General features: G+C 35.6%; 8 protein-coding genes, 1 long non-coding RNA gene and 1 other non-coding gene across 12 annotated transcripts; 9 read left to right on the plus strand and 1 right to left on the minus strand.

Moving 5' to 3' along the window:
• Window positions 1–2,966: 2,966 nt before the first annotated feature.
• On the plus strand, window positions 2,967–7,732 carry LOC125215609 (uncharacterized). The gene is made up of 14 exons (XM_048117071.2): window positions 2,967–3,064; window positions 3,197–3,318; window positions 3,499–3,562; window positions 3,647–3,768; window positions 3,855–3,902; window positions 3,983–4,102; window positions 4,183–4,302; window positions 4,380–4,686; window positions 4,763–4,912; window positions 4,981–5,181; window positions 6,617–6,915; window positions 6,990–7,106; window positions 7,176–7,299; window positions 7,373–7,732. Exons 1-14 carry the CDS (start codon window positions 3,053–3,055, stop codon window positions 7,610–7,612), a joined length of 2,046 nt encoding a protein of 681 aa, XP_047973028.1. The 5' UTR covers window positions 2,967–3,052; the 3' UTR covers window positions 7,613–7,732.
• On the plus strand, window positions 5,863–5,951 carry LOC125217252 (small nucleolar RNA U31b). Its single transcript, XR_007175669.1, has one exon. It is a non-coding gene; the product is annotated as a small nucleolar RNA U31b (small nucleolar RNA).
• Window positions 7,733–15,551: 7,819 nt separating the features above from the next.
• On the plus strand, window positions 15,552–17,636 carry LOC148930489 (uncharacterized). Its single transcript, XM_089069457.1, has 2 exons — window positions 15,552–16,859; window positions 17,411–17,636. Exons 1-2 carry the CDS (start codon window positions 15,707–15,709, stop codon window positions 17,446–17,448), a joined length of 1,191 nt encoding a protein of 396 aa, XP_088925583.1. The 5' UTR covers window positions 15,552–15,706; the 3' UTR covers window positions 17,449–17,636.
• A 4,490-nt stretch (window positions 17,637–22,126) lies between these two features.
• Window positions 22,127–23,858, plus strand: LOC125213257 (8-hydroxygeraniol dehydrogenase-like). Its single transcript, XM_048113701.2, has 5 exons — window positions 22,127–22,291; window positions 22,380–22,493; window positions 22,573–23,086; window positions 23,180–23,333; window positions 23,432–23,858. The coding sequence occupies exons 1-5, from the start codon at window positions 22,194–22,196 to the stop codon at window positions 23,632–23,634; spliced, it is 1,083 nt and encodes a 360-aa protein (XP_047969658.1). The 5' UTR covers window positions 22,127–22,193; the 3' UTR covers window positions 23,635–23,858.
• A 5,271-nt stretch (window positions 23,859–29,129) lies between these two features.
• LOC125213256 (8-hydroxygeraniol dehydrogenase-like) lies at window positions 29,130–30,733 on the plus strand. The gene is made up of 5 exons (XM_048113696.2): window positions 29,130–29,303; window positions 29,392–29,505; window positions 29,572–30,085; window positions 30,170–30,323; window positions 30,418–30,733. The coding sequence occupies exons 1-5, from the start codon at window positions 29,206–29,208 to the stop codon at window positions 30,618–30,620; spliced, it is 1,083 nt and encodes a 360-aa protein (XP_047969653.1). The 5' UTR covers window positions 29,130–29,205; the 3' UTR covers window positions 30,621–30,733.
• A 3,403-nt stretch (window positions 30,734–34,136) lies between these two features.
• LOC125213258 (8-hydroxygeraniol dehydrogenase-like) lies at window positions 34,137–35,853 on the plus strand. The gene is made up of 5 exons (XM_048113702.2): window positions 34,137–34,314; window positions 34,437–34,550; window positions 34,626–35,139; window positions 35,226–35,379; window positions 35,463–35,853. The coding sequence occupies exons 1-5, from the start codon at window positions 34,217–34,219 to the stop codon at window positions 35,663–35,665; spliced, it is 1,083 nt and encodes a 360-aa protein (XP_047969659.1). The 5' UTR covers window positions 34,137–34,216; the 3' UTR covers window positions 35,666–35,853.
• A 1,809-nt stretch (window positions 35,854–37,662) lies between these two features.
• LOC148930490 (8-hydroxygeraniol dehydrogenase-like) lies at window positions 37,663–39,361 on the plus strand. The gene is made up of 5 exons (XM_048113699.2): window positions 37,663–37,838; window positions 37,929–38,042; window positions 38,116–38,629; window positions 38,721–38,874; window positions 38,971–39,361. Exons 1-5 carry the CDS (start codon window positions 37,741–37,743, stop codon window positions 39,171–39,173), a joined length of 1,083 nt encoding a protein of 360 aa, XP_047969656.2. The 5' UTR covers window positions 37,663–37,740; the 3' UTR covers window positions 39,174–39,361.
• Window positions 39,362–40,707: 1,346 nt separating this feature from the next.
• LOC125213259 (8-hydroxygeraniol dehydrogenase-like) lies at window positions 40,708–44,428 on the plus strand. 2 transcript variants are annotated; one of them, XM_089067932.1, is made up of 7 exons: window positions 40,708–40,812; window positions 40,898–41,011; window positions 42,843–42,918; window positions 43,038–43,151; window positions 43,229–43,742; window positions 43,837–43,990; window positions 44,086–44,428. In XM_089067932.1, exons 2-7 carry the CDS (start codon window positions 40,909–40,911, stop codon window positions 44,286–44,288), a joined length of 1,164 nt encoding a protein of 387 aa, XP_088924058.1. In that variant the 5' UTR covers window positions 40,708–40,812; window positions 40,898–40,908; the 3' UTR covers window positions 44,289–44,428. The 2 variants fall into 2 exon arrangements, with proteins under 2 accessions (XP_088924058.1, XP_088924059.1); XM_089067933.1 differs by lacking the exons at window positions 40,708–40,812; window positions 40,898–41,011 and having other exon boundaries at window positions 42,202–42,918.
• LOC148930491 (uncharacterized) lies at window positions 41,018–41,810 on the plus strand. The gene is made up of 2 exons (XR_016136879.1): window positions 41,018–41,200; window positions 41,311–41,810. It is a non-coding gene; the product is annotated as an uncharacterized LOC148930491 (long non-coding RNA).
• Window positions 44,429–44,672: 244 nt separating the features above from the next.
• Window positions 44,673–47,832, minus strand: ELO1 (Paxneb protein-like protein). Of its 2 annotated transcripts, none has more exons than XM_048113694.2 (9): window positions 47,648–47,832; window positions 47,346–47,529; window positions 47,039–47,265; window positions 46,876–46,945; window positions 46,043–46,199; window positions 45,777–45,852; window positions 45,531–45,690; window positions 45,349–45,440; window positions 44,673–45,030 (listed from the first exon to the last, which is right to left on the minus strand). In XM_048113694.2, exons 2-9 carry the CDS (start codon window positions 47,488–47,490, stop codon window positions 44,863–44,865), a joined length of 1,095 nt encoding a protein of 364 aa, XP_047969651.1. In that variant the 5' UTR covers window positions 47,491–47,529; window positions 47,648–47,832; the 3' UTR covers window positions 44,673–44,862. The 2 variants fall into 2 exon arrangements, with proteins under 2 accessions (XP_047969651.1, XP_047969650.1); XM_048113693.2 differs by having other exon boundaries at window positions 47,346–47,513; window positions 47,648–47,829.
• Between the last annotated feature and the right edge of the window lie 23,123 nt (window positions 47,833–70,955).

The following is a 70,955-nucleotide window of genomic DNA, read 5'->3' on the forward strand; positions in this document are numbered from 1 at the left end:
ACCCTTACCTCCATTATACTAATCAGTAGAAGTGGGTTGAGGAAACTTGTTTGACGCCAGGTCCCGATTGTCGTACCAACGACTCAGCTGGGTCGGGAATCTCTTCCTGATCAGTTGGATACACTCCAAATTACATACGAAAACCCGAGGAATATACCTGAATAGAGACCCTTCAAATGTGTGTAGTGTGTGAAATGTGTGTGTGTATTGTGTGAAATGTGTGTAGTATGTGTAGTGTGTAAAGTGTCTGTAGTGTGTGTAGTGTATGAAATGTGTGAAATGTGTGCAGTGTGTGAAATGTGTGTCTTGTGTGAAATGTGTGTAGTGTGTGTAGTGTGTGAAGTGTGTAAAGTGTGTGAAGTGCGTGTAGTGTGTGTAGTGTGGGAAGTACGTGTAGTGTGTGAAGTGTGGTAGTGCTTTTTTTTGTATAATCAACATATTAATTATTCATATTTCATTCCATTCCATTTCAATATTAATTTGTAGATATCAAACATAGAAATGAAATCAATCAAGGAATAACAATTCCATTCTTTTTGCATTCCTTGTGCTTACCAAGCACAAGAATGGAATGGAATTGTCATTCCATTCCCACCTTCATTCTATTCTCATACCCATTTCATTCCCTCCTCATTCCATATTAATTTATAAAATTCTTTGAATCAAAATTACGAATTCAAATAAATTAAATTTTGTGTTGTGTCGAAGATTGGCAACCCTAAATGTAACATTCCAAAAATTTATGAATTTAAAGAAATTAAATTTTGGAAAGTCATTAATTAAATTTAAAATTATATAATTTTAAGTTTAGCTGTTTGATATCATATACTCCCTCCGTCCCCGATTAAGAGTCACACTTTGACTAGGCACGGGTTTTAAGAAATGTAAAGAAAAGTTGGTTGAAAAAGTTAGTGTAATGTGGGATCCATTTATTTATATTAGTTTTATAATAAAATGTGAGTTAATTGAGTTAGTGGAATGTGGGACCTATTTACTATTTATGGTAAAAATGAAGTGTGACTCTTAATTGGGGACGGACCGAAATGGAAAAGTGTGACTCTTAATTGGGGACGGAGGGAGTATTAAATTTTAATTTATTTTGTAATATGGAGTAGTGAATTGAGGTAAGAATTTAAATATATAATAAAGAAAAAATATTAAATTTATAACTTAAACTATTAAAAAGATGAGTTAAGAAGATGTGATTTTTTTCATTGGGGTTCGATAATGTTTCAAAAAATCAAGAATCATGTTGCAAGTTAAGAAAATAAAATATTTATTAAAAACTACTCTAGAAAAGAGTTTCGGATGAAATTTTCTCTCAACTTTTATATGCCATCCTCCGAGTCCATCTATGAATTAATCTTGCTCCCTGTGTCTCTGAAAAGTACTATTTCTTATTAGTCCGTCCCTGAAAAGTATGAAATTTCTAATTTTAAAATAGCTAAACAATACATTATTCCTTCACATGATTTTATTTACAGCTTATACCGTTACATTACACTACTAATAATAATGTGGAGCTCATTTTCCACTAATACTACTTACACTACCATTTATCTTTTTCTCTTACTTTACTAAATTACACTCCCTCTGTCCCATAATAGATGTCACATTTTTCTTTTTAGTTTGTCCCATAAAAGATGTCACATTTCCTTTTTTGGAAAAAACTCTTTTTCACATTAAGACAAATATACTATTTTCTCTCTCTCTTAACACACAAAATAATACTCCCTCTGTCACCATAATTTGTCACCATTTGACCCGGCACGAGTTTTAAGAAATGTAATAGAAAGTGGGTTGAAAAAGTTGGTGGGATGTGGGTCCTACTTTTAAAGTATTAGTTTTATAATAAAATGTGAGTGGAAATGAGTTAGTGGAATATGAGGTTCACTACCAAAAATGGTAAAAATGAAAGTTGACAAACTTTTTGGGACGGACGAAAAAGGAAATATAGGTGACAAATTTTCGGGGACGGAGGGAGTATCTCCTAAAATCTCGTGCCATTCACCAAGTATGTCATCTATTATGGGACGGAGGGAGTGCATTAAATACCATGCCGAGTTAAATGTTCATACTTTTCAGGGATGGAGGGATTATTATTTTTAGAATATTTTATAAAATGATACTCCCTCCATCCCAGATTTGGAGTGACATTTTGCCATAAAAGTCCGTCCCACATTTGAAGTAACATTTAGAATATACCATATTTGCACAAAACATTTTACCCCATTATTCACTCAAATTACACCCAAATACCATTATATACACAAAAATAAACCAAAACATAAATCAAAATCTAAAAGTCAAACTCATGTCACTTTCCACCAACTAACTTCATTTATTACACACTCCACCTCTCACTTCATTAATTACACACTCCACCAATTCCTTACAACCCGTGCCATAACTAATTGTCACTCCAAATGTGGGACGGAGGGAGTAGATTATTAGTATCTTATTATGAATACTAAATAATTTTCTTAAAAAATGAAAGTTTTAAAATTATACCCTAATTATTGGAATCATCAACCATACTTTTTTTCCGACGGAAACAATACTATTTGTATACAATAAATCACATTTTTCTTAAGATGAAATGACTTTTGTTTTATATTTCCACAGTGAACAATTAATCAGAATAGGTTTCTTCACTTAAATGATACTTTTCTTCAATTAAAGTGTTACTTGGATCTAAATGTTACGTTTCCTTAATTTAGTTTACTTCATGCATGTAAATGATCCTTTTGTACAGAGAACGTGTAATATGGCTAAAAAGAAAGAAACAAAACGTGGATGCATGTTAAAGCAAAGTGAATTGAAGGTCAACTGCATATTATACATATAGTATATATATGCCAGTTGGTTTTGCTATAAATAAAACAATTACTATATGACCAAGTTATACAAATATATTATAACCACGCGATTCGGACTTCATTATTAACAAGGATTGGATTTGTCATTTGAGGTAATAACTATTTTGCAGGATTGTTTCATCTCATTTGAGAATCATTTTTTCTGCAGAGGGTGGTATAGAACTCATCTAAACATGATCCTAGAAGTAAGTTGGAAATCATTTCTTCCATCATAATACAAAATTCTCTTGCGTTTTATCCCAAAGATTCATGAATTGCTTCATCATCAGTGCAAGGTTTAGTTTGGAGCTCGATTTTATTAATGTTTTGTTTCACAGGTTGTTACTTGTAATTGCACGGGACTGAATTATATGATGAAAAGTGGAGCGATAGGATGCCTTGTTATGATACTATGTTTCTCCGTCTTCCTCTTCTTCACTTCCGAGATCCATACGGACAGGTCTTGTATACTTTTCATATATATGTATACATAGTGGTTTCTGTCTATTGGCTAGAATGTTGATTATGAAAATATGATAGACAATAATTATTTACTACTATCATATTATCATATTTTGAAATGACAGGCTTTTGCTTAATTATCACACATGTAGTAGTATATATGAAAACATGTTTGCAGATTGAGTAGAGAGAGCAATCCATCATCATTTGCAGCATTGAAACTCCAAGTAACAGAAAAGCATGTAAGTCCATAAATCAAGTATCATCATATATGGAGCACAATATAGGATAAACATCATTAAATATGAATTTGATTGGAGTTGCAGGTGCATCTAGACAACGGTATTGTTAAACTTACACTGGTGAAACCAAGCGGCACCATTGCAAAGGTCGGATACCAAGAAGTCGAAAACATTCTAGACAATCGACATACGGAAACCCGTAGAGGGTGAGCCTCATTACTTCAAATTTTCCGTTGTTATATTAGATGATACAAAACATTTTATATGAGCCAATTTCCGCAATGCAATGCAGTTACTGGGACATGGTCTGGGTTAAATCAAATACAAGTCAGTACGAAGCGTATGATGAGATCTAAAACATTCTTCAATATTTCCTAGTTTTCAACAATAAGTTTTGATGTCATCCTATGCTATCTGTAGAATCCATTGTACAAGCTTTAACGTTATAGCTCAAACTGAGGATCGGATTGAAGTTTCTTTCACTAGCACATGGAATGTGTCCCGTGGTGAAAATGTCGCGCCACTCAATATCGACAAAAGGTACACATAAATGGATTATTAGTTTGTTTTTTGATAATGGTTGAACAACTTGTATCAAATTAATTTGGTATACACTTTAGGTATATTGTCTTACGTGGAGTTTCTGGTTTCTACTCATATGCAATATTCGAGCATTTGAAAGGGTGGCCCGCTGTGGACATAGGTGAAGCAAGAATTGTATTCAAGCTTGATGAGAACATGTGAGACTTGAATTCTAGGCCAAGTATTAGAACCAAAAAACCCACATTTACGCTATGTGATAAATTTGCATGCTTAGGTTTCGGCATATGATAATATCGGATGATATGCAACGGGAGATGCCTTCTGCCAATGACAGGAAAAGGGGCCGTACCCTTGATTTCAAGGAAGCTGTGGTATTGGAAAATCCTGGCAATCCAGCTCTCCAAGGAGAGGTGGATGACAAGTATCAATACTCGTGCAACACAAAGGATAACCGAGTACACGGATGGATTAGCTCGGAATCAAAGGTGGGATTTTGGGTGATAAGGCCTAGTGATGAATTCCAAGGCGGCGGCCCTCTCAAACGAGACCTCACGTCACACGCTAGCTCTACTTCATTAGCTGTACGTTCACTTCACTTGCACATACTGAGACCAAACAAATTAATCACTAATTAAATCAACTCGTCTTTGTTGGCAGATGTTCTTGAGCAGCCATTATGTGGGTGTCAATGTTAGAGTAAGGAATGGAGAGGCATGGAAGAAGGTGCTTGGACCTGTTTTCATCTACCTTAACTCAAGGATTAATAAAACTAAACCAAACACACTTTGGGAAGATGCTAAAACACAGGTCATCTTATTTTTCAGTACAACCATAGAATTAGATTTACTTGAATTGACACTAGTTGACTTGATCAGATGATGAAAGAAATCAAGAAATGGCCGTATGATTTCCCAGCTTCAACTGATTATGTTCATGCGGATCAGCGTGGTACTATCACAGGCCGGTTGCTTGTACGTGACAACTATCTCAATCGAGGCAAAACCGTCCCAGCTAAGTTTGCATATGTTGGACTAGCTGCACCTGGATATGCTGGATCATGGCAGCGTGAATCTAAGGTTATATACATATACATATATATATATATATGGGGTGTGTTAGGGTCCTTACAGCATCTTAGTATAAAACACAGCACTAATCACAGCCCTTGGATCATTAGAGTGGATGGTTGTGATTAGTTACATTATCATACTAAAAATCTACATTATTAGCCGAGGTACATTATTAGACTAGAAATGTACATTGTAAGACTAAAACTGTACATTATTAAACTAAAATGCTACATTATTATCCGAGCTACATTATTAGTCTAAAATTCTACATCATTAGATGACACGTGACATTAATCTAATCGTTAGATCTAAGATCCAATGGACTGCAAGTGTTTTGAGTTTTACTTATACTTAGCGTTCTAACCTGAATACATCCCTATATAGGGTATATATATATATATATATATATATACACACACAGAGAATTGATATGTTGAGGACAAATTGTGAGGACTTGATGAGCGACTTCGACACCTGGCAACATCACCATCAATTTTCTCTCTACCCTTTATAGTTACCTCTCTCCCTTTCTCCTGTGCAATTCCCTCTCTCCTTCTCTTTCATCTTGATCTCTGCGGCGGAGTAAATCACACAGCTCCGTTTTGCCTTTCACTTATCTGGTTGTTCTTTCTAATTTAACGATTTTGTTTCTCAATTTCTCAATTTTATTTTAATTGTTTGGCCTTTGAATATGATGAATCATAATTGTCGCCCCAGGCTTAATTTGCATCTAAAAATAGATGCAACATGGTGATTGACACTTCAAATTCTGATTCCACCCCCAATATTTCAAATATTTTTCAATCCGTAATTGATTCTGCAGATTTCGATCTATGGGATGATTTATTTCGATCTAATTCTCTTTCATTCTCTCTAATACTTTGACTCCCTTCCTCTCCATTGCACATTTAGTTTTTGATCTGCGTCAATTTTGTTATACAAATTTATCGGAAAATTCTTGCTTTCGACTGTAAAATTTTAGAAATGACTAACTGCCGAGGCAATGACAGATGCACACCTTTAGACGGCGGCGATGAACATGAGGCGACTAGAGAAAAAATCGGCTATGGCAGTCTGAATTTGGGGGTGGCAAATTGAGAACGAGAAGTGAGGTGATTTGGGAAAGAAAGAACTGAGACAGAAAAGAGAGAATGGTGTGAGAGAGGAGATAGGTGAAAGAGAGAGTTGATGCAAATAAGAAAATAGAGAGGATGAAAGAGAAGGAGAGAGGGAATTGCAGAGGATAGAGGGAAAGGCGATGATGAGAGATAGGAGTGAGGAGAGAGGTAATTAGAAAGGGTAGAGAGAAAATTGATGGTGATGTTACCAGGTGTCAGAGTCGCTCACCAAGTCCTCACAATTTATCCCTCAGCATATCAATTCTCTATACATACATTCATTTATCATATACATACTGATCATAGATGTTATCACATGTCAGGGCTACCAATTCTGGACACAAACTGATGAAACTGGTTCGTTCACCATAACAAGCGTTCGAGCAGGCAAGTACAACTTGTATGCTTGGGTACCAACCGTAGTCGGGGACTTCAAACATAAATTCAACATTCTAATCAAACAAGGCAGCATAGTTGAACTTGGCGACGTTGTGTACACTCCTCCTAGAAATGGGCCGACACTGTGGGAGATCGGAATTGCTGATCGTACCGCAGCTGAGTTCTACATTCCTGATCCAGACCCTACCCTAGTAAACAAACTATTCATCAACCACACTGACAAGTCAGCTCCTACTCACAAATATCTTAACTAAGGCGATCATTAATAATTAATTTATGATTAACATTTGTTTCCAGATATAGACAATATGGCTTGTGGGAGAGATACGCACACTTGTATCCTGATCAAGATCTCACTTACATTGTTGGAAAGAGCGACTATCGGAAACACTGGTTTTTCGCCCATGTAAACAGGTAGTTTACACTTTATTTATGTATAGTTTTTGGCAACTAAATAACCATTAGCATTGGTTGAATTTGTAGAAAGGTGAAGAGAGGCTATAAACCGGCCACATGGAAGATAATATTCGACGCAACGAATGTGACGAGGGGAGCAAATTACACACTGAGGCTGGCATTAGCTTCTGCTCAATGTGCTAACATACAAGTAATTTTTACAAGAAATAATTAATGTAAGTCGATTGTCATAGAAAAATTAATATTGATCTTTATATGTGTAGGTATGGATCAACGACGATCCAAATGGTAATCTCCCTCACTTTGAGACTGGAAGAATTGGGAAAGATAACGCGATAGCGAGACATGGGATTCATGGGCTATACTGGTTGTATAGTATAAAAGTAGATGGATTTAAGCTTGTGCATGGAACAAATACCATTTATCTCAAGCAGTCACTACAGTTTGGCGCTTTCAACAGTGTTTTATATGATTACATTCGCCTCGAAGCACCAACTACTTGAAATTGGAATATTCATTTAGTAGCTACTATCATAAAATAGAAAAAAGATTCAGATTTAGAGGGCAAGTTTGTTCCCTTTGTATTCTTCGTATTGTTCTTATATACACATGATCTTCCACCCTATTCACATTTTTTACACAAGTGACATATTTCTTAAAAAAAAAAAAAACGATTCACTCTGCTACTTTATTTTCTATCCACTTAGCACACTATTGCATAAAATCGTGTGGAACAATAAATGTGTCATTTGGAGTTAGAACGGGAGTATTATTAATATATTAATGAATCCACTACCAATTATAAAACTAGTCAAACTCTCGTTGTGGAATATGACACATATGGAAAACGAGATATGGTCCAGCCACGGGCAGATCTACATGGTGCTTTGTTGGGGCAAATGCCCCTCCTCGGAACAGTTGTGCAGGTCGAGATGCCCGACGCAGGGGGACCAAGGGGTCGAGATCCCCAACTCAGAGCCCACATGGAACTAACAACCCAAACGAAAGACGAAGAGGCCTGGTTCTCATTAGTTAAATATTGTATTTCCTTCTATGTTACTCCCTCCGTCCCCGAATACTTGACACGGTTTGACCGGGCACGGGTTTTAAGAAATGTAATGGAAAGTGTGTTGAAAAAGTTGGTGGGATGTGGGTCCTACTTTTAAAGTATTAGTTTTATAATAAATGTGAGTATGAATGAGTTAGTGGAATATGGGGTCCACTACCAAATATGAAAAAAGTGAACTGTGTCAAGTATTCGGGGACGGACCGAAATGGCAAACTGTGTCAAGTATTCGGGGACGGAGGGAGTATTTCTTTCTTTATTTTTAAAGTATTTGAATGATATTATGATGCAAATGAACGGTGAAACGTATGAGAATGATTAACTGATAGATAAAAAGAACTCAACTAATTGAGAACTTGAGAGTATAAACACTCGATGTAAAATTAAATAATCAAAGTCTGTCTTTTAAGATCAACAATGAGGCCTTTATATAGGCAAAGAGAAATCCTAAACTTACGGAAAGAAAATAACTAAAAAGATAATAAGCAAAAATAACTATAAGGAAAATAAGTAAAAAGGAAAACCTAATTAGTAGAAGGAAAAAACAATTAACATTTTTCCATCTACTAATTTTACTAACTAGAAAATAAATAAAATTCAAAATATATATTTCTTAGCCTCCAAGTCTTGTCTTCTACTATCAATTTTTCCATATATATTATTTAATCATTTTTTTTATCTTTTCATTTGCATAATTTGGTATCACGATTCAGGTTGATTATCAATGGCTGAACGTAGATATGACAACAGACGTGGCGATGCTCGTAGTGGCGGTCGTGGTGGGGGACGTGGAAATCTCCCAAATGAAGAGGCTGGACGACAGTGTGATCTGCGCGACATTGAGAACGACGATATGAGAAAACAGGTTCGAGACCTCCAGCACGACATCGAGAACGGTGATGTGCGACAACAGGTTCGAGACCTACAACGACGATTGGCGCGATTGGAGAAGCGTCGGGGGAAATCTAACCCGATGAGATCTAATGTGTTGGAGCGTCGTTCATTGGACGATTTGTTATTCAACGGCGTCTACAGTGGCAAGTCTAAGCCCGTATACGACAAGGATATATTGTCGATGCCTGTGTATGATGAGCCCGTATACGACGAAGATATATTTTCGATACCGGTGTATGATAAGCCCGTATATGACGATGATATATTATCGATGCCGGTGTATGATAAACCCGTATACGATGAGGTTGAAGGGGGAAACCGCCTCCTAGGATTCATGTTTGGGAATGTTGTTGACGATTTCGATTTGGATTTCTCCTTCGACGATCTCTGCATTCCATCCACCAGAGAGCTCGACGACCTCCTCCCTATCCAGTTTCAGGAGTTCGGATACAGAGCGAGTGTCCCGCAATTTCAATCGGATGCCAACCAATTGGACACTTTGCAAAACAAATTGTCCAGAAGTGCGTCACGGTTCTAGTGATCACAGCTCCGATGGCTCCGGAGTTCTCAATTCCAGGTCATCGCAATTGGAGTCTCATCAGATTTCCGGGTATTTTAATATTCCATCAGAATCGGACGGATCGAATAAAGGAACTTTTGCAAATTGCAGCAGTGGAGTGGACGTGTCAGATTGTCCTTCGCCGGAGACTAGAGCTTTTTAAGGAATTTCGTCTCTAATATCTCTAAGGACTCCAATGATCGTGGTGCAAATTCGGTGAGTTTTTCTCCACATATGAATAAGAGTTTGACTGGAATTGGTGTTGTGGATCCGAAAATAGAGCTGCCTAAAATCAACTTAGTAGCTCTTTATTGAAAAGGAAAAAGGGTTGTGAAGAGTTGCCTTTTAAGAATTTTTTCCTCCGCATGGTGAATTGCTCAAAGCCAAAAGATACAGGCACTAGTTGCTTGGGAGCTGAAATTAAAGATAAAGACGACTATATGGATTTTGATGGAGTTATGCCCACTTTTGAGGATGGAATAGATTTTGGGCTTAATGAAGTTAATAATGACGGCTTGTCCAAGAAGGATGGCATGATGACTATAGTTGGAGAAATTTTAATTGGGTTAAGATGCTATTGCAATAAAGTAGACTCGAGGATGAGTCTTTTTCAAGAAGAGGAGTATGATTTAGTATAAGACAAGACTTGGAGGCTAAGAAAAATATATTTTGAATTTTATTTTTTCCTAATTAGTAAAATTAGTAGATGGAAAAATTTTAATTATTTTTTCCTTCTACAAATTAGGTTTTCCTTATTGCTTATATTCCATATAGTTATTTTTGCTTATTATCTTTTTAGTTATTTCCTTTCCATAAGTTTAGGATTTTCATTTGCCTATATAAAGGTCTCATTGTTGATCTTAAAAGACAGACTTTGATTGTTTAAGTTTACATCGAGTGTTTATACTCTCAAGTTCTCAATTAGTTGAGTTCTTTTTATCTATCAGTTAATCATTCTTATTCGTTTCACCGTTCATTTGCATCATATTATATTAAGTATTTTAAGTCAATATTCTCATATTTTCTTCTTGATCCTTTCACGGGTCGTAAAGTTGAATTAAGCATGGTCCGGATCCTATAAATAACAGGATCCATAGAGGTCAAAATATTGACAAATAAAGAATGTCTTTCTTCTCACTCACATTGCTAATCCTAGCAATCCAACTAGGGGCAAACCTTTCATCTTTATTCTTAATTCTCTACAGTAATTTGTGCTCTCTTCCACGTTAGGGAGAACTAAAACCATAACATTCATCCCAACCATTTCCTTGCATTCCATTGCGCGTTAAGCCACAAAGATTGTGTTGCCAATGCCCAAAGTAGTAGAGTAAATATGTGACTTAAGATATATGTATGATATCATTCTTTTTATCATATCTTGGGCTTTTCGAGCACAAGATATCATTCCTGGCCATTTTCCTAATGTGACTTTCCGGACAGCAGTTGGACTTATTGAGAAGTCTCCACCGACTTATAGAACAATCGAGAAGTATGAAATGAGCTAGAATTATCTAGCTCCATGCCACCGACTTAATCCTAGGAATTATTAAATTATTAGGCTTAGGTTGAAGATGTGCCACTAGAATTATCTAGTTTTGTGAATGTCGGTTGTTTACCGACTTATAACTCCTATAAATAGGCACTAGGCCTTTATGTGTATTGTACACAATTAGAGAGCTAAGTGAGAGTGTACGAGTACGTGTGTGTTTGTGAGTGCGAGGTGTGTCCTCGTAGAGTTAGAGGTGTGTCCTCCAAGAGCCGTAGTGTTGTGTTGGTGTTGTGTACACCACTGTGTTGTGTATTGGTGTTTCGTACACTGTTGTTGAGAGTTTAATAAAATTCTGTTTGTGTATCGATCCTGGAGTACCGCTGATACCCAACAAGTGGTATTAGAGCCACGTCGAACCGTGGTGGTTGTTATTGTAGTTGTGGTCTTTTTCGTGGTGTTTATTCGTAGGTCGAGAGTATACTGTAACTCTGCCGGAATTAGCAGTTGAGGACTGTTGTTGGAGTCGCTACTCTGCCGGAGTTAATAGTCAGGGACTATTGTTGGAGTCATTACTCTGCCGGAGTTGACAGCTAGAGAATACCAGTACCAGATGACGGATTTTCTTGGAGTTGCCAATAACATCGAGAAGCTAAATAGTAACAATTACGAAAATTGTTGTATCCGTATACATTATTATCTCATAGGTCAGGACTTATGGGATATTGTTGGAGGAGAGAGCACGACACCACCGACTGGCGACGCGAAGGCGCGAATGGAGTGGGAGATGAAATGCGGAAGAACGATGTTCGTGCTGATGGTTGCAGTGGAAGACGAGCAGATGCAGCGTATCAGGTCAGCTAAGATACCGAAGGAGGCGTGGAGGAGGTGTGGGAAATTTCGAAGACCGCTTTCGCCAAGAAGAACGAAGCAAAGCTGCAGTGCCTGGAGAATGAGCTATTCTCCATCTCGCAACGGGAGCTTATTGTAAGTCAGTACTTTTCTAAAGTTAAATCATTATGTGAAGAGATTTCGAAATTAGATCCTGATAACGTGATTAACGAGACGAGGATGAGGAGGATCATCATCTATGGTCTAAGACCCGAGTTCACGGGTCTTGTGACTGCCACACGCGGTTGGGCTACGCAGCCAACTCTGGACGAGTTAGAGAATATCTTATCCAATGAAGAGACCCTGGATAATAAGATGTCTAAAGTAGCTGTGAAGGACTATGAGGAAGAAGCTCTGTTCAACGGCAACAGAGGTCGCTCTGCCAGAAATGATCACTGGCGTAGGAGAGTAGAAGGTGATCGAGAATATCGATCTACAAGAGACGAAGGTGATCGTGACTATCGGCGTAAAGGAGAAGATGGTGATGAAGAGGAGAGACGTTCTCAGCTAGGGGGAGCACAACGTAGAGATGGCCGGAGCAGCGAATCTCAGAGACGATTTGATGGAATGTGTTATAATTGTGGGAAGAAAGGCCACATAGCCAGGTACTGTCGGTCAGAGAATAAGCCTGTAGAAAGTCACGCAATGATAACTAGCGGGGCATCACCGGAAGAAGAAGAATGGGACATGGAAGCATTAGCTGTTCTGAGCGACGGAGAGTTGGAATCCCAGGGATCCGCTGTTATAGAAGAAAAAGATTGGAATTTTGACAATTCCATGCTGATTACTGAAGACGAAGAGGGTAATATTATTGAGGAGACTTGGGGAGAAGCAAATGGAGAAATAAAACTGGAGCTGCTAGAAGTTGAGGAAGAAATCGACGAGCAATGTGTGGAGCTTCCAGAAACTTAAGGAGATAATGATGAAGGTGAAGGAATAAAAATATCAGGGGTTGAAGATGTGCCACTAGAATTATCTAGCTCCATGTCACCGACTTAGTCCTAGGAATTATTAAATTATTAGGCTTAGGTTGAAGATGTGCCACTAGAATTATCTAGTTTTGTGAATGTCGGTTGTTCACCGACTTAGAACTCCTATAAATAGGCACTAGGCCTTTATGTGTATTGTACACAATTAGAGAGCTAAGTGAGAGTGTACGAGTACGTGTGTGTTTGTGAGTGCGAGGTGTGTCCTCGAGTTCTTGTGAGGTGTGTCCTCCAAGAGTCGTAGTGTTGTGTTGGTGTTGTGTACACCACTGTGTTGTGTATTGGTGTTTCGTACACTGTTGTTGAGAGTTTAATAAAATTCTATTTGTGTATCGATCCTGGAGTACCGCTGATACGCAACAGGACTATCATTCCATCATTGCTCTGTTTAGCATATCTCGTAATTAAGTACAAATAATGAGCTGATACTATTGTTGCTCCCCTCTTATATTCATTTCTTAGTGTAGTTACCAACAACTTTTTTTCCTTCCAATGAAATGTGCTAACCCACTGATTTCTTATTTAAAGAAACTCGGATCGTCGATTGTAGCTGAACCACTCATCGATTTTATTGAGGGTTTTGAATTTCGGTCGGATGTCGTACTCAAGATGATGCGTTTTTATATATACAACATCGTTATCATTTTACGTTTTGACAAATTAGCTTGATTGTTGTCAATTTAGATAAATGTTACCCTTCGGTATGCCCATGCATTGATCACTTACTTTACTCTCTCTTATCTCTCATATTTTATTCATCTCTTCTATTTTACTCCCTCCGTCCCACATTAGGAGTGTCATTTAGTTATGTCACATGTTTTAAGAAATTGGTGGAGTGTGTAATTAATGAAGTCAGATGATGAAGTGTGTAATAAATGAAGTGAGTTGGTTGAAGGTGGGTCACTTTTTGACTTTTTGGTTTTTTATTTTTGTTTTGGTTTATTTTAATGTAGATAAAGACATTTTGATATAATTTTAATGAACAATGGGGTAAAATTGTATGACCAAATATGGAAAATTCTAAATGTGACTCTTAAACTGAGACGGACTTTTATGGCAAAATATGACTCTTAAACTAAGACGGAGGGAGTATTTTATTATCATTCAACTCATTCAACACAATTTCTTAGTTTCTATGTCTAAAAAAGTGACCCAACTTAATTGAGACGGAGAGACTAATATAAAATTTCCAACAATTATTAATTTTCCGACTCTAAAATACAGAAGTCTAGAGATTCAATCAAAATAAGTTTTTATTATAGTAGTATTAACTAGGAATAATTTTATATTATGGTATTAATATAAAACTTTAACGACAACTTGCACCGAAATCCCATAATTTCAATCTTGATAGTGAGAGGCCAAAGGAACCCACCACCTAACCATTATGATTCTATCCTTTATCTTTGAATGGAATTTAAAAGGAAATAGCTAAGATAGTGCCATTATTTCTCACCAACAGTATTGCACTCGGACATCATAATCAATTATTTTTTCGAATCAAGAGAAGCAAAAGAGAACTTATAATTAATGAATATAGAAATGTAACTTTTGCGCTAATTAATTAATGCACTAAATAATTAATGTGGTTTGGTATTATTATTCCAATGTTTGCTATTAATCAATCGAGAAAATATAATGAAACGTATAGGAAGATTTGCACACAATCCGGCCAATCACATTTTCGTATTAATGAGTTAAGAGTCAATCATAGCGTTGAAAAATTTGTAAACATCTGCTGTGCAAAATATCCAGATTGATAGACGATTGAGAAATGTTATAATTTATGAATTCATTGGTAATGTGTTATGTAATCTTCATTGTGTACGAGGAAAAGTCAGTCCACTCTTGTGTGCAGAAAAATAAGATAGGATAGGTATGACTATGATTATTTTTAGCAAATGAGGTACTATAATACAGTTATTAGTAACTAATATCACAAACTATGCCCAAATTCTAGATTTTTATATGAATTTAAATCTTGATAGTAAGGACTTTGCTAATTCATATGCAACCTTCGCCAAATCGAATCTAATTAGGGTGCGTTTGGAACACGAAATTGGAATTGGAATTGAAATTGGAATTGGAATTGGAATTGAAATTGGAATTGAAATTCTATGGAAGGTTACCTATTAGTGAAGATGACTAATAAACTTGTTCATTGAACACTCAATCCTAAATTTCGTGTAAGAACAAGATAGCTTTCGTCTAACAATATGAAAAAATCTAGGCGTGAACATGAATTTTATATGTGCGGAGATTTTATTGCAATGTTTGTGTGAAACAATATATCGTTTCCAGCTATTTGAAACATCATTGTTGTTTCTCCCATTCTGCAAATCTTTATCGCATGTGTTGGAAAGAATCAAGTAAATGAGAAAAAGATTGATGGAGATTAAAGAAGATTGATTGAGATCACATAATTAAGGCAATTAGTATATTCTTCCTATTGTGTAATTAGGGTAAATCTTACCATATACAAATCCTTCTCTAGCCTATTTATAGGCGTGTACATTGTAGAAGCCATTGAACAAGTTGAATGAATAATACACATATATCTTTCAACATGGAATTAAAGCATGGTTTTCGATTTCAATTGGTGAACTCAGAATTTGATTCATCATTGTTCGATACCTTCCTCAAACCTTCGACCAGAAAAAAACAAGGCAGAAATCATCAAATCTCAAATAGGGCAGAGATCAAAATCTACACAACATGTCAGACGGTGAAGAGGAGAAACCGAATCTAGACGATTCAAGGTTGAGAATGAGCAAACATGTCACCTTGGCAGTCAAGCTGAATGGGAATAACTATCCCCTCTTGCACAAGTTGATGAGGATAGCCATTGGAGGAAGGCGAGCCAATCGACATATCACAGGCATACCAGCGCCACCGGAACCAGGAACGAAGGGCTATACCGAATGGGAAGAAACCGACATGATCGTGTTCTCATGGATAGTCGACAATATCGAGACTGATATCGTTGTGGACTTCGCGCACCACCAAACTACAAAGGCTCTATGGGAGAGTCTGTTCGTTACCTTCGCAAGCACTTCCGATCCATACCTGTTATACGATCTGGAGGAAAAAGCGAGTAAGATAGTGCAAGGAGATCAAGGGCTCGAAACTTACTGGAGACGCCTTCACGGAATCTGGATAGAAATAGATCGATGTGAAAATCGCCCGATCGACTGTTGCGACAAAGGAGTCGGACAATTCCGAACATACATGGGGACAAGGCGGCTGTTCAAATTTCTCACAGGATTGAGTGAGCGATATGACGGAATCCGGCGAGATATCTTGAAAGAACACCCACTGCCCTCAGCCGAAGTCGCGTATGGACGAGTGAAGCGAGAGGCTACTCGGCTCAAGATCATGCCGCCGGCAGCAAGCTCGGATTCCCCGACCAGCGTGACTACTGGTGACTCATCATCGGGCGGAATCGGGCTCGGCTTTGCAGCCAGGAACCAACCACAGCAACGCCCAAACCACCAACCGCCGCCACCAAGAACCGCCACCGCCACACAGCCACCCAACAACCGCCGCGGATTCAAACCCGACAAATCAAAAATGTGGTGCTCACACTGCGGAAAGAACAAGCATACAAGAGAAACCTGTTTCCTCCTCGTTGGATTTCCGGAGTGGTGGGACGAGAATCAGAAGGCCAAAGCCCGTCTTGCAATCGGACTGGAGGATGGAGGAGGGTTGTTCCAGCATGGGGCGGGCAACCGGGAGGTCGCCGTCGCCCGTGGGAGAATAGGGGACGGCGGTCAGCCGCAGGGCGGAGGCGGCAGAGTTGGTGAGGCGGCGAGCGGAATCGCGGAAGTCGCGTTTGCAGAACGAAAGGGAGGCGGCGCTTCAAGTGGAGGTAACGGATTGGGATTGAAAAATCCTAATGCCCCATTTAAGTTGCAATTTACTCCCTCAAGTATGTGTGATGCTAGAAATATACCCCACTTCATGAATAATATTCAGCCTAGTCCCTTGAGTTCCAATTGTGTGCAATTAGGTCCCCAGAATAAGGAAATTCGAAATAGGGTCCCTAAAATTGCTGAAAACTTCTTTTTGAGCCCGAATCGTTTTGCACGCCTTGATAGTATTCCAATTGCATGTGTTGCCCAAAGTACAACTGATTCTAAAGAGAAAGGGTGGATTATTGATTGTGGGGCGACAGATACTATGTCTTATGATAAAAATGATTTTTCTGAATTTAATGGAGTAACTAAAAGCCACGTACAAACGGCTGATGGGGAATTGACTGTTGTAAGTGGGAGTGGAACCATTGAGATTTCTCCAACCTTAAAGCTCACAAATTGCCTCTATGTCCCAAAACTGTCTCATAAGCTCATGTCAATTAGCCATGTGACGAAAGAATTAAACTGTACATTACTGATGCATCCAAACTTCTGTGTATTACAGGATATCAGGACGAGGAGGATAATTGGGCGTGGCACTGAGCGTTAAGGCCTCTATTACGTGGATGAGATTGCTCAACAAGGTGGCACCGCGATGCTTGCTCACAGATCTGCTAATCGGGAAGCTTGGTTGTGGCACCTCAGACTGGGGCATCCACCCTCGGGTTATTTAAAATTGCTTTTTCCAAATTTTTCCCATTTTAAAGATATTACATGTGAATCTTGTGTTTTGGCAAAAAGCCACAGACAATCCTTTAGATCAAGTGATACTCGTGTTAAAACTATTTTTTCTCTAGTGCATGCTGATGTTTGGGGTCCTGATCCTATTATTGGTGATCATGGTTTTAAGTATTTTCTTATCTTTGTGGATGATTGCACTAGATTGACTTGGGTATATTTTTAAAAAAATAAATTTGAAGTTTTTGAAAAATTTACTCACTTTATTACAATGGTTAAGACACAATTTCAAACCACTGTTCAAATCCTTAGGTCTGATAATGGCAAGGAATTTGTTAACAAAGAAATGACAGAGTTTTTCAAAGGTAGGGGGTTAGTTCATCAAACCACTTGTCCCTACACTCCTGAACAAAATGGGGTAGCTGAGCGAAAAAATAGGATAATACTAGAAGTCACGAGAGCTCTTTTCTTTGACTCCAATGTTCCTAAGTTTCTCTGGCCCGAAGCCGTCGCCACTGCTGTTTATCTGATTAATCGTTTGCCTACAAAAATCTTGGGTATGAAAACTCCTTTACAAACTCTTTCATCCTTAACTGATATCCCTACACCTCTCACCCTTCCGCTTAAAATCTTTGGTTGTTCTGTTTATGTGCATGTGCCAAAACATGAAAGGGGAAAATTTTCTGCATGTGCATTAAAATGTGTGTTCTTGGGGTATGGGATAAATCAGAAAGGCTATCGATGCTATCATCCGGGGTCTAGGAAAATTATAACAACGATGAACTGTAATTTCCTTGAAAGTGAATTTTTTTATTACACCCAACCTCGGGGTCAGGGGGAGAGTACTGTTCAGGGGGAGTGTGAAATAATTCGACCCCTCAGTGTGTCTGTACCATACCTAAGCCTACCGGTCGCGGAACTAACAGAGCAAGCTAGTGTCACCGCCGAGCCAATCACGTCTGCTGTAGAGCCTCCTCAAATGCCTACGCCTGAATGTTCTCCTCCAGTGATATCTGAGGTAATTCCTGAAACTAGCTCAGATAGTACAGTTTTTACCGCTGACGAGTCTGGTGTAGATGGAAATGAGAATGCAGCGATTGATGGTGATACGGGTCGTTATATACTTCCTTCAAGGATTACTCGGGGCATTCCGGCTAAGAGATACAGTCCTGAAAGGATTCGCAAGAGCATATATTCTATGGCAAATCTAGCCAAGGCCAATCTAACTGAAATGGCAAGGGCATTTGAAGCAGCTCTTTATGAAGAGGAAGAGATCCCATACACTGTCGAGGAGGCCATGAAAATTCCTCGCTGGAGGGAAGCAATACTGGTGGAGATGCGGCCCTACTGAAGAACAATACGTGGGAGGTTTGTCTAAAACCTGATGGAGTGCGGACTGTGGGGTGTAGATAGGTCTTCACCATCAAACGGAGAACAGATGGGTCGATTGAAAGATACAAGGCGAGACTGGTAGCCAAAGGATACACTCAGACCTATGGAGTGGACTATGCGGAGACATTCTCACCTGTAGCCAAGATGAGTATTATTCGAGTGTCGTTCTCGATAGCAGCAACCAGGGAGTGGCCACTCCATCAATTTGACGTGACTAATGCGTTCTTGAATGGGGAACTAAAGAAGCCCATCTACATGGAAGCGCCTCCTGGATTTGCCGGGGAATTCGAAGGAGGGAAGGTGTGCAAGCTTAAGCGAACACTGTATGGACTAAAACAGTCGCCTAGAGCTTGGTTTGGAAGGTTTACAGAAGTAATGAAGAAGTGTGGATACAAGCAGAGCAATTCTGACCATACACTGTTCCTAAAGAAGAGAGAAGAAAAAATCACATGCTTAATCATTTATGTAGATGATATGATCCTCACTGGTGATGACGAAGAGGAGATGGATCGATTGAAGAAGAGTTTATTTACAGAATTTGAAATGAAGGACTTGGGACTATTGAAGTACTTTCTGGGTATCGAAGTGCTGAGATCAAAAAAGGGATCTTTATCAGTCAGAAGAAGTATGTTCTTGATCTGTTAGCTGAAACAGGACTACTGGAATGCAAGCCAGCCGACACTCCTATGGTTCAGAATCACGGTCTGCAGATAGTAGGAGCTGAAGCTACTCACTGCACTCGATATCAACGTTTGGTTGGGAAACTGATATACCTTTCCCATACGAGACCCGACATAGCTTATGCAGTTGGAGTAGTCAGTCAGTTCATGTACGCACCTCAAGCAGCTCACTGGGAAGCAGCACTAAGGATCGTACGGTATCTAAAGGGGACAGCAGGCCATGGAATTCTGTTCGAAAATCATGGGCATTTGGAGATCCACGGGTTTACAGATGCTGACTGGGCAGAAAATCCAAATGACAGAAAATCAACTGCTGGTTATTTCACCTTTGTAGGGGGAAACTTGGTCACATGGCGGAGCAAAAAGCAAAAGGTGGTAGCACTATCAAGTGCTGAAGCAGAATTCCGAGGAATCAAGAGTGGCCTGACAGAAATTCTATGGTTGAAGAAGTTGATGACGGAGCTGGATTTGAACTCACAAAAATCGTGTAAGCTATTCTGTGATAATAAGGCGGCAATCAGTATATCTGAAAATCCAGTCCAGCATGACCGTACCAAACATGTCGAGGTGGATCGACATTTCATCAAAGACAACATAGAATCCAAGACTGTAGAGCTTCCCTTTGTGAGATCTGAAGACCAGTTGGCGGATATCCTTACAAAAGCCGTTAATGCTACGAGCTTCCATGATGTATTGGGCAAGTTAAGAATGGGTGATCCCGTTACTTAACTTGAAGGGGAGTATTGAAAAGAATCAAGTAAATGAGAAAAAGATTGATGAAGATTAAGGAAGATTGATTGAGATCACATAATTAAGGCAATTAGTATATTCTTCCTATTATGTAATTAGGGTAAATCTTACCATATACAAATCCTTCTCTAGCCTATTTATAGGCATGTACATTGTAGAAGCCCGTGAACAAGTTGAATGAATAATACATATATATCTTTCAACAGCACGTTTGGTAGAATAGAAAATTTATCCAGAAATGAAATCCAATGATGAAAAATCAGGAATTCACCTATTTGTGTGGATATATTAAATTATATCATGTCGTTGTTGAGTGCGATATTTGATTAAAGTAGTAGTTAAATGAATTGTATAAAGGGGGGCCGCCTTGCTAGACCTCACTACCCTTCACCCCACTGTTAATTAAATAATGTAGTCTTTATTCTTTCGCAGCCATTATATCTTAAATCAATAGACCTGGCTTTGCTGGGCTCTAGGGAGATTCATGTATATGATATCATTAATTTAAGATCTTTACAAGAGTCAACGAGCGATTGGCAAATGGATTCCGTTCGAGCGTAGAGATGCAAAAGATATTCAGCTATGGTTCGAAACCTTAGTTTTAGATCATCATCAACCCTGTCTTTAATCATCGTTTTTCTTCTATTATTCATGAATCTCACAAAATGACATTATTCAAATTAAATCTACGTAATGACAAAAGTATAACATTCTATTAGAAAAAGAAAAGTCAAAAAAGGAAAAAAGAATGAAATAAAATGAAAAAAACGAGTATACAAATCAAAAATAAAAAATATATGCAATTAGGTTTTAAATTTATAATTTTATTTGAAAAATAAGTTTTAATAAATACTCTATAAAACAATTTTTATACATAAAAACCAATTTTCAAAAATAAATATCTATTTATAAATATATATAATATTAAAATTGGATAAAACCAGCCATTCGCATGCCCGCTAGTAGGTTTCACATGAGTTGCTTCCTGTTGGCCGAAAGAGGAGGGCAAGTGGAGGGACATCATTGCCTCCATCACTTGGGCAATCGAGACACTGCATTCCTTCCCTATTTCGTCACTTCGGAACATGGCAAAATGCTTGCATTGTGGATACTCTTAGAAGCGGCACATGAAACACGTTGTGTACACGACTATTGGCCGAAGGCCGGAGCCAGTAGTGATATGATCCCTTTTAGAAGTTTATCTTGGATTGTTGAATGCCCAGGATGAGTTTTTAACAATTAATTATACTATAGTGCAAATAAATAGTGTATCACACATCAATAAACAAGAAGCAAATTTCACCCCGTCATGTGAAATTTTTGAAATTATCTAGTTATGAAATTTTCTTACTCCTAGATGATGTGAGTTGCATGCATTTATCTACAAAAGATGATGTGCAATCAGATGTACGTATATTCTGATCTCTATTAAAAATTTGATCTTTTAAGTTTTAATATTAACACCAATCATGCCATGTAAACAGTTTTTATTTTTGGTCCCCGTAATAGAAGTGATTTATTAGTAGGCACAAGGCGAAAAGTAATAATACTAGTATTTCTTTCATCAAAGAAAATTGTTTAGGAAAAGTAAAGTCGATCAAAGTAGACCAATAAAACAATGTCGAGAATTGAATGACTATTCCTCTACTCGCTTATGCGCTAAGCATATACATCACCTAACATCATAATCTCTATAAATACCACTATTCCACCTTCGCCAACAACATCAATTCGCACTCTCTCTCCATTTTCGAGCTTATTTTCTTACACACGAATTTTATTTTTAACATGGCAAAATCACACGAAACAGAGCACCCTGTCAAAGCCTTCGGATTGGCTGCCACCGACTCATCTGGCCATGTCTCCCCTTTTAAATTCTCTAGAAGGTTCTTTTCCTATTTCCCTCTATCTTTCTCTCTATTATGTACCTCTAGAATTACTAGTAATATTTAACAATTATGGTTGTATTTGCAGGGCAACTGGTGATGATGATGTGCAGTTTAAAGTGTTGTATTGTGGAATCTGCCACACCGATCTTCATTACCTCAAGAACGAGTGGGGCGTCACTCAATATCCCATTGTTCCTGGGTAACTTTCTGCAAATTCATATCATGTAATCATGGCATTGGATGCCAATTATATTGACATGGATATATATATAATGCAGGCATGAGATTGTTGGTGTGGTAACAGAGGTGGGAAAGAAGGTTGAGAAGGTCAAAGTTGGAGACAAAGTTGGTGTGGGATGCATGGTCGGATCCTGTCGATCGTGCGAGAGCTGCAAGGAAGATCTTGAGAATTACTGCCCCAAGATCATCCCCACTTACGCTGCTCCCTACCATGATGGCACCATCACCTACGGTGGTTACTCCGATATCATGGTTACTGACGAGCATTTCATTGTTCGTATCCCTGAAAACATGCCATTGGATGCTGCTGCTCCTCTTCTATGTGCCGGCATCACCACCTACAGCCCCATGAGATACTTTGGACTGGACAAGCCCGGGATGCACATTGGAGTTGTCGGTTTGGGTGGACTCGGGCATGTTGCTGTTAAATTTGCCAAGGCTTTCGGTTGCAAGGTCACAGTCATTAGCACTTCCCTCAGCAAAAAAGACGAAGCGCTTTCACATTTGGGTGCAGATTCGTTCTTGATCAGCAAAGATGCTGATGAAATGCAGGTACAAAAAGAAATATCCCTTGTTTTATCAACATTGTCATCACTATCATCGCTAAATTAATGTGAATATGGATTGTATTACTATTATATCTAGGGTGCCATTGGAACAATGGATGGTATTATTGATACAGTATCAGCACATCATGCTTTGATGCCACTCATTGGCCTCCTGAAGGCTCATGGAAAGCTCATCATGGTTGGTGCCCCAGATAAGCCTCTCGAGCTACCGGTTTTTCCTCTCCTTGCAGGTGCAAAACCCTTACATATAATATTGTTTCTCTCATGTATCCATTATTACAATGAATTAGTATTTGCTTAATGTGGAATTGGATGAATATTGTTGCAGGGAGAAAGATGATTTCTGGGAGTGGGATTGGAGGGATGAAAGAGACTCAAGAAATGATTGATTTCGCGGCCAAGCACAACATAAAGGCTGATATTGAACTAATTTCAGCTGACTATGTTAACACTGCGTTGGAGCGGTTGGCCAAAGCTGATGTGAAGTATCGGTTTGTGATAGATGTTGCCAACACTCTCCAACAATCTTGAACTTGGGTCTTTGATGGAAGCCATTGTTTTTCTCTTGTTTTGTTCGGTCTTTCATGAAAGCTATTGTTCTTCTCATGTTTTGTGTGCTATTTGATGGAAGAGATTGTTCTTCTCTTATTTTGTTTCATTTTAGATATATATTCACTGTTGGTTTGTCTTAAATTTTGTATTTATACAATCTATACATATAGTATAATAAAAATATACTTTTGTTTTGTATTGCATATCACATTATATATACTCACTAAATTCCATCCACTTTTTCAATTGTAGTTTATTTCAATCAAATATTTCATTCCATTTTTTCTTTCCTTTGAACTTTTTTAGAGCTAGAACTTCTCTCATGTACTTGATGTCCAACTCCTACCTACATAATCGAAGCATATCTCCCGGCCATATCTTATTATTAAGCCGATTATTAGTTTACCTTCTCTCTACATATATTTTTAGATATTTGTTTTCTTGTTCCAAAAGTGACGGTACTAGTACTATAGTAATATAAATAGGATAGATTGTTATCTAAGAATGATTCCATGAGTCAAGTATTTTCTCTACTATTCTATTGCGTTAATCAAACCGTAGCTATCCAAATCTGGCCGAAGGGAAAACCCCGCGCAGAACCCTACCCCTCCGTCCACCAAGCCGGAAATGCTGACAGACCCAATCCGTCCGACGGGGAAACAAAGGCCGCCAGATTTCCCCCTTCGCTGCTGAGCAAACTGCCGTCAGTGTTTGTTAAGGGATTTGCCCATCACATTATATAAAAACATTACTCACTCTATCCCTAAAAAAAAATAGACATTTGAAACGACATGTGTATCAATGCACAATTAGTAAAGTAAGAGAGATAAAAAGAAAAAAGTGATTGTAGTATTATTAGTGGAGAATGAGACACACTCGGGAGAGAAAAAATTCCTTAAATAGAATTAATTTTTAAGGGACATATCAAAATAACTAATGTAGTCTATTATTTATAAGGGACGGATGAAGTATAATTTTATATTTGAATGTATTGACATTTGAGCTCCATCTCTTAGGAAAGTGATCAATTGCTAAGCAATCCCAAACTAAGACTAAATCTTAGCCATTAGATTAGAAGATCTAGTGGTTGAAATAATGACACATAGATTATATTTTTAATTAAGAAAATTAATAAATAAAATTAGAGGGTATTAATGTCAATTTCTTCTCATTAAAATCATCTTAAAACTTTAAATTTACGTAACTCTCTCGATTTAAATTACTTTTTCGCAAAAAATATATCAAATTAAAGATAATTTTATAAGGATTCCAACGAGATCTCAATTGCATATGTTCCGACGACGTTCAAATGATGAAATTTGATATTTTTTTATTTTAGTTTTCGTAAATGTTGATAACCAGATTTTTATCAACAAATACATAAAAAAATCTCAATAAAACCATGTAAAAATCTCAATAAAACCATGTAAAAATCTTAATAAATATGTGTTGATATTTTCTTGTACTAGTGTTGATATTCTTATGTCATATTGTTGATATTTGTAATACACTATGTTGATATAAAAAAACATTCACGAAAATTATCATATGATACCATAATGACGATATTACTCTTTTGTTGATATTTTGTCTACTATTTATTGAGATAAGATTTAATCTCATCCACTCTTTTTAAAATCTAAGGGTGGAGATTTGGTATTAATTTTGGATTAGGGTGCTATAAGCATTAGAATATGCCCTCGTCTCGTAATCATAAATATAATCCTATATTTAGTAATAAATCCTTAAATTAAATTGATTTAAAAATAAAATGATGATCTAGAAATATTTCCTTAAGCAAAATATATTTGGAGCGCTACGTTACCTAGGTGAAATATAGTCCTCTATGCAATATTTATTCGTTACAGCAAAATTTTAAAAAATGATTTAAAAACTAGTGGCTGCCCTACTAATTGAGCTACATCTCCAGTTCAAACCTTACGCCAAATATTTTTAAAAATTGGTAGTATTAATTAAAGGCTTTAAATAAAAAGATTTGGGCGTGATGGGATTTGAATACTGAGAAAAATTTATCTTTTATGTCTTGATGTATCAAATTGCATAATGAGTTGATATCTATAACAAATACTACCTTCATCCCATCTCCGTCCCTGAAAGTTTGACACAGTTTATCATTTCAGTCCATTCCTGAAAATTTGACACACTTCACTTTTACCATTTTTAGTAGTGGATCTCATATTCCACTAACTCATTCCTACTCATATTTTATTATAAAACTAATACTTTAAAAGTAGGATCAACATCCCACCAACTTTTTCAACTCATTTTCCATTACATTTCTTAAAATCCGTGTCGAAAAAAAGTGTGTCAATATTTGAGGAACGGAGGTAGTAACTTTTTCACAAATGGAATTCTAAAAAAGTCACTTTAATTATAAATGAATACTTTAGCATTGAATATTAATGGCCAGGCTGAGAGAATATTACATATCAGGTATCTTACAACCTTCAGGTCAAGAGGATTCACTAGATTACAGGGTCTAGGAGATCGTAAACCGGGAAGATTCGGGTCGTTAGACTCACTCTCAGTCAACTGTCAAAAACCTCAACCCTCTACACTATTAATTAGTATAGGTAAGCAAATGATCGATCCCACAGAGAAGGATAGGACGCGGGTCAGAATCTAGAGGACTTGGGAAAAGGGGGTGTTGACTATTGCCATGCAATTTTGGGTTGAGAATTTTAACTACTAGACTTGGGAAGATGTAGAGTTACCTAATCTAACAGCTAGACCTAGGAAATGGAAAAGGCAACGTACGCATGCATCATAAAGTAGAGATCAAACATAATTTCAAAACTTAGCAACTAGAATTTACTAGACCTGGCAAACAGATTTCATAAAAACAACTAAGCAAACGAAAGCATGCAATGAGGACCATTTTCCTAAAACAGAAAAGTAAGGATGAAAAGCTGCAGCAACGGAATTCTGACTCTAACTAACGACGATCTTCATCTCCCTCAACGCAATAAGCATAAACATGTAGAAAACAAAGTAACGAAACAGATCGGAACCGAGCATACCAAATCGGACGTCGGAAATTACGATTAACCGGAAAAATAAACAGATCTATACTATTAGGTCAAGTAAACGAAAGAACAGAAACTAAATATCCATAATCATGCATAATTTCACCACCCTGTTTCAGATCCACACGTCGAACGCTTAATCCACTCCGGATCCAAGCAATCCGAACTCAACAACAACCAATTTCATCTCCTTCAACTCAGATTCAATAAATCCACTTCGATCAACAGCGATTAAACCACGATTCAACTCCGATCCAACAGTCAAATGTGAAAAGCATCCAAAACAAGTAAATAACATGAATCAACATCAATAGAAAACCAAAACGAAACGATAACTTCCATAACAAAAATATTCGGTGATTCTACAAAAATTCAACAGACACCGAGCTTCAAACGATGAAGTATCGGCACAAAAACCACAAAAACAAAAAGTACTCCCTCCGTCCCAGATAATTCGGGTCACTTTGACCGGGCACAGATTTTAGAATTGTAATGAAAAGTGGGTTTAAAAAGTTAGTGGAATGTGGGTCCTACCTTTATATATTAATGTTATAATAAAATGTGAGTAGGAATGAGTTAGTGGAATATGGGGTCCACTACAAAAAATGGTAAAAGTGAAATGGGACAAATTATGTGGGACGGAACGAAAAGAAAAACTTGGATGAATTATCTGGGACAGATGGAGTAAATAGCAATTGTATCTTCGCCTCCTTGAGGAAGGTGTTACACAACGATGAAACAGTAGAAACCCAATGAAATCCCCCTGAATTACCCCATTTTTGTGCAGTGTGTAGAGAATTGTGTGTGAAAAGAGTGAGCTAAGAGCTGGAAAGCGTGTGAATGATGAATAATCTATTTTGATGTGCTCTTCCACTATTTATAGACGGGGACTTGATCTTCTAAACTCTTCCTTGAATTCTCCATTTTGCCCATCTCCTAGAAATCTCCTCCGTCTGGTAAAATGCTGCTCTTTTGCTCTCCTTTCTGCTCGATTCCTCCGCCCGGCAGATGTCTTTCTTCATTTCCTAGCATTGGCGGATTATCTACACACCTGAACTTAAAACATGTGTTAGACCTTGGAAATCACTGAATTTACCCTCATAACCGATGCATAAAATTGACCTTATCAAATATTTGAATAGTTTGTCAATGGAGCTACATAACGAGAAATTTTAAATTTATTAATTTGACCTCTTATAAATAAAAATATTAGGAGACATGAATGTTAATATAAAATTGTTAATGTATAAGAAAAAAAGGATAATTATTAAAAAAATGTTAAGGGCATCCACAACGGCGTGGAATATACGACGCTCTAAGCCCCGCTCTATGCACCTCTATATCAGTATTTTATCTCCCGCCCCTTCCAAGTGCAATGGGGCAGACTATAGTCCGCCCTAAGCCTTGCTCTAAGCATTTTATTTATTTTTTTAATATTTAAACACTTCAAAAATTGGAGAAAACAACTTCATTCCATTGAAAATTCAAATTTTATATTACGAAATAAAAAAACTACAAATTCCCAATGGCCGTTACGCTTCCAACTTCTTCAATCATGCCGTTCATGAGCGTCGCATGGTCTTGTTGGCTGCGCATTGGGGTCTGTCTCTCTAGAACCTTATTGAAGCCCATCGGTAATCCTCGAGCAACAGGCGGGGTCGTCGTGCTGGAGCTAGATCCACCTTGATCATCGACCCAATCGGTGATATGTCCAGCTTCTTGTTCGACTATCATGTTATGCATGATGATGCACACATACATGGCATCGGTGATGACTTCCTTGAACCAGAAACGCGTCGGACCTTCCACTATTGCCCACCGCGATTCGAGCACACCAAAAGCCTGCTCCACATCCTTCCGCGATTCACCTTATTAGCAATTTAATATACTTCATTCGTCCAACTCTAAATAATACATTATTAATTTTCGGATGTTATACTTTAAATGACATACTATTTTTAAAAATAAAATATCGCTTTTTCTATTTTTTCTCTTTTTTTTATTCAACCTCCACACAACTTACAAAATAATATCGCGTAAAATAAAAAAAGACTAATTCTTTAAGAAGAATTAAAATAATAAAATAAGATCTTTTTTAAAAACAGATAAAGTAAAAACAATAAATATTAAATTAGTAGTCTCCGTTTGCATCAAAAAATGGCGCAATCAAACGGAAATGACTATAAGCAGTTGGCATTGAATAGTCCAAAGTGTGCGGTGGAATTGATAAAAAAAAACAAGAGAGAAGATTCTCGAAATAGTTTCGAAGAAGGTCAATATTTCTAGAAAAATGCAAAATTTGAATTGCCTATCTTGACAAACTCTCTTTAGTCTACGGTTATTATCGCTTTAGTATTCACACAATAGCAGCCGAATGGGAATGAGACGTCAAAACACTTATCTATAAATACCATTCTTACATCTTCCAAACAATCACAAACACATTTCCAATAATCTCTATAATTTCTCCTCTGTTTGCTTTGACATTTTACTAATTCGTGAAATGGCGAAATCACATGAAACAGAGCACCCTGTGAAGGCCTTTGGATTGGCTGCCACAGACTCATCTGGCCATCTCTCTCCTTTCAAATTCTCCAGAAGGTGCTTTTCCTTTATCTCTCTCTCTCATGATGGTGATGAATCAGCTAGGAAAGTAAGTAACCTATACTTATACATGATCAATTTGCAGGGCAACTGGTGATGATGATGTGCAGTTCAAAGTGTTGTATTGTGGGATCTGCCACACCGATCTTCATTACCTCAAGAACGAGTGGGGAGTCACTCCATATCCCATTGTTCCTGGGTAACTTTCTGCAAATTCATATCATGTAATCATGCCGATAATATTGACATGGATATATGATTGCAGGCATGAGATTGTTGGTGTGGTAACAGAGGTGGGAAAGAAGGTTGAGAAGGTCAAAGTTGGAGACAAAGTTGGTGTGGGATGCATGGTCGGATCTTGTCGATCGTGCGAGAGCTGCCAGGAAGATCTTGAGAATTACTGCCCCAAGATCATCCCCACTTACGCTGCTCCCTACCATGATGGCACCATCACCTATGGTGGTTACTCCGATATCATGGTTGCTGATGAGCATTTCATTGTTCGTATTCCCGAAAATATGCCATTGGATGCTGCTGCTCCTCTTCTATGTGCCGGCATCACCACCTACAGCCCCATGAGATACTTTGGACTAGACAAGCCCGGGATGCACATCGGAGTTGTTGGTTTGGGCGGACTAGGCCATGTTGCTGTCAAATTTGCCAAGGCTTTCGGCTGCAAGGTCACAGTCATTAGCACTTCCCTCAGCAAAAAGGACGAAGCGCTTTCGCATTTGGGCGCAGATTCGTTCTTGATCAGCAAAGATGCTGATGAAATGCAGGTACAAAAAGAAATATCCCTTGTTTTATTAGCATCACTATCATCCCTAAATTGTGAATGTGGATTGTAATACTATTATATATAGGGTGCTATGGGAACAATGGATGGTATTATTGATACAGTATCAGCACATCATGCTTTGATGCCACTCATTGGCCTCTTGAAGGCTCACGGAAAGCTCATAATGCTTGGCGCCCCAGATAAGCCTCTCGAGCTACCGGTTTTTCCTCTACTTGCAGGTACAATACCTATATAGTATCAATTCTATGACATAATAGTAAAATCAATCATTTTTATGACACTAATATGAGTTTGAAATGAATATTCTTTTAGGGAGAAAGATGATATCCGGGAGTGGGATCGGGGGAATGAAAGAGACCCAAGAGATGATTGATTTTGCAGCCAAGCACAATATAAAGGCGGATATTGAACTAATTTCAGCAGACTACGTTAACACTGCTTTAGAGAGGCTGACCAAGGCTGATGTGAAGTATCGGTTTGTGATAGATGTTGCCAACACTCTCCAACAATCTTGAACTCGACTCTTCAAAGGAAGCGATTGTTCTTCTCTTTGTTTTGTTTGTCCTTTGATGGAAGAGATTGTTCTTATCTTATTTTGTTCAATTTTACACATATATTCACTGTTGAATTGTCTTTGAGTTTTGTGCCTGTGTTTTATACACACATATTATACAGTAATAAAAATATGCTTTTGTTAGTGAATATAAAGAAAATAATTTCAACATAATCTCAAAGAGAAAAAGTTGGTTGGATAGGAACAATGAGATGCAACAGAATTTCGTTATTGAGTGTAGAATGAAACCGGAAGAAGATGTGAAGATTGATGCGGTAGTACATGAGCCAATAGTATTCCCACCGATCGAATTACTGCTGTCTGGCCTGACAATGATTCTACAGCAACATGACCCTGACTAACTTTTATTTTGTAATTAACTGAGTATTATAATTTACATATCTAATTATAATGTAATATGTGAGTATTAGTCTATTTATGGTAATTTTCTCTATAAAAAGTACTACCTCCGTCCCAGCCTAAGCGAGATGTTTCATTTTCGAACCTGTTTTGAAAAAATGATTATAAACGTCTCGCTTATGCTTGGATGGAGAGAGTATTGATTAGTTGTCTTAAATGGGTAAACAACTAAATACTCCCTCCGTTCCCTCATAGTTGAGACGAAATTTTTCGGCACGGAGTTTAAGAAAGATATATTGAGTGTGTTAAATAAACTGATAAAAAAGTAAGAGAGAGAGGAAAAATGTAGAGATGATAAAGTAAAAAGTGAATAAAGTAGAGAGAATAAAGTAAGAGGGGAAAAAAAAGTTACCATATATGGAATTACTCAACTATGAGGGAACTTCCCGAAATAGAAAAATGATTCAATTACGAGGGAACGAAGGGAGTAATCAATAGATTTCGAAAAGGAAAACTCATGAGCGGATTATATTTCGCCGCTACCTTGGAATCAAAAAAATATTTGAAAAAAGTAATATAACCCTTTTAGGGTACGGACTATTCGATTTAGGGTCATTCAGTTGTGACTTTTTTGGGCTATAAATATTCAACCCTAATCATGTCAAATTGTCTAACTATTCAGGCCAACTTGCGGATTTTGGGTTGTTATCATATCCTTATCTGCGATTGTTATCTCTCAATCCAAAGAAGATCCTTGTCTTGCAACGTACAACATTGTAATTAAATCTTCCTCCCTCACACCTCAACATGAGTGAGGAGTTCTTGGAGGCGGATTCCCTGTCGTGGTTAATAACACAACAGGGCATGCGGTGCTTAAAACGCACAAATTTATAAACTAAACGCAGCACTTCTGCCAACTTACTTTATGTTTTATTCACTTCATTTTAAACACTTTTTTATTCTATGAAACAGCAAAATACTAAAAAGGCGTTTGCATATAAAAATATTTTATTATACATTGTTGACTTTAATTACTAGTGAATTTAAATGCAAAAATTATAGTTAATTATTTTTTAATATTCACATCTTTTTAAATATTTGATTCGTCCAAGCTTAAGTGAGTGACTGCTATTCGACACGTGTTTGACGAAAATGATACTCCACTAAATAGTTAAAATAGAGAAACGGTAAAATAAAAGAGAATAATGTAGATGAGATTTATTATTCTTTACTCAAAACAAAGGCCAAGAAGAAATCAATCACATACTCCCTCCGTCCAACTAAGTAGAGTTAAAACTTTTGGAAACGAAAATTAAGAAATTATGTTGAGAAGTAGGAGACGATAAAGTAGGAAAGATAAAGAGAGAGTAAAATATAAGATAAAATAAAATAATGATTGGATGTTTTTTTTTTTTTAAAAAAGGAAATTACTCAATTTAATTGAGACATCCAAAAAAATATACGATTCAACTTGAGACCGAAATTCTATTTTTAATTCTAACATATTTTGCGCATGGAAATAGCTTTCTTTAATAAGTACTATGTTCTTTTGATTTTGTAAGATTAACAATTTCAGACGAGCTAGACTTGGTGTTAGTATAGTTTAGTTTAAATTATTTTATACCTAATCGCTTATTAAGCATTTAAAAGTTAACAATTAATTAAAGTCAACAATGTACGCAAATGCCTTTCCGAGTATTTTGCTGTTTCATAGAATAAAAAAAAGTGTTTAAAATGAAGTGAATAAAACATAAGTTGGCAGAAGTGTTGCGTTTAGTTTATAAATTTGTGCGTTTTAAGCACCTCACGCCCTGCTATATTATTAATCACAGTAGGGGATCCTCTCCCTTTCTTCAGACTCTGTTTGATAACTCATGACGGTGGTTTTTGTGTCAGTTTTGACTAGGGGTGGGTCGATACGATATATCGTATCGAAAACGTTGTATCGTGTTTTGTATCGAAAATATTGATATGAAATAATTTCATATCATTATCGTATCGAAAGTTTCATATGAAATATATGAAATAATTCGATATATCGAACTTTCGATATGGATAATATCAATATCGTCTATATATTGAACTTTCGATATGGATAATATCAATATCGTTATCGTATCGATATTTCGATATATCGTAAGATCGATACGATATATCGAAATATCATTATCGTATCGAATAACTGTATATCGAAAAATATAATTTCAAAAATGAAAAATAACACAAAAATTAATAAAACTTCAACACAATAAAATAAATAGTGTTCTTATTATGGTTTCATATATATACTCCCTCCGTCCCAAGGAAGATGACTCATTTCTTGGGCGGCACGAGATTTTATGCAATTTTATTTTGTGTGTTAAGTGGAGAGAGTAAAGTAAGAGAGAGGGATAAAGTAAAGATAAATGGGTTTTCATTTTTGGTAATGAGTCATCTTGGTTGGGACAAACTAAAAAGGAAAGTGAGTCATCTTCAATGGGACGAAGGGAGTACTTTCTAAATATATGAATGTTAAATGGATTATATATTTATAATTTTAAACTTTAATATGTATTGAATTTCAATATGTTTCGATATATACGATATATATCGTATATTCGATATAATATATCGCAATATAAGGAAATCCATATCGTTATCGTATCGAAAACTTACGACCGTATCGTATCGAAAATTACGCTATACCGAAAATTCAATAATTTTTTTATATTTTTCAATACGATACGAGCGATATATTATTTTTTCGGTATTTTCCCAGCCCTAGTTTTGAGAAGCTTTCTGGCGGAATATATTGAAACAATTCTTATTAATCAGTAGTAGCGTTAAATTATAAGCCACTTTCTTAATTTTCGAGTAATGTCATACAGGCAAATAGATAAGGTCAATATTTGAGGTTAAGATTCTAGAATGAGTTTCTAAGAAGGTTTGACACTAGAATTTAAAAAAATGCACGTTGGCTTTATTGACTAATCTTTAACAGTCAAAGCAAGGCTTACGCTTATTCCATTGGGTATTCACACATCAGCAGCCACGACTAAGGAGGGCATGCGCTCAGCATATACATCATCTTCTCTTCCATTCTTTCCTATAAATATGTCTCTAACAATCTCCCAAATAATCAATCACTCATTTGCCTTCTCTCAATTTTCTATATTACATACTTCTAATTACCAATACACATACATACATTTGTGTTAAATGGCGAAATCATATGAAACAGAGCACCCTGTGAAAGCCTTAGGATTGGCTGCTACAGACTCATCTGGCCATCTCTCTCCCTTCAAATTCTCCAGAAGGTGCTTTTCCTCTCCTCTCTCATGCTGCTCATTCTTGTACTATATCCTAAAATACAACTCATTTCTTTTATTCTGGCAATCGATTTTAACTAAAACATCGATATCCGTGGCGTATTTTTCAGGGCTACTGGCGACGAAGACGTACAGTTCAAAGTGTTGTATTGTGGGATCTGCCACTCCGATCTTCATTACCTCAAGAACGAATGGGGCATCTCTCAGTATCCTCTCGTCCCCGGGTGAGTTTCCCTTTCTTTCTTTATTTCTTATAAAACATTTTCTTGACTAATATATAATGCGAATTAAAATGACAGGCATGAGATTGTGGGAGTAGTGACAGAGGTAGGGAAGAAGGTGGAGAAGGTGAGAGTAGGAGACAAAGTTGGTGTGGGATGCATGGTCGGATCGTGTCGATCATGCGAGAGCTGCAAAGATGATCTTGAGAATTACTGCCCCAAGATCATCCCCACTTACAGTGCACCGTACTCTGATGGAACCATCACATACGGTGGTTACTCTGATATCATGGTTGCCGACGAGCATTTCATTGTTCGTATTCCCGACAACATGCCATTGGATGCAGCTGCCCCTCTTCTATGTGCCGGCATCACCACCTACAGCCCCATGAGATACTTTGGATTGGACAAACCCGGGATGCACATCGGAGTTGTGGGTTTGGGTGGACTCGGCCATGTTGCTGTTAAATTTGCCAAGGCCTTCGGTGCTAAGGTCACCGTCATTAGCACCTCTCCTAACAAGAAGGAGGAAGCACTCTCAAACTTGGGTGCCGATTCTTTCTTGATTAGTAAAAATGATGATGAAATGCAGGTACAATACAATCACTTTTATTTTTATTGAGCATCTTCACGAACTTATTCATCAAGACTAAATCAATTTTCGGGTACTAATAATAGGGTGCTATGGGAACAATGGACGGTATTGTGGATACTGTATCGGCTTATCATCCTTTGATGCCACTCATTGGCCTACTCAAGGCTCATGGAAAGCTCATCATGGTTGGTGCCCCAGATAAGCCTCTTGAGCTGCCGGTTTTTCCTCTTCTTGCAGGTGCAAAACCCTTACATAATATTTCTTCTCTCATATATCTATTACAATGAATTATTTGCTTAATTGGATGAATATTGTTGCAGGGAGAAAGATGATTTCTGGGAGTGGGATTGGAGGGATGAAAGAGACTCAAGAAATGATTGATTTCGCGGCCAAGCACAACATAAAGGCTGATATTGAACTAATTTCAGCTGACTATGTTAACACTGCGTTGGAGCGGTTGGCCAAAGCTGATGTGAAGTATCGCTTTGTGATAGATGTTGCCAACACTCTCCAACAATCTTGAACTCAACACTTTGATGGAAGCGATTGTTCTTCTCTTGTTTTGTTTGTCCTTTGATGGAAGAGATTGTTCTTCCCCTCTCCTATTACTTTCAATTTTACATATATGTTCACTGTTGAATTATCTGAGTTTGGTACCTGTGATGTATGCACACATTATAATAAAAATATACTTTTGTTAGTTGAATTGCACATCATATTGCCTATAAGTCTTATACATGTGTTCTTCTCTTGTTTTGTTCGGTCTTGACAATAGCCTAGCATTTCCCAAATAATGACTACAATGTGTGAAATAAAAACTATAGCTAACAACTTCTTTTCAAAAATTGAGAGTAGCTTCAATCTCGGAGGTAGAGATTTGCCAATAAAAGCAATAGAGTGCTTCTCCTGCTTCAACACAGCTCCAATTCTCCTACTGGAAGCATTAGTTTCAACAACAAATGTAGCTTGTTTGAGAGCTTGGGATGCCTCCACAGTGTTTTGATTCAAAGTGAAGCTTTTTTTACTTCAATAACTCTGCCAATGGTCGACGAATAATGCCTTATCCTTTTAAAAACATCCTTTTACAAACTTGTGTATAATCCAGATAAAATCCAAGAACCCTCTCAGTTGTGTTACATCTATGGTACCATGCCAATTTTGAATAGCTTGTAGTAACTTTTTAGGATCTATTTCCGCTCATTTTTCTTATATAATGTAGCCTAACTAACTACTCCACATTTGATTTTGCAATGTCACATTTAATTCTCTTGGCATACAAGCTATTCTCTTTTTTTTTCTAACTTGGTGATGTATTCTACTTTGATGATAGCCAATCCTCAAATCAATCTTCGAAAACAATGTTGCTCCATGGAGTTCTTCCACCAGTGCCTCTATCAGCTGTTGGATGGGGTATTTTTCTTTTATAGATGTCGTTATTAAATTTAAGTGTTATAAATTTAACAATTCCTATTAACTACTCAAAGAGATTAGACAAACAGATACGGTCATTTTTTTATGTTAGATTCTAGAATGAGTATCTCAGAAGGTAACGTAGTACTTCTACTATGTTTGTTTTATTGACTAATCTAAACTGAAAAAAGCTTACGCTTATTTAATGGGTATTCACACAACAGCAGCCATGAAATTGTATACTTTTATGAGATAAATTTTATAGAAAAAGTTGTGAAACGTGAATCTTATTTGAGTGAAATAAATTAGTGGGAATGTAGGATTCACTTAAAAAATAGTAAAAGTAAAATGAGATATTTATTTGTAGACGGATGAAAAAAAAAAGAAGAGATATTTAATGGTGAACAGAGAGAGTAATAAAATATTACAGAGACAGTGGATTGTAATTTGTGAGATTGAAAATCTGATTGCTAGAAACTTAGACGTTTAATGTTTCATTCATATAAAATATCTTTAGTTCGAAACAATTCCGCTGATGATGAAATTAGTACTACTGACTTTTCTTACTCCCTTCGTCCCCTCTGTAGAAGAGGCATTTCTTTTTCGGCACGAGATTTAAGAAAATTTATTTTAAATAAGTTAATTAAAAGGAGAATAAAATAGAAAAGAAAAATATAGAGAGATGGAGAGAGAGTAAAATAGTCTTTGCCAAACAAAAAAAGAAAATGACTCTACTAAAATAGGACAACCCAAAAGAAATACGACTCAGCTACGTAGGGATGGAGGAAGTACTATTTTTCAATCCAAATTCCAAATAAATCATTATTCAACTCAGTTACGCGCCACAAAGTCAGGTATAAATTTACAGAAAGTTCAACTTCAAAACGCCTAGAAGAAATAGAAATTCAAGTCTACGGAGAGAATGTGCATTTGTGGCTTTTATAATAACAATTGTGAATAGAATAAATTTGTACGGAGTAACAAAGAATAGCATGAAATTGAGTAGTGTTTATTGACCAATCTCATACATTCAAATGCCTCTGCGCTCAGCAGATACATCATCATCTCTTCAACTCTTTTCCCTATAAATAGTCTTTAAACATTATGCCAAAGCATCATTCACTCACTCATTTCATTCTCTCAATTTTCTACATTGTTCAATCACCAAAATCAATACACTTGTGTTAAATGGCGAAATCACACGACACAGAGCACCCTGTGAAGGCATTAGGATTGGCTGCTACAGACTCATCTGGCCATCTCTCTCCTTTCAAATTCTCCAGAAGGTGCTTTGATTTTTCAATATACTATATATTTATATCAGCTAGGAGCATATGATGTAAACTATTATACTTATACTTCCTTCCATTTTGCAGGGCAACTGGAGATGATGATGTGCAATTCAAGGTGTTGTATTGTGGGATCTGCCACACCGATCTTCATTACCTCAAGAACGAGTGGGGAGTCACTCCATATCCCATTGTTCCTGGGTAACCTTTCTGCTAATTCTGAGTCAAATTAGATGCAATCATGCCTATAAGTAACATTGATATGCAATTGCAGGCATGAGATTGTTGGTGTGGTAACAGAGGTGGGAAAGAAGGTTGAGAAGGTCAAAGTTGGAGACAAGGTTGGCGTGGGATGCATGGTCGGATCTTGTCGATCGTGCGAGAGCTGCCAAGAAGATCTTGAGAATTACTGCCCCAAGATCATCCCCACATACGCTGCTCCCTACCACGATGGCACCATCACCTATGGTGGTTACTCCGATATCATGGTTGCTGACGAGCATTTCATTGTTCGTATTCCTGACAACATGCCATTGGATGCTGCTGCTCCTCTTCTGTGTGCCGGTATCACCACCTACAGCCCCATGAGATACTTTGGACTAGACAAGCCCGGGATGCACATTGGAGTTGTCGGTTTGGGTGGACTCGGGCATGTGGCTGTTAAATTTGCCAAGGCTTTCGGTTGCAAGGTCACAGTCATTAGCACTTCCCTCAGCAAAAAGGATGAAGCGCTTTCACATCTGGGCGCAGATTCATTCTTGATCAGCAAAGATGCTGATGAAATGCAGGTACAAAAAGAAATATCCCTTGTTTTATCAACATTATCATCATATCTCTAAATTTATGTGAATGTGGATTGCGTTACTATTATCTATTTAGGGTGCTATGGGAACAATGGATGGTATTATTGACACAGTATCAGCACATCATGCTTTGATGCCACTCATTGGCCTACTCAAGGCTCATGGAAAGCTCATCATGCTTGGCGCCCCAGATAAGCCTCTCGACCTACCGGTGTTTCCCCTACTTGCAGGTACAATACCCATGTGGAGTATCAAATTATAAGATATATACTAAAATCAATCATTTTTATGATATTAATGTGCGGTTGTAATGAATATTCTTTCAGGGAGAAAGATGATATCCGGAAGTGGGATTGGAGGAATGAAAGAGACCCAAGAAATGATTGATTTTGCAGCAAAGCACAATATAAAGGCGGGTATTGAATTAATTTCAGCAGACTATGTGAACACTGCTTTAGAGAGGCTGACCAAGGCTGATGTGAAGTATCGGTTTGTGATAGATGTTGCCAACACTCTCACACAATCTTGAACTTGGATCTTTGATGGAAGAGATTGTTCTTCTTTTGTTTTGTTTGTCCTTTGATGGAAAAGATTGTTCTTCTCCTCTCCTATTACTTTTCAATTTTACGCATATATTCACTGTTGAATTATCTATGAGTTTAGTACATGTGATGTATGCACACATACTATAATAAAAATATACTTTTGTCAGTTGAATTGCATGTCATATTGTCTAAGTTCTGTACCTGTGTCCATCTCTTGTTTTGTTCGGTCTCCGAGGGGAGAGATTGGTCATCTCTTATTTTGTTGAATTTTGCACATATATATTTACAGGCTATTCAGGTTGTGGCTTTTTCGTGCGATAGATTTTCAATCCTAAACCCTATAAAATTGTTAGGCTATTCAGCCAACTTACGGATTTCAGGTTGAATTGACATCCTTATATGCAATTATACCTCTCCATCCAGATGGGATCTTAGTCCTGCAACGCACATTGCAATTAAACCTTCCTCTCTGATACCCGCAGCATGAGTGAAGAGTTGTTCAAACTCTGTTTGATAACTCATAACGGTGGCTTTCGTGTCAGTTTTGACAAGCTTCCAACAAAAAATTTATTATATTAAATTATAGTTGTCCACGCCATTTTTTTAAATTTTGGACTATACTCGAATAGGATGGTCATTTTTTTGTGTAAGATTCTAGATTGAGTATCTAAGAAGGTATGCGACTAAAATAAATAATGTAGTACTATGTTGGTTTTATTGACTAATCTAAACAGGAAAAGGCTTACGCGTATCAATTGGGCATTCACACAGCAGCAGCCACGACTCAGTAGGCCTATGCTCAGCCGATCCATCATCATCATCAGCAACAAACAAAATTATTAATATAAGATATTACGAGATTGATGATTTTAATTTGTGAGATTGAAAATCTGAATGGTAGAAACTTGCGCGTTTAATGTTTCATTACTATATTATATCTTTAGTTCAAAACATTTTCGTTGATAATGAAATTAGTACTGCTGACTTTTCTTATTTTTCAATCCAAACAAATCATCATTCAACTCGGTTATGCTCCACAAAGTCACGTCTTGACCCAATTATTACACATCAAGTTATTTATATCTTATATCACTGTCAAAACATTAATAATAATATGGATCATACTTTTACTATCCATTAACACTACTCTATCATTCTCCTCATCCCTCTTTTACTTTATCAATTTTGTCTTAATTTCCATGTCATATCATATACTCATATTTTTATTGGACGGGGGAATACTAATCTGTCAATACTAATTATACATTTGCAGATAGTTCAACTTCAAAACTCCTAGAAAAAATAGAAATTCAAGTCTATGGAGAGAATGTGCATTTGTGACTTTTATTAAGAACAATTGGTGAATAGAATAAGTTTGTAACAAAGAATATAGCATGACGTTGAGTTGTCTCTATTGACCATTCTCATACATTCAAATGCCTCCGCGCTCAGCAGATACATCACCATCTCTTAAACTCTTTTTCCTATAAATACTCTTTCAACAATATGCCAAACTATCATTCACTCACTCATTTTTCTCTCTAATGAGCACCCTGTGAAGGCCTTAGGATTGGCTGCTACAGACTCATCTGGCCATCTCTCTCCTTTCAAATTCTCCAGAAGGTGCTTTGCTTGATGATGATGTTGATGAATCGGCTACGAGCCTAGGAAGTAAACTATATTATACTTATAGTTGATCATTTTGCAGGGCAACTGGTGATGATGATGTGCAATTCAAAGTTTTGTATTGCGGGATCTGCCACACTGATCTTCATTACCTCAAAAACGAGTGGGGAGTCACTCAATATCCCATTGTACCGGGGTAACTTTCTGCAAATTCATATCATGTAATTATGCCATTAGATGCCGATAATTGATATGGATATATAATTGCAAGCATGAGATTGTTGGTGTGGTAACAGAGGTGGGAAAGAAGGTTGAGAAGGTCAAAGTTGGTGTGGGATGCATGGTCGGATCTTGTCGATCGTGCGAGAGCTGCAATGAAAAAAAAGTAATATAACCCTTTTAGGGTACCAACTATTCAATTTAGGTCATTCAGTTGTGACTTTTTTGGGTTATAAATATTCAACGCTAACCATGTCAAATTGTCTAACTATTCAGGCCAACCAACAGATTTTGGGTTGAATTCACATTCCTATCCGCAATTGTTACCTCTCAATCCAAAGGGGATCCTAGTCTTGCAACGTACTGCATTGTAATTAAATCTTCCTCCCTGGCACCCTCAACATGAGTGAGGAGTTCTTCTTGGGGAAGGATCCTGTGGTTTTCACCACAGCACCCAATGCTGTGTGCCAAAATGCAGATTTTTATTCACTAAACGGCAGCAAATTTAATATACTGTTCCTTTTAGCTATTAAACTAGTTCATTTAATTCCCCACCCGCCCACCCAAATTTATTCTTTAATTAGAATTTCTTTTGCTAATCCTTTTAGTTAGTTATTTTATTAATTACATATATAGATTTTATTATTGACAATATAATAGATGTTACAAGAAAAATATACTACTACAAGAGAAAAAGTGTGTTGTGGTTTAACAGAAATTTAGTACTATTTCTTTTCGTTAATATTTTTATCCTTTTTTATGGAATATTTTTGCTAGCCATTGTAGTTTTAACTCATTTTTAATAGTTGAATTTAAAGTATTATTTTACTGCATAAACAAATAAATATATTCTATTAAAAAGAATAAAAATATTAAAGAAAATATATTCAACTATTAAAATATATTCTATTAAAAAGAATAAAAATATTAAAGAAAATAAGTAAATTTTTGTGAAACTACAGTCACACTTTTTTCTTTTAATAATTTTTATAGAATATCTTTTATGTTTTTAATAATAAAATCAACATAAATTAATATTGTTAAAGTAACTTATAACTAATAGTATTATTCATTAATAAAACATTTAGAAATCATAATTATGAATAATACTAGTACGTATCTTTAAAGTTTAAAGTATATAAAAATAAGATGTAAATAGATGAATGAATAAAGTTGTTTGGGCGGTGAAGATTAAATGAATTGTACTCCACATCATAATGCTGCCGTTTAGTGAATAAAAATCTGCGTTTTGGCACACAGCATGGGGTGCAGAGGATCCTTCCCCTTCTTCGAACTCTGTTTGATAGAGTAACTCATAACGGTGGTTTTTTTGTCAGTTTTGACAAGCTTCCTGGCGGAATATATTGAAACAATTCTTATTAATCAGTAGCATTAAATAATAGTTGTCCACGTATGCATATAAGCCATTTTCTTAATTTTCGAGTAATGTCAAACAGGCAAATAGATAAGGCCAATATTTGAGGTTTAGATTCTAGAATGAGTTTCTAAGAAGGTTTGACACTAGTATTTAAAAAATGCATGTTGGCTTTATTAACTAATCTTTAACAGTCAAAGCAAGACTTTAGCTTATTCCATTGGGTATCCACACATCAGCAGCTTTGACTCAGGAGGGCATGCGCTCAGCATATGTATCATCTTCTCTTCCATTCTTTCCTATAAAAATGTCTCTACATTCGCCCAAATAATCAATCACTCATTTGCCTTCTCTCAATTTTCTATATTACATACTTCTAATTACCAATACACATACATACATTTGTGTTAAATGGCGAAATCATATGAAACAGAGCACCCAGTGAAAGCCTTAGGATTGGCTGCTACAGACTCATCTGGCCATCTCTCTCCTTTTAAATTCTCCAGAAGGTGCTTTTCCTCTCCTCTCTCATGCTGCTCATTCTTGTATATCCTAAAATACAACTCATTTCTTTTATTCTGGCAATCGATTTTAAACTAAACCTCAATATCCGTGGCGTATTTTGCAGGGCAACTGGTGATGATGATGTGCAATTCAAAGTGTTGTATTGTGGGATCTGCCACACCGATCTTCATTACCTCAAGAACGAGTGGGGCGTCACTCAATATCCGCTTGTAGCGGGGTAGCTTTCTGCAAATTCATACTGTGATGTAATCATGCCATTAGATGCCGATAATTGATATGGATATATAATTGCAGGCATGAGATTGTTGGTGTAGTAACAGAGGTGGGAAAGAAGGTTGAGAAGGTCAAAGTCGGAGACAAGGTTGGAGTGGGATGCATGGTCGGATCTTGTCGATCGTGCGAGAGCTGCCAGGAAGACCTTGAGAATTATTGCTCCAAGATCATCCCCACTTACGCTGCTCCGTACCACGATGGAACCATCACCTATGGTGGTTTCTCTGATATCATGGTTGCTGACGAGCATTTCATTGTTCGTATTCCCGACAACATGCCATTGGATGCTGCTGCTCCTCTTCTGTGTGCCGGTATCACCACCTACAGCCCCATGAGATACTTTGGACTGGACAAGCCCGGGATGCACATCGGAGTTGTCGGTTTGGGTGGACTAGGCCATGTTGCTGTCAAATTTGCCAAGGCTTTCGGCTGCAAAGTCACAGTCATTAGCACTTCCCTCAGCAAAAAGGACGAAGCGCTTTCAAATTTGGGTGCAGATTCATTCTTGATCAGTAAAGATGCTGATGAAATGCAGGTAAAAAAACATATATCCCTCTGAATTATTATCATCATCATCATCACCATCACTAAATTAATATGAATGTGGATTGTATTACTATTATATATAGGGTGCCATTGGAACAATGGATGGTATTATTGATACAGTATCAGCACATCATGCTTTGATGCCACTCATTGGCCTCTTGAAGGCTCATGGAAAGCTCATCATGGTTGGCGCCCCAGATAAGCCTCTTGAGCTGCTGGTTTTTCCTCTCCTTGCAGGTGCAAAACCCTTGCATATAATATTGTTTCTCTCATATATCCATTATTACAGTGAATTATTTGCTTAATGTGGAATTGGATAAATATTGTTGCAGGGAGAAAGATGATTTCTGGGAGTGCGACTGGAGGGATGAAAGAGACTCAAGAAATGATTGAATACGCGGCCAAGCATAATATAAAGGCAGATATTGAACTAATTTCAGCTGACTATGTTAACACTGCATTGGAGCGGTTGGCCAAAGCTGATGTGAAGTATCGGTTTGTGATAGATGTTGCCAACACTCTCCATCAAGCTTGAGCCACTATTGGTTTAGGATGGAAGTTCAATCAGTGTTGAATGTTATTTTCGTTCATATTATACTCATGTCGTTTGTCTTTACATTTTGTAGGTGTATTTTATACAATTATTTCAATAAAATATATACTCGTTTCTTGAAATTTATATCATTTTAATCCGCATTATTAATAAGCGAGACTCAGCTTGAAGCAAGGTAATCACATCCATCGTCAAAGATGAGACAATGGAGTATAGATTGGCAATCTGAAGACCAAACACATTTATGTTATGTTACTTTGTCTTCAGTACTTATTGCTTTCGTGTTTAGTATGTTAGGCTTTTTAACAAACCCATCATATAGAAGATCTTCTTGAATCAAGCCCATCATATAAATGAATAAGACTATTGCAAGAATAAGGCTTGTTTTCCTCTATTTGTTTCATTGTTTTCTTCATAACTCCAAACCAATCTTAGGATCACACATACAGTGACTCAAAGGAACCGAAAAAAAAAACGAATGCTAGAGCAAAACATTTCCAAGATATCAGCCGACACCAAAAATTCAACAATCTTAAATAGATACGCGCATCATCAATTAAAAGTCGAAGGAACCTGTTTTAGAAGACCCGGAACAACTACCAGAAGAACCATAAGAGCTTCCAGTTGCACCGTCTACTGGTGCTTGGTTTATACATTCCAAAACTAAGGATCTTCGCTTTTGCAGTTTCATCGAGAATGTGGTTGTCTCCAGAATTGCAGGGACCTATGTTATCCAGGGCACAAATCAGATGTTTCTAGCCATATCATATTATGATAATTTAGGAGAAAAATGTTGTAGATGAGTTCAGATGCTTCATTATGATAGATAACAGTGATTTTACAACACAAAAAGAGTATAAATCCCACTAATATAACTACAATAGTATAAGTATCACTTTCAGTTTGATGTAGGAATAGTAAATGATGTGCCTTTTTTCTTCTCGAAGAGTTTAAAGTTTCTAGCTTTTCACTGTAGTGTTCATACAAAACAAACATAACAAAAAGCATCAAGCTGTAGTAGCAAACTACACATATGACATACCTGTGTGTTGAAACGTGCAACTTTGTGCACACTAAGAAGTCCAACCATATCCTTGTATCCTGTAAGAAGCGTCGCCAGTTCCTTGTCTTCATCTAATTGAGGCATAACTTGTAAGTTACATTTCTTCTCATGTATTTAAATAGGTAGTATTATGCATGAAAACAGAAAAGAACAGTAAACACCTGGAATTGCTTTTACAGAAACTAATGTGTCAGCCAAATGTTGCAGCCTTATTGAGAAGGTTGTTGAAACGAGAGAAGGTGAAAATGTTATGACAGCTACTGCATTTGACAATCTCACCACACTTTTCAAGGATCTAACAAAAGAAAGCATTTCCCATTCCTACATAAGAGTAGGGAACTATCAGCAGGGCCAAACACCGCATAAAATTATAAAATACATGATAAAAAAATGAAATAGATACTTACTCTGTTGGAATATTCACACTGCGGCGAGCACAGTGACTGAATAGCAATACGTCCTCCTGTTATGTCCCCATTGTTCCTAAAAACAGATGAGACAAATTAGATTATACAATCTTCAGAAACCAAAGAATGATTGGGTCATTTGCATATATAGTTGATTGATCAACTTTGATTTGATCACTGTCATCCCAATTCGATCAGACATCATGTTGATCTATTTAGTAATATAAATAAGAACTTTTAGGGGCTTTAGTTGAAGAATGACTTACTGATTTGCTTGGGATAAGAAACTCGAACAACGTTCATGAAATGCGCCAAGATCAGCAGATTCCTTTAGGCTAACACAATCAATCTGCTTCCCATTAAAGAAATGCCTTTCCAGGGGCTTCCGCAGATCAAAGTCATTGCAGTACTCTGACTTTCCATCTGTTTATCAAGCACATGAAGTCATGAACCATTTTCTGACAGGAAATGTGAAGATTTAACTGCTACCAAGAAATAGGTGAAACAAGCCAGGCTCGGAAGAGAAAAATGTGATGGATAGGAAATATCTAGTGCGCAAATAAATCACATTCATAGGGTCCATTAGTATTCTATTGCATCGCGAAATATTGAGTGATAAGAATCTTCCACCTCATCTCACAAGCAATTACATCTATTTGCAACTCGACTTCATGCATATCCTTAGTGTCATCTTATGTTTTCTCATATTAGTCAATTATGCAAGTAAAACAATGATTGGATTTCACTTTCTTTATTAGGAAACACTTTCATAAGTTACTTCCAACAAGACTTTTTTTTTACCACATATCACAAAAAAAAGTAGTGCCACCAATCATTCTTCTTGCCTGAAGGAAATGTCTCTTCAGCCAGTTTATATAGATCCACAATATAATATCTATCTAATACTGATTCAAAGTGCTTCCCTAATGCAGATAGTGGACATCCATCTTCACCAACTCAATTCAAACACCAAATGGAGAAGGAAGAAAATGGCTAAAAGTCATATTATTGATAACAACTATCGTGATTACAGCAGTTGCAAACAAGAGAAGAAAGCAGTAACAAAGTCGTAAAACTGACACATATTGATAAACTTCACCTCTGTGCGACTCTGAACTCTGCTCCCCAAGATACTTCTTGTATTGCCATGCAATTCTCAACCCTTTCTCCTGTATTTACAGTACATTCATTCTTTCAAAGACAATAACTCTAAACAAAATAAACTATAGATGAACTCACGTTCATTAACTAGAAAAAGGTACCTGCTCGGTCTCATGGACATGTGATTTGTCATCCTTGGACACCATGGGACTAGGCAAGGTACCAAGAAAGCCTCTGGGCTCACTTGCAGGACTTGCATATACTAAAGGTTGATGATGAACCAACCCCTGAGACATGAAATTTCTCAACAATAACATATGATGTGGTGCCTCCGGATCTTCCATCACCACCATTAAACTTCCCAATGCAAGCCCACCACCCAGAATCTCTGTCAAGATAAAAAAATAATCTCAAATAGTGCACATCGAACTAAAACAAAAACCAACTCTGCTGAGTAAAAGGAATTACTATCCAGGTCAGGAATGCCAGACGAAAGTAACATGGTCCCGTTTGGACCATGCTTAAGCCCAGGAATGCTAGGAACAGAGCTTGACGCTCCACCGAAATTCCGTGAGAAACTGCCGCTCCGAGGTTTATTAGCAGCCATGACCATAACTGAAGCTACCACCACCACAACTACAAAAACATGAATCTAAAATCAAATTAACAGAACTGAACCAAGTCAATTAGCTTTGGGCATTCCATCGAACACATGGTGTGTAGACTCAATTTTGCTCAAAACAAAGTATCTATTGAGAATCGAAGAAAACCTGTGGATCCTCACTTCAGTCGGCGATTAAGAAACTTGGGAGAACTGAAGTTCGAGATTGGAATACAAAATCAGTTAAACTGGAAACAGTCGTTCTAACGTCAAAATGAGTTTGGAGAAGCAGCAGCCAACGCTTACGGTAGTGGGCCAAGTTATGAATTCAATATATGGGCAGCCCATTTTACATATGCCATTTAATTCTTATACTTTGAAACCCAGATCCACAAAATCACATATACTCCATCATTTTCATTTTTTAAGTAGGTTAGTATTGTTGATCACATCAGCCGCTGATGCCATTTAAACAAGGGTCTACTTGTAATCTAATCTTTCTGTCCGCTATTAAATTGGAGTATCTTATTTTTCCTATTTCATCAGTCCGCCAATAAATATCCCATTTCATTTTTACTATATTTGATAACTGGACCCTACATTCCACTTACATTTTATTATAAAACCGATATATAAAAGTAGGCCATACATTTCACTAACTTTTCTACCCCTAATAAAGCCAAACAATTTCTTAAAGCTTGTGTCAATTAAATATGGGACATTTAATCACGGATGGAGGGACTAAATTTTTATTTATTTAGTACTGTTATAATTTATTTACAATGTAGGTTATGTAACCATAATTAATATTTGTAAATAATTAGTCCACAATTAAATTAGATAGGGAAATAACAGAAATTAAACATAAAGCATGGTATGAGAAAGAATTAAAATAAAATAAATAACTCTATTCAATTATTGATTAAGCCATCATTCAGTTATGCATACATGTATATATTTTTTTAAAACATTCAAATTTTGGTAATAAAATTTGAGTATTATAGAGATTGTATATCAATAAATTTTAATCTTGTAATAAAAATTTATTAGGAGTATAAGATAGTGAAATTCATGGTGGGATGCATGCAATATGGAGTATGAAACACAATATATAAAAAAATTCGTCTAAATAGTGTGTTACTTTGGTCAACTCTCACGGGAAATCCCACCCCTTCACGAGATTTTTCACTCTCCCAACTATTCAACATTTCATCATATTATTAATTGCTAAGAAAAAACCGAATTTACGCCTTCCTTAACACTTTTATTCATCATATTTTTATTAATTGCTAAATTAAAACCGAAAAAAAAAAACAATTAACGCCTTCCTTAATTACACGTTTATTTTTCCCAACCTCCCTAAATACTGCTCTATTTGGGTTTGTAATTTTATATCTATCGATGCAAATGCAAATGCAAATCCATTTATAACTTGCTTGAATTGCGAAGTTCGTAACACCGACGCTAATGACTAAAGTATTATTATCGCATGCATGTTTCTTGTTTCCTTTTATATTCTGTCGTTTCCTTATATTTGTTGTTATGCATGACATAACAAAATATTTATGCCCGAGAGCTATGATGACAGCAAAGTAGTGATTTTAATTAGCTATGTGTAAATTGATAGCGTTGTATCAAAAAAAGTGTCTAATATTTTGAGTCAGGTGATCAGCTTCGTGTTTTTATTATGTTCAAGATTATCACAAAAATAAAATAAAAAATAATCATAATACGATTTACTGGGTATAACGGACAAATTAGATTTGTATTCTCTTTTTTCTGTAAATGGAATATGAAGCATAACATTACACGCATCAACTTCTATATATATGTGTGCGATGTCTCATCACATGGTGAACTTCGGTGATGGTTGGGCGAACAGAAAAATAGATAGTACTCACTTATTTTATTTATAACCCATAAAAATAAATATGGCAGCATAAAAGTGTGTATATGTGTATGTATTAATTAGTGAATGATTAAATATCATAAGAGATTATTTGGTGTATATATCTCAATTTTTCTAGAAGCCAATTGTATAAAACTCACACCATGTTGTACAATTTTAAAATAAAATTATTGTGCTTACCACTCCTCGTATGTTATCTATGTTTATAAAGGCTTTTAAAAGATCGGGCGTCGCAATACAATTCGTATGAAGCTATTAATTTTCAGCCTTCTCATAATTATAAAATAGCACGTGGATGCGGCAAGCGGCTTCTCTTTCGGCTATATATCAACGGTCTTCGTTGCTAACATTTCTGCATGAGTATCTCTATGCATCTAAAACAATTATATTTCCTTCGTCCCATATAAATTCGTCCCATATAAATAAGCTAGTTGAAAATGACACAAATTTTAATACATAATTGATAAATAAGAGAAAAAGAGAAAAAATAGTTGAAATAACGTAGTGCAGAGTGGGTTCCATATATAATAAAGTAAAAAATAAAGAAGACAATTTTTTTATAAATGGATATGGACCGTTTCTATACAAAACAGACGAATAAAACAAAAAACCTATTTCTATCAAATAGTCGTATATATTACTAAATCAGTGCAAATTCAAATAATCAATGTCCATGCTTCAATTCGTAATAAAATAAAATATATATATATATATATATATGGGTGCGCTATGGTCCATAAGTGGAATCCTGTCAAAAATCAAAGCGAATCTCAGCCCTTGGATCCTTAGATTGGATGATCGTGATCATAATATCCGAGCTACATTATTACAGTATAAGCGTTACATTATTAGCCGAGCTACATTATTAGACTATACAATCTACATTATTAGACTAAAGCGTGTTACATTATTCATCGAGCTACATTATTAGACTACACAATCTACATTATTAGATGACACGTGTTATTAATCTAACGGTTACATCACAAGATCCAATGACTGAGATTTGCTTTGATTTTTGACAGAATTTCAGTTATGGACCTGATCACGTCCCTATATATATATATATATATATATATATATATATATATATATAGGGATGTATTCAAATCCTTTTCATATCTTTTGTCCTTTTTCCTTCTTAATCCTAGCCCCACGATTTTGTCATCTGAAGGTTAGATTAATTCCACGTGTCATTTAATAATGCACATTTTCATTCTAATAATGCACAGCGGCTAATAATGCAACATTATAGACTAATAATGCACATTTTCATTCTAATAATGCACAACGACTAATAATGCAACATTATAGACTAATAATGCATTGATCACAACCATCCAATTCAAGGATCCAAGGGCTGAGATTAAGAAGGAAATAAGACACTTAGGGTGCAAAGGAGCCTAACGCACCCCTATATATATATATAGGGGTGTACTAGTATAACAACTAATTTTAAAGTTACAACATACATCCAACCACGTGCTGCCACATGGCACGAAAAATGCAATATTGTATACAGAAAAATGCAATACGCATTTGCAGAAGCTATAAATGAATTTCGGCAGATTGCATTTTTGTTATATGCAGATTGCATTTTTTATTGTTAAGTTTTGCATTTTAGATATTGACTGTTTAAATTGCATTTTATATATAGACGGATTGCATTTTTATATGTGAAAATGCAAAACTTAACAATAAAAAATGCAATTTATGTGAAAATGCAAAACTCAACACTATAAAATGCAATTTACATACAACAAAAATGCAATCTGCAAAAATGCATATACAACTAGATTGCATTTTTGTGTTTAAAATATTGCATGTTTTGTGCCACATGGCAGCACCAGATTGGATGTACGTTGTGACTCTAAATAAAGGGGCACCCTAGTGCACCCCTATATATATATATATATATAGGGGTGCACTATGGTGCCACCATAGATAGGATAACACCATACCTATATATATATATATATATATATATATATATATATATATATAAATATAGAGTCCCATTATCCACAAATCCACTCTTAAAGACCGAACCACCGAACCCTACCAAATTAGGGCTTTTAGATCTAGTTTTTTATGGATAAGATACAGAAATTTATAAATTATTTTCGCCTTCATCACGAGCCTATTTTAATTCATCCGAAGGTAAATAAGTCATACTAACATGTTACGAAGATTTAACTTCGTCCAGAATATATTACTTCATTCTAGTAGGTTTTTACTTCATTTTAGTAGGTTTTTACTTCATTCCAGTAGGTTTTTACTTCATTCCAGTACGTAAATGTGGTTTCGCCGTCGCGTGCCGTTCTTTCTCTCTACAATATCTATCACCACCGCCATGGAGCTAATATGGTTTAATAAATACATGTAATAATATAATAAATTATTGGAATGAAGTATGTGTAGAAGCATTTGAAATCCTACTGGAATGAAGTAAAAATCTTATCCAATGAAGTAATAACGTTTCTGAATGAAGTAATAAACTTACTTGAATAAATTGCATACTTAAATGTTAATCAAGCAAAAACCCACGTCTTGAGTTTGAATGAAGCATATGCTGAATCATTTCAAAACCTACTGGAAGCAAGTAAAAACATGTTGTAGTTTCAAGGTATTACGTACATAATGAAGTAATAAACCTATACAATGAAGTAAAATGGGCTAGTAATGAAGCAGAAAAAATTTTCACAGCAGCACATCTCATCAAAAAAACTAGATCTAATGGCCCAGATTTGGTCTCTAGTTCGGTCTTTAAAATTGGTTCGACATTGATCACAACTCTCTCTCTCTCTCTCTCTCTCTCTCTCTCTCTCTCTCTCTCTCTCTATATATATATATATATATATATATATATATATATATATATATATATATATATATATATATATACTGCAATATTGTTGTGGTAAGACTGCAATATTCAATGAACAACACTGCAATCTGGTAACGTAAAATTAGAAATTTCATATTTTACCCCTCCGTTTTTACACGTGGCAGCATGACAAGCACACGATTTTCAGATCCAATGGCCTAAAATGGTGGTATGGTGTTACAATAAAGAGTGTTGTCATCTTAATACATCCCTATATATATATATATATATATAGGATTGTGATCAATTGAGATTATTTAGGCTAATTGAGAAATGAGATGCAATATCAGCCACTCATTTTTATTAAATGAGTGGTCCAGATTTTGCCACACAATAAATATTTTTAGATTAATTTAATATGAAAGGGCAGAATAGTAATTTTAACAAAAACAACAAAAATTGAAGAAGAAGCGGCTCGTCAGTTCCTCTCCGCCAACGAAGAGAAAGAGGGGAAACCAATTGCAAAATCGTTCTGGCAATTCCGGCGCAGCAGAAAGCGTCAACTGCAGTTATTGTACAAATTTTGTGAGAGGTAACGAAAAACTAATCTTTTTGTTTTATAATCCGAGTATTAAACGCAATTTTTGGTGGCGATTTTGGTTGTTTTTTTAGGAATCATTGAATTACGCATTCGTATTTGATGAATTATGATAGTTTGCTCTTTTTCTAGATTGAGTTTTGCTACGCTGATTGATTTCCTAATTCGTTGAAAATTTATGCTGTGTAATGCAGTGTTGTTCAGAACTCAGTTGTTGTGATGATAGAATGCAATTTGTAATTTGTTGCTCATTACTTGTTTGATGAAAAGCCTGTTAGAATTCTGATATTATATTGTTTTGAGGTTGGTCATTGTTCTGAGCTCTGAAGCTGTCAAAGAAGTTTAGCGAGAGTTTTGTGAAGGAGGGGCAAGCATCGACGTCAATTGGATTAAACTCACGTAAGCAAGCTGTTCCGGAAGATATAAGGGAGAATTTTACAGGTGGTGTTTCTGATTCGATCGATTTGTTGACTTTTCATTGTGCTATGATTTTGTTGCATTAATCCAAATTGTGGGGAAATTTTAGTGTAATCATGTGTTAGAATTGAATTCAGATTTGTTTCTGTGAATCATTTGTTTTTATTTGAAGAAAAGTACATTATTTGAAAAAAAAATGTTGATTATTTTGTAATCTATTTGCAATCTCAAGAATGTTGATTATTAGGATGGAGTAAATGTAGATCTATTGACATTTTATATAGCTATTGACATGATGTTGACATTTTGCTATAATGTCAAGTGTGGATTGAATTGAAAATTTTAGTGTGATTGTGTGAGTGTGTGTGTTCAAGAACTGATGTTTTAGTATGGATTGAATTGAAATTGTTTTTCTTGGATAGGTTTAGGGGTAAAGGATCTGATGCTTTGTAGCTTCTTCTAGCAAATAGCTTTTCTGTCTGAATTTGTAGAACATTATTGTGACAGGTATTAATTTCAAATTTCCTCCATTAAATAAATGAAAAATGAAATTTTGCTTGATGTATTGATGTGTTGAAGGCGATGATTAAGCTGAGTATTCCAGCGGAAGCAGGGCATTACGGTGTTCTGATTGAAAATTGCTGCAAGGCTAGTCATCATGATAGAGGTGTGAAGATGCTTGACCAGCTCATTAAGAAGGATATCATATTATAAGGCCTCATATTACTTTGCATATGGAACCGAGTGCTTACATGATGAAAGGTCAAAAGTTTTCTTCACTTGAGGTGGAAGCTTGTGCACCGGAGTTCAGGAGCGCGTGAACATGTACGCGCCACTTAGAGTGACGAATTTGAGCGCCAAGATCAGTTGTTGCTTCATATGTCTCTGATTCAAGCTTCGTGGCTGTGAAATTGAACGATTTTGCTTTTGATTCGGAAATGTGAGATTGTTGGAAAGTTCTAGATTTATTGTTGATAAGCTGTTGAAATTTTGCTGTAAGTTGTTGACATTTAATATGCAGGCTATTGACATGTGTTGTATGATCATGATGCCGGAACTTGTGTTAAATAAAAAAATTAAGATAAAATAGTTGTTAGTTTTTAACTGCAAGAATTGTTTTTGAGTTGTTGACACTATATAGAAGTTGTTGACAAGCCATTAACATTTGATATATAAGTTGTTGACATTTTGCTATAAGTTGTTGACCGAGAAATCGTTGATTGCGTGAATGGAAGTCTTCGTCGGTGAAAGCTGTTGACATTTTGCTATAAGTTGTTGACATTTGATATTGTGGCTATTGATATGTGAATTATAAGTGTTATTTTTTAGTTGTTGACATTTTAATACGAGTTGTTGACATTTGATATTCTGGCCATTGATATGTGAATTATAAGTGTTATTTTTTAGTTGTTGACATTTTAATACGAATTGATGACATTTGATATTCTGCCATTTTAGAAATGAAATGACGATAATACCCCCTAGTTGACATAATGTCAACTATAAGTTGTTGACATTTGATGCAACCACTCATTCACAATTTTCGCGCGATGTCAACTATGGTGCACATCGTGTCAACGACACATAAAAGTCATGTCAACTACGGTACATATCGTGTCAACTACACATACAAGTCATGTCAACTATGTTACATACTATGTCAACTACACGTACAAGCCATGTCAACTACTCATAGAAAACATGTGAACAACAATTATAAGTTATGTCAACTACACGTACAAGCCATGTCAACAACAATCAGAGTTGTTTTTTAGTTGTTAACATATACTACAAGTTATTGACATTTTCTTGTTAGTTGGTGATATTTGATTTTGCTCTCTATTGACATCTATCGTATGATTTTCTTTTTAATTATAATATTTGTTTTCCGAGTTGTTGACATTTTATACAAGCTGTTGACATTTGGTTATAGGTTGTTGACATTTCAATATAATTTGTTGAACTGATTAACATTTGATATAACTAATAAGTTCAAAAGTCAGAATCCACAATAATAGTTTTAAAACCCATCCAAAAAATAAGTAAACATCAAACATTAAAATCACATTTTGTTCACTTCTTATTTCTACGACTAAACAACTCCTTGTACTTGTTGCTTAGCTCAAGCAATTTGTCCATGTTTGCTTCTATCAAATCATGAGCCAGTTGTAACATCGGCAACCTCTGGTTATTGTAAATTGATGCAATCATCGTGTAGCAATACATTTGTCACCATATCTGATGGGAGTAGGTTCTGAGAAGAAGACCCAACTCCACTGTCATCTACATCAAGACTTTGTTCTTCATTCCCTTGCTGCTGCTCCTCATTATGAATGTATCTCTTCTTTATACGTTCTTTCATTAATGAAAATGTCCGAGGAACAGAACGCTTGTCTTTTGTAACTCTGTCTAAGTAGCAGAGCTGCATATGTTAAAAAATGCATGTCAATTACTAGTGTGTAGCGTCAACTCAATACACAAGCCACTTAAATAACTAATACAACTTATGTCAGCTATAGTACAAGTTATATCAACTACACATACAACTCAATGTAATCATGTTAACGGTTAATAATCTGTAATGCAAAATGTAAAACATACCATAAGGAAGAGAAGTGGTCCTGCAAAGGTGTTCTTCTCTGTCTTCGACGAATTTCCCATTGCAAACTTGAGCACAGACATTGTATGTGATAAACAGTTGATATTTCTCACGTTATCCAGATCATCAATTATCTCTCCAATCTTAGATTTTATCATTCCACATGTTGATTGCTCAATCAATGCTGATTCTAATAGGACCAAGAACATTCTCTTGAACTGTGTTCCTCCTTGAAGATCTGCTAACATAAGTTGTTCAACAGCTTTATGGTTCACGTTTCCTGGTTTCGTATTACATTGTTCTGCTATCTCCCTCATGAAAGGTGCATTTCTTTTCCACTTATCTCTGGAGTAAGTAATGTCACCTCTTGGAAATCTGTATACAAGCTCCACATCCTCTTCAGTGATATGAATTTTTTTTCCCATTATAAAGCTTTATCTTGCACTTTTTTTCATCAAAACTTTTTAATAATGAGAATGCTAATCTACTAGGAATGTAATCAATGTTGAAATGTAGGACACTCTCAAAACCCAACTCCTTCACAACATTAATTTGTTCCTAATTCAGTTTGCTTATTGTATCAACAAAAAACAAAGGCTTCCTTTTCACTAGAAGCATTTGAGATAAATTTTGGCAATCTCAATCCGTTTTTCATCCTTTACTAAGATACTGAAGTACTCCTTTTTCGCTTTGATATTTTTCTGTTATTGGTTTAAAATCAAACATAATAAATCTATATCAATTATACACAATATCATGACAATAACAAGTATACTTTGTTGACAGCAAGTGCATGTATATTACTAAAATTACGTCAATAGATATACCAAGCACAATTAACAGAAGTTCAAACATTAAGTATACTCTGTCATTAACAGGTATATCCCATATATAGCAAGAACAATTATCTTATTACTATTATGTCAATAGTTAAAGTTTATAATGTTGACATACCTTGTTGATTATCTTATAAAGTTTATGGCAAGCATACCCTGTTCACATAAATATGACTATGTAAACAACTATTCAAACAAACACACAATATGTCAATAGCTATTGATATACTACTACAACCATACATATGTTTTCTACAGCCATCCTAACAGTCATTCAAATAAGCATACACTATGTCAAACAAGCATACACTATGTCAATATAATTATGTCAACACCTATTCAAACAAGCATACACTATGTCAATAGCTATTGACATACTACTACAGCCATACATATGTTTTCTACAACCATCCTAACAGTCATTCAAACAAGCATACACTTGGTCAAACAAGCATACACTATGTCAATATAATTATGTCAACAATCATTCAAACAATCGCACACTATGTCAACAGTATATTATTATAGCTATGTCAATAGCGATAAATTTAAAATGTCAATAATCTTAAAAAATTAAACAAATCCTTAACTGGAAGGTGATGCTTGTCCTCTTCCGTTTTTTCCAAAAGCATTGTTCCTTTCCATCTCTTCCGATTCTACCATCGCTAATCAACAAAAAAATCAGCAGAAATTGATTTCATAAGAAAACGAATCCAGATGTGTGGTAATACACTAAAATCGAAGCAATATACTTAAAATTTGAATCAATTTCTTAACCTGAAGAAGTCGTTTCAACGACCGCCGATTTGGAATGCCTTTTTATGGATGCAATCGCCGCTTCAGCTTCAACTATTTCATCGATCCTCATTTTTCGAAATTAATTGATGTAGAAAACTGACTGAAATCTAAGGTTAGGAGATGAATCGCAATGAATAGGAGAGAAGATGCAAAATTGTATTTAGAATCGCGATGAATCGCGACAGAAACTTGGGAGAGAACTTTGAGAAACCGTTCGAGAGTGTTACGAGTATTTAGAATATATTTTAAACATTTTAGAACTGAAATGACAAAAATACCCCCTGTTGACATAAACTACAGGTTGTTGACATCGCGCGAATGAGTGGTTGTGGTTGCATCTCAATTCTCAATTAGGCCAAAAAATCTCAACCTAACAAGACGATATATATATATATATAGGGGAGCACTAGGGTGCCCCCTTATTTAGAGTCACAACGTACATCCAATCTGGTTCTGCCATGTGGCACAAAACATGCAATATTTTAAACACAAAAATGCAATCTAGTTGTATATGCATTTTCGCAGATTGCATTTTAGTTGTATGTAAATTGCATTTTATAGTGTTGAGTTTTGCATTTTCACATAAATTGCATTTTTTATTGTTAAGTTTTGCATTTTCACATATAAAAATGCAATTCGTCTATATATAAAATGCAAATTAAACAGTCAATATCAAAAATGCAAAACTCAATGATAAAAAATGCAATCTGCATATAACAAAAATGCAATCCGCCGAAATTCATTTATAGCTTCTACAAACGTGTATTTTGCATTTTTCTGTATACAATATTGCATTTTTCGTGCCACATGGCAGCACATGGTTGGATGTACGTTGTAACTTTAAAATTAGTTGTTATACTAGTACATCCCTATATATATATATATATATAGGGGTGTGTTAGGGTCCTTACAGCATCTTAGCGTAAAGCACAGCACAAATCACAGCCCTTGGATCATTAGATTGGATGGCTGTGATTTGTTACATTATGATACTAAAAATCTACATTATTAGGCGAGGTACATTATTAGACTAGAAATGTACATTGTAAGACTAAAACTGTACATTTCTAAACTAAAATGCTACATTATTAAACTAAAATGCTACATTATTATCCGAGCTACATTATTAGTCTAAAATTCTACATTATTAGATGACACGTGGCATTAATCTAACCATTAGATCATATGATCCAATGGACTGCAAGTGTTTTGAGTTTTACTTATACTTAGCGTTCTGACCTGAATACATCCCTATATATATATATATGGGAGTGTTATATTGCTAACTCAATGCTTAATTGCTAACTACAACTCAATAATAGCCATTAGATATTCAAATTAAAGGCCTAGATCATTAACCATAAAATATCAATACGATCAACAAAAAACGTCAATAAGGCTATAGGATTAATTCCAATAAAAATCAATAGGGGTATTAATGTCAAGTTAGTTATAACTAACTTTTAAAAGAAATCCCAAAACTTTAAATTCATATAACATATATCAAATTAAAGATACTTTTATAAGGATTCCAACGATATACTACATGCATATGTTCCGACGTCAAAATTTGAAAAAAAAAATCTAGAATTTTCGTATTTTTCGTACACAGGCTAATGTCAATACAGCTAAGATAATATGTCAATATAAAGCATATATAATGTCAATCCTAAATTTGTGTTGACATTCTCAAAGCATTGTGTTGATATTTTCGAAACACTATATTGACATTTTCATCCAAAACCCTAATTTAGCGTTTTTTTTTTAATTTTTTTCGATTTAATTAATAAAAGCGAAAATTACACGTGGCAAATTGTAGACCACACGTTTTTTAAAATCATGTGGCCTTAAATTAGTTGTAGTTAGCAATTAAATGATGAGTTAGCAATTGATCACTCCCATATATATATATATATATATATATATATATATATATATATAGGGTTGTGATCAATTGAGATTATTTAGGCTAATTGAGAAATGAGATGCAATATCAGCCACTCATTTTTATTAAATGAGTGGTCCAGATTTTGCCACACAATGAATATTTTTAGATTAATTTAATATGAAAGGGCAGAATAGTAATTTTATGTTTTAATTAGGGATGAAGAAGATGGCCACCCAGAGAGTCGATGCGGTGATCCAATCATCATTCTTCTCTCTCAACCAGATCAATCCTTCGAAATTCTTTGTCATTTCGCTGATTTCTCATCGGAAGCTTTGTTTCTTAGATATTCCGGATAGGTGGAGAGAGCTTTCACGAGCGCGCTTCGATCATTCACCGTTGAAGCTGAAGGAATCGGCGTTTTCGACGCCGTCGAGGAAATGGCGGTATTCGAGAAGCTGAATCAGCAACTGAATTGAATCAATTGATAATCTGAATGTTCAATTCGCGTTAATTGAAAACCTAATTCGGTGAAATTTAGGGAAAACACAGGGAATGGGGGTTCGAGAAGCTGGAATTCAGAGATTCGTGAACGAGGATAAGGCAAGATCGGAAATACGCGATTCAGGCGAGAAACGCCTATGCGACCGGCGTCCACATGTCGGAGAATGTCGCCGGCGGGAGCTCTGCCGCAATCTCCTCTCGGCGAAGGCGGCGCTTTCTGAAATTCGCAGATCGTATTTGGACACACATGTAATTTAATTTCTAATCTCATTTCATTTTTCTCGTTTAGATTTTGATAGCAGCAACCTTGATCCGATTGATTTTGTATTGATTTTTATTCATATTCTTCCCCTTTCCCCTCGGATTTTGTTGCTTTTTTTGTTTTTGTTGTTTTTTCTTGCTTGAATGATTGATGTATGGATGATGATGGGGATGGAGATTCACCTAAATAATGATATTCCTGTTAACTGTGATATCTCAACTTTGTTTTAATTGTTGACATTTGATATTTTGGCTATTGATATGTGAATTATAAGTGTTATTTTTTAGTTGTTGACATTTTAATACGAGTTGTTGACATTCGATATTCTGGCTATTGATATGTGAATTATAAGTCTTATTTTTTAGCTGATGACATTTTAATACGAGTTGTTGACATTCGATATTCTTGGTATTGATATGTGAATTATAAGTGTTATTTGTTGGTTGTTGACATTTTAATACGAGTTGTTGACATTCGATATTCTCGGTATTGATATGTGAATTATAAGTGTTATTTGATAGTTGTTGACATTCAATATTCTCGCTATTGATATGTGAATTATAAGTGTTATTTTTTTGGTGGCAGGAGGAATTGCTGCATTGTTACGATGTGATGGTGGCGGCGTCGGGGCTGTTGACGCCGGCAAATGTGCTGGATTTCAGCTGCTCATTTTCTAGCAGTCAAATTGAGAATTCCGCCATTAATGAATCGCCTCAGCTTTCTCAGAACAAGAAGAGGTTGATTTCTGCTCAGTGATTTAAGCTCGTGTATGAATCTGGCATTAGATGTCGAATTAGTGTTGATTACTTGATGATTTTTCACAAATTTACAGTAGCTTGAATCTAGCTTAAAAAAATACTACTGATGTTGTGCAGAGCCGCAAAAAATACTACTGATGATGGTCTTCTCGTTTTGGATTGAAGTGGCATGTTCAACTCATGAATTATATTCACTGATTTTGTCGTTTCCGAAAAGTTTGTTTGCGGGTGTAAGATTCTTTTGGTGATAATGATACTCTGGATATGAATTGGAAATATGCCTGTTTAAATTTTACTTCAATATTTTATTTTTTTTCATTGCTCTGTTTGGATCACTGTACATGAGTTGCATGATGGTTGCTCACTGGATTTAGAATTCCAGTTGAGAGTCTCTAAACGACAAAAGCTTAAATCCTCATCTCTCAAATTTGTATATCGCAATAAGGTCAATTCTTATAATTTCTGAGTTTTCAAAAGTGATATATATGTATATCTGCATCTTATATTTTGTATATTAGTTCTGGTGTATACTAATATGAAAATAATCAGCACTTTGAGAAATTTTTTGGAAGTCAAGTGATACCACTCTAATTTTATGATAAACTTGCTAGGAGACTATTGACAGCATGGATTAGTTACTTTATCCGTGGAGTAACTTATCTTAACTCTATTTTCTAGACCAGAAACTGAGAAATAGGAGTCTGCTGCTGATGCTGTTCTTGTAGGGCCATTAGTTAATTTATGAACTGGTTCTTCTCTTCATAAGACTCAGCTTAAAATCTAAGAGGCCACAGTTTCAAGAATTGTTTTTGAGTTGTTGACACTATATACAAGTTGTTGACAAATTGTTAACATTTGATATACAAGCTATTGTTAAATACTACGAGGAATACAGGAGGAATCTGTACGGTGGATTGACGCATAATGCTCTACTCGTTGATGCAGTTGGCACACTCGTCGTTCCGGCTCAACCTATGGCTCAGGTTTGCTGTTCCTCATGCTTTCGATTTTGAGTAGCTGTTTCATTATGCTAAACAAGTAATTGTTAATTGTGTTAGTTTGAAGGTGCGAGTTGATGTTTTTGGAATATGTTTTGGAGTTTTCTCATGAATAATCCATCGAGTAGCTGTTTCATTTGAATTGAGTTGGAAACGGATTGGTTTCTTCGCAGTTGCACTTCAATTCTCGTTTGATTAACTTTTTCACTCTGTTATTAATGTTTCATTGAGGGTTATAATGCAGTTGCTATGTCTGTTGCAACAAAACAAATGCATTTCTTTCTTTCTTACTTTCTTTTTTCTTTTCTTTTTTGTGTTTTTTCAAGTTTTAAATGTTTGATTTCGTGTCATTTTTTTTTGGCATGTACATGGTTTAGAAGTTTATCAGTATGAATTTTATAAGTAGTTGATATTTTAATACGAGTTGTTGATATTTGATATTCTCGGTATTGAGATATAAATAATAAGTTTTACTTTTTAGTTGTTAACATTTGATATTCTCAGTATTAAAATGTGAATTATAAGTGTTATTTTAATACAAGTCATGTCCACTACACTTTCAAACCATGTCAACTACACGTACAAGCCATGTCAACAACAATTATAAGTCATGTCAACTACACTTGCAAACCATGTCAACTACACGTACAACCCATATCGTGTCAACTGCACGTATAAGTCATGTCAACTATAGTACATATCGTCTCAACTCCACATACAAGTCATGTCAACTACGGTATATAATATGTCAGCTACACGTACAAGCCATGTCAAGTACATGTACAAGTCATGTCAACAACAATTATAAGTCATGTCAACTACACTTTCAAACCATGTCAACAACAATTCCCTTAGTTGTGAATTATAAGTGTTATTTGTTAGTTGTTGACATTTTAATACGAGTTGTTGACATTCGATATTCTCACTATTGATATGTGAATTATAAGTGTTATTTGTTAGTTGTTGACATTTTAATACGGGTTGTTGACATTCGATATTCTCGATATTGATATGTGAATTATAATTATTATTTGTTAGTTGTTGACATTTTAATATGAGTTGTTGACATTCGATATTCTCGATATTGATATGTGAATTATAAGTATTATTTGTTATATGTTGACATTTTAATACTAGTAGTTGACATTCGATATTCTCAGTATTGATATATGAATTGTAAGTATTATTTGTTAGTTGTTGACATTTTAATACGAGTTGTTGACATTCGATATTCTCGGTATTGATATGTGAATAGTAAGTGTTATTTGTTAGTTGTTGACATTTTAATACGAGTTGTTGACATTCGATATTCTCGGTATTGATATGTGAATAATAAGTGTTATTTTTTAGTTGTTGACATTTTAATACGAGTTGTTGACATTTGATATTCTCGGTATTGATATGTGAATAGTAAGTGTTATTTGTTAGTTGTTGACATTTTCATACGAGTTGTTGACATTCGATATTCTCGGTATTGATATGTGAATAATAAGTGTTATTTGTTAGTTGTTGACATTTTAATACGAGTTGTTGACATTCGATATTCTCGGTATTGATATGTGAATTATAAGTGCGATTTGTTAGTTGTTGACATTTTAATACGAGTTGTTGACATTCGATATTCTCGGTATTGATATGTGAATTATAAGTGCGATTTGTTAGTTGTTGACATTCGATATTCTCGGTATTGATATGTGAATTATAAGTGTTAATTTTTAGTTGTTGACATTTTAATAAGTGTTATTTTATTGAATGTTGAAGATTTGAAGATTTGAAGAATGTCGAAGATTTGAAGATTTGAATGTTGAAGATTTGAATGTTGAAGATTTGAATGTTGAAGACTTGAAGATTTGAAGTTTTGAAGATTTGAATGTTGAAGATTTGAAGATTTGAAGATTTGAATATTGAAGATTTGAAGATTTGAATAATGTTGAAGATTTGAAGATTTGAATGTTGAAGATTTGAAGATTTGAATATTTGAATGTTGAAGATTTGAAGATTTGAAGATTTGAATGTTGAATATTTGAAGGTTTGAATGTTGAAGAGATTTGAAGATTTGAAGATTTGAATGTTGAAGATTTGAAGATATGAAGATTTGAAGATTTGAAGATTTGAATGTTGAAGATTTGAAGATTTCAAGATTTGAATGTTGAAGATTTGAAGACTTTGCAGCTAGAGTTTTAGAGAGGATTTTAGAAAATGAATTCAAACACAATTTAATGAAAAGACAATTATACCCCCGTATTGACATAATGTGATAGTTGTTGACATTAAGTTAATCTTGTGAATTAGTGGCTGAGATTGCATCTCATTTCTCAAATATACCCAAAAAATCTCATCCTAACAAGACCCTATATATATATATATATATATATATATATAGGGATGTATTCATATCCTTTTCTAATATTATGTTCTATTGTCCTTTTTAATCTTGGCCTTCCATTTTAGAGATCTAATGGCCCAAAATAGAGGCTGATTTATTTATTTTTAATCATTGAATTTGACGAAAAGGACTGATTAGGAATACACAATATAATTAGTTATGGTAAGTCCTTGATTTTCTCTTCTCATGATTGTATCGGTTTTTTCTACAGAAATAAACGATTCTACCCAAATTTTATGTGCAATCTTTTCTCCCTTCTTCTCCGTTGAAGATATTTCATCGTCCAGAAAAAACGCTGTTGAAACATTAGTACGTAAACTATTAATTTTTGTTGCTCGTTGAAAAACGTTTTTGGCAGCAATTGTTGATTGATTTCGATTTCTACAAAATGGAATAAGGTAATCATATTTCTCCAATCAGCGATGATTGACTAGGGTTTAGTTATTGAGTCGACGCGCTTCATTGTTTTGACTAGGGTTTAGTTATTATCTCGGCTATAATGTGGTATTAATCGTCGTATGTAATGTTCAAATATTCTATTCTAATGCACTATTTTTTAGTTGTAATGTACGATTTGTATCATGTAATGATAATAAATTCTGATATGTTTTTTCTTTCGTTTTATGTATAGTGTTCGTTATACCTGAATGATCTCCACAATTGAAGCCTGTGGTTGGGCAGAAGTTCCAATCCATAGCTTTTGCTTTTGCGTTTTATGATGTGTATGCCCGCGCTGTTGGGTTTCATACGCGCAAACAAGGAATGAGGAAGGCGTCGGACGATGTTACTACTTGGTATCATGTGGTATGCAATAGGGAGGGCTACAAGAGGTCAAACGAGGAAGACGAACTAAATCCTTGCATTAATAATGATATTCTATGCATCATTCCCTTTATTTATTAGATTACTGGAGTACTTTGTTAGTGCGAATTATTGCGCTTGTAGCCTTTTATTAAAAATGATATTCTACGCAGCATTTCCTTTATTTTTCCCATTACTTGAGAACTTTGTTATTGTGCATTTGCGCGTTTACGTCATTGCATTAAATATTAAATTCTATGCATCATTCGCTTTATTTATTCCATTACTGGAGTCATTTGTTAATGTGCATTACCATGTTTATATTATTGCATCAAATATTATATTCTATGCATCATTCCCTTTGTTTATTCCATTACTGGAGTCATTTGTTAATGTGCATTACCGCGTTTATATCATTGCATTAAATATTATATTATATGCATCAATCCCTTTATTCATTCCATTATTGCAGAAATTTGTCAATGTTCATTACCGCGTTTATATCATTGCATTAAATATTATATCCTATGCATCTTTCACTTTATATATTCCATTACTGGATAAATTTGTTAATGTGCATTACCACGTTTATATCAATGCATTAAATATTATATTTTATGCATTATTCACTTTGCCGGGAAGTCAGCTTCTGTCTACATGAAATGAACTCGGTGGGGTTCTGTCGACAATACAGGTGGTCGGCTTTCTTCCCCCTCGGTTTCTTTTTATCCACGTCTTCATTGCGTAAACTTGTTCTAACTTCTTCCGCGGCTAACCTTTGTCGAAGTTTTTTAGCTAATGCTAAGGGAATAACATCGTCAACTGCTTGGTCGAACTCAATCCGATGGTGCTTAGACCCTGTCCAGAACAAGAAAAACAATGGTTAACAACAAATAATCTATGCGTTACGGTAAGTAATGCACAGATCTGAAGATGTAATGTACAAATCTAGTTATACTACTCAATTATTTGCTACAGAAAATGAACACCTTTTCCAACCAAAAAAATGAACAATAACCTACAGAACAGAACAATCACCTACCAAAAATGTTGGAATGATGCATAACCTAAGCTAAAGACAAGTGATGCACGACCTCTATTCAACAATGCACAGATCTGAAGATTTAATGTACAAACCTAGTTATACTACTCAATTACTAGCTACAGAAAATGAACACCTTTTCCAACCAATAAAATGAACAATAACCTACAGAACAGAACAATCACCTACAAAAAATGTTGGAATGATGCATAACCTTGATTGGGTTCTGGCTGGCTTTTGTAGGCGCGAGCTCTTTTATTCATTCTATATCTGCGTGACGAGAGTGCCAAAATCGGTTAGTTTTCAACCATATATCAGTGTGGTATCGCCCAAAAAAAATGACCAACAGTGTACATATTGGCCAGAAATCAAGCATTCAGTATATAGAAATGCTCACAATATCAACTTCTCCAACAAAAAACAACTTTTGTGCATTACACCAACTGTAAATTAAACCGATGAAACCCAGATCCAACTGGGTTTTCACGAATTTTTATAGCAAGTATGAGCAAAACCTTAACTCTAATAACCACAAATTCATCTTTTCCAACAAAATCGCGCCAAACACTTTTGTGAATTATTACGATTATAAACTATAAATCGCTGTTTAAGAGTGTTTCTGACTTCAATCGATGTTTAGGAGTGTTTTTGCCTACCAAACAATAAAAACAGAACCAAACCTTTTTTTTGGAAGGCGACGCTTCGCTTTTCAACGGAGAGCGCGTAGTGATTTGACGGCGGGAATCGTCCACCGACGTAGATTCCACGGCGGGAATGGTCCACCAACGGAGATTTCGCGGCAGGCAGCGTTGGTAGAACTTGATTTCAACTTGATTTCGCGGCGGCGGCTAGGGTTTTGTGGAATTGGGGGAGAATTTTTGAGAAGAGAGAGTTGATGGGATGGAGTGAGAGAGAGGGGAGTTGAGAGGTCGATGAAAATGCCACGTAAATTTCGGACCTGCCGTTTCGAAACTGATTGTGTAGTGTGTTATTTTACTGCTTTACCCTTTTAATGCACGAAAATGCACAAATAATGCAATACGGGATCAGATTGGCCCTTTTAATCTAGTCCATCCATTCCATCAATCTAATGGTTGATATTAAGAAGAGGAAAGACTCTAAGAGTGTAATAGGACCCTAATGCAACCCTATATATATATATATATATATATATAGGATTGTGTTAAAATGACAACACCTCTTAAAGTAACACCATACCACCATTCCTAGCCAATCATTTGTACATGTGGACGAATAATAAGCTGCCATGTGGCAATCATAAAAATTGCTCAAGGGTAAATTTTCACGAACTTCAATATCCAATACACTAGACTGCAATTTTTCTCGACTGCAATATCCAATACGCTAGACTGCAATCTATAGATTGCAGTCTAGCGTTTATACTATTGCAGTCTAGCATATATAATATTGCAGTCTAGCGTGGTGTCATAGTGTCATTTTAAGAGTGTTGTCATTTTAACGCACCCCTATATATATACAGAAAAGGAAATGATAATTTATCACAAAGAAATAGGATCTCTGCTCCAAAATTAAAAAATAGAAGATGAGGGCGGTGTTATTATATCACCAAATTATTTGCTGCAATTTTTTCGATTTGCAAGATTGTATACGGGATTAAATTGTAGTGTATTTGGTTCATGAAATTTAATACAATAATTCAATTTTAGATGAATAATCATTAGATAATTAGTCATAGCTAACTCCCTATGACTAAAATAATTTCACAACTTAATCCTAGATTGTATCTTGGTGTTATTTTATCTCATTTTTTTTCAAATTCGATCTGAAATCTATAACTTGATCCAAATAGCTCGACAATTGAATAAGGTTGAGGTTGAAAATTTATAGCCCAAAACAAATTACAATCCAAACGACCCTAAACTGAATAATATGTAACCCGAAAGGATTGGCCGAAATTAACCCGAGCCCTATAAAATTGCCCTAACATGGGTTAGTTCTTTATTTAATTTTCAATTATCATTATTATTTTTAAACTTTAAAGGACGAGTAGAATATTAACTTTACATATGTGGGGTCATGTTAAAATGCATATAGTATCCAATTCATAACTACGATCAATCCTACACCATTAGATCTTAAAATAAGTGGATGGGATTAAATCTCACATATTTCAATAAATAGTAGATAAAATATCAACAAAAGGGTGAAATAATCAATCTGTTATAACATAATAATTTCCAGGGATTTTTTTATATCAAAATAGTGTATTACAAATATCAACACAATTAACAGAAAGTATCAACATAGTTTTATTGATATTGTACATGCATTATATTGAGATTGTTTGATACATTTATTGATATAAAGTCTGCATATCAACATACACGAAAATTGAAATAAAAATTAAAAAATTTCATCAACCGATCATCGTCGGAACATATGCAATTGAGATCTTGTTAGAATCCTTACTTTTAATTTGATATATTTTTTACAAAAAAATAGTTTAAATCGAGAGAGTTACGTAAATTTAAAATTTTAAGATGATTTTGAGAAGAGAGAAAATGGTTAAATTGAACCACCTTATATAAGAATTGACACTAATACCCTTTAAGTTTATTTAATAATTTTTTAAAATTAAAATATAATCAATGTGACATTATTTCAACGCTAGATCTCCTAATCTAATGCTAAGATTTAGTCTTAATTTGAGATTGCTAATTAGTTAGCTATTGATCATAACCATGTATGTGATATACTACATTTTAATTCATTATTCAAAAGTATAACTCATTATTTTGTTTATTTTATTTTCATGATATATGATACGATCACGACTCTGTTGAAGGCCTTAGGTGGACCTACGACCCGTTCGATATATAAGAAAACGCTCGAGGGCGTGTCTGTGATTGTCAAGAGGTTTTGGAACGAGGATAAACCAAGGATGAAGCTCGGGAGAGGAAGCCAAGACCGGGTGACATCAAAGGTCGAAACGGGAGGCAGGACAGAGAGATGGAGTGACCGCTCAGCCCTTGCGCAGGGACCGAGCGCCCCGCTCGTGAAGATCGAATTGTGGTTGGGCAACAAGAGGTTTGGAGCGGACCGCTCCAAGCTGGCGCCAAAGTGGAGCGTCTGCTCCGCAGTTGGTGAAAGGGAGTTGGGAATCAGAGACTTCGAACGGACAGCTCAGCTCAGTTGCCGAGCCCGATGGGCCCACTCCATGTGTCCGAGACTTGGTCTATTTTCCAGCCTTTTAATACTTTATGTTTGTTTCGGGATTAGTATAAATATACCCCTTAATTAGTTATTTTTCAAACTTAGTTGTTGATTAACATTGTAGCTTGTAGGATTTGTTCTCCTCTGCGAGAGTTCCTATCTAATTCCTATTTTATAGGTTGCTTGTTTCATCAATTAATTTAATCAAGTATGGACCAAGAAAAAACATGCATCAAAGGCTTGCGAATCCTTTGAATAGTGGAGCCACTGTATATCTAGCATTGTGAAAATAGCCTAGGGTGTTCTTTCTCCATGGATGGGTTTATCTTTCTTATTCACATTCTTCATCTTCAATTCTCCCATCAATTTCTTTAAGGCTAGATTTACTCTACTTTTGTTTTTTCTTTCTGGTTTGAGTTAAAATTTGATAGATCAATCATCAATATGGCAAAATCTTTGGGTTAAATACTTAAATGGAATCACAATTAAATGATTTCATATCAATATACTATAGTTTCAATTTGAAATATTATTTATGTATGTGTATTTACGCACTATAAATATGAATTTATCAATTATTAAATTCCCCGATCCTAATTGATCTGATGGGTTAGAATTAGAATTGACTGTTTATAACTAAAAGGAACTATAATTTGAATGACCTTGTAATCCAATAACTAGACAATTCGATAGAATTGGCCTAATCTGGGTCGGCTAAATTAACAACTCTACACAATGTCATTCAGAATGAAATTAGGTGGGCTATATGATCATTTTAACGCAACATATATTGCAGAATTCTAAGCAACAATTTTTTTTAACTAGCCGTGCCATATCCAACCATTACACTAAATTCAAACTCATTTTAGCATAAATGTCAAACTAAACATTGATTTTGCTCCGATCATTTACACTAAACTCACACCAAAAACAATATTCCTCACCCACTAACTTTTTATACTTTTCAATCATACCAATATATTTAAGGGGTAACTGCTTTTAAAGTCACCAACTTTCCATGAATTCTGGTTTTTCCCACGAACTTTAAAAAGTTTGTGTAATGTCATGAACTTTATTGTCGGTTGCCATTTTTCCATGTCAAGTTTTTGGGTCTGATTCAAACTGTTTGTTTCCTATTAAGACAATGTCCAAATTCTTTTATCTTACTATCGTTATCTTCGTCTTTGAAATAACTTCGTGTGGGTACCTTGTACGCCTCAATCGGAACTCGGATGAAGAAGTTATGGCCATTTGATGAAGGTTGCGACCTTTGTGCGACCTTGTACTATCATAATGACCATAACTTCTTCATCCGAGTTCCGATTGAGGCGTACAAGGTACCCACGCGAAGTTATTTCAAAGACGAAGACAACGATAGTAAGATAAAAGAATTTGGACATTGTCTTAATAGGAAACAAACAGTTTGAATCAGACCCGAAAACCTGACATGGGAAAATAGCAACCGACAATAAAGTTTGTGACATTACACGAACTTTTTAAAGAAAAGTTCCAGAATTCATGGAAAGTTGGTGACTTTAAAAGCAGTTACCCTTATATTTAATATTTTATTACACACTAACCCCATAGCCCTTTGTGAATATCTTAAATTAAATTAAATAATAAATATAAGATTTATTAATTAATATAACTAATAAAATATAT

The sequence above is a fragment of the Salvia hispanica genome, chromosome 3 (assembly GCF_029641045.1).
Source record: "Salvia hispanica isolate PSC_SH4W2 chromosome 3, Shi_PSC_v1, whole genome shotgun sequence".
Classification (NCBI taxonomy): Eukaryota; Viridiplantae; Streptophyta; class Magnoliopsida; order Lamiales; family Lamiaceae; genus Salvia; species Salvia hispanica.

Coding starts and splice junctions, on each gene's coding strand:
- LOC148930490 (XM_048113699.2), top strand. CDS start 37,741: ATGGCGAAATCACACGACACAGAGCACCCTGTGAAGGCATTAGGATTG. Junction 37,839..37,928: donor CCTTTCAAATTCTCCAGAAG/GTGCTTTGATTT, acceptor TCCATTTTGCAG/GGCAACTGGAGATGATGATG. Junction 38,875..38,970: donor GGTGTTTCCCCTACTTGCAG/GTACAATACCCA, acceptor ATATTCTTTCAG/GGAGAAAGATGATATCCGGA.
- LOC148930489 (XM_089069457.1), top strand. CDS start 15,707: ATGTCAGACGGTGAAGAGGAGAAACCGAATCTAGACGATTCAAGGTTG. Junction 16,860..17,410: donor AGGCGGCGCTTCAAGTGGAG/GTAACGGATTGG, acceptor TGTGTATTACAG/GATATCAGGACGAGGAGGAT.
- LOC125213258 (XM_048113702.2), top strand. CDS start 34,217: ATGGCGAAATCATATGAAACAGAGCACCCTGTGAAAGCCTTAGGATTG. Junction 34,315..34,436: donor CCCTTCAAATTCTCCAGAAG/GTGCTTTTCCTC, acceptor CGTATTTTTCAG/GGCTACTGGCGACGAAGACG. Junction 35,140..35,225: donor AAAATGATGATGAAATGCAG/GTACAATACAAT, acceptor TACTAATAATAG/GGTGCTATGGGAACAATGGA.
- LOC125213256 (XM_048113696.2), top strand. CDS start 29,206: ATGGCGAAATCACATGAAACAGAGCACCCTGTGAAGGCCTTTGGATTG. Junction 29,304..29,391: donor CCTTTCAAATTCTCCAGAAG/GTGCTTTTCCTT, acceptor ATCAATTTGCAG/GGCAACTGGTGATGATGATG. Junction 30,086..30,169: donor AAGATGCTGATGAAATGCAG/GTACAAAAAGAA, acceptor TATTATATATAG/GGTGCTATGGGAACAATGGA.
- ELO1 (XM_048113694.2), bottom strand. CDS start 47,490: ATGGTCATGGCTGCTAATAAACCTCGGAGCGGCAGTTTCTCACGGAAT. Junction 45,691..45,776: donor AGTGTGAATATTCCAACAGA/GTAAGTATCTAT, acceptor ACTCTTATGTAG/GAATGGGAAATGCTTTCTTT. Junction 45,441..45,530: donor TTCTGTAAAAGCAATTCCAG/GTGTTTACTGTT, acceptor TGCCTCAATTAG/ATGAAGACAAGGAACTGGCG.
- LOC125213259 (XM_089067932.1), top strand. CDS start 40,909: ATGATGATGTGCAATTCAAAGTTTTGTATTGCGGGATCTGCCACACTG. Junction 42,919..43,037: donor CCTTTTAAATTCTCCAGAAG/GTGCTTTTCCTC, acceptor CGTATTTTGCAG/GGCAACTGGTGATGATGATG. Junction 43,991..44,085: donor GGTTTTTCCTCTCCTTGCAG/GTGCAAAACCCT, acceptor ATATTGTTGCAG/GGAGAAAGATGATTTCTGGG.
- LOC125213257 (XM_048113701.2), top strand. CDS start 22,194: ATGGCAAAATCACACGAAACAGAGCACCCTGTCAAAGCCTTCGGATTG. Junction 22,292..22,379: donor CCTTTTAAATTCTCTAGAAG/GTTCTTTTCCTA, acceptor TTGTATTTGCAG/GGCAACTGGTGATGATGATG. Junction 22,494..22,572: donor CAATATCCCATTGTTCCTGG/GTAACTTTCTGC, acceptor TATATAATGCAG/GCATGAGATTGTTGGTGTGG.
- LOC125215609 (XM_048117071.2), top strand. Junction 4,687..4,762: donor CTAGCTCTACTTCATTAGCT/GTACGTTCACTT, acceptor CTTTGTTGGCAG/ATGTTCTTGAGCAGCCATTA. Junction 6,916..6,989: donor TTCATCAACCACACTGACAA/GTCAGCTCCTAC, acceptor ATTTGTTTCCAG/ATATAGACAATATGGCTTGT.